Source organism: Salmo trutta, chromosome 24 (genome assembly GCF_901001165.1).
Source record: "Salmo trutta chromosome 24, fSalTru1.1, whole genome shotgun sequence".
Lineage (NCBI taxonomy): Eukaryota > Metazoa > Chordata > Actinopteri > Salmoniformes > Salmonidae > Salmo > Salmo trutta.
Window position 1 is genome coordinate 35,846,230 of NC_042980.1, and position 70,860 is coordinate 35,917,089.

The 70,860-nt window shown below is 44.6% G+C and overlaps 5 protein-coding genes across 7 annotated transcripts; 2 read left to right on the forward strand and 3 right to left on the reverse strand.

The window, feature by feature from the left end:
* Positions 1–2,912: 2,912 nt before the first annotated feature.
* LOC115160545 (lanC-like protein 3) lies at positions 2,913–19,890 on the reverse strand. Its single transcript, XM_029710710.1, is given in 7 exon segments — positions 2,913–3,331; positions 8,175–8,283; positions 8,286–8,381; positions 9,674–9,871; positions 18,262–18,385; positions 18,567–19,053; positions 19,862–19,890. Coding segments are annotated over 7 exon segments (1,182 nt in total). The 3' UTR covers positions 2,913–3,192.
* Positions 19,891–25,403: 5,513 nt separating this feature from the next.
* Positions 25,404–34,998, forward strand: LOC115160546 (gastrin-releasing peptide receptor-like). Its single transcript, XM_029710711.1, has 3 exons — positions 25,404–25,807; positions 33,612–33,957; positions 34,118–34,998. The coding sequence occupies exons 1-3, from the start codon at positions 25,404–25,406 to the stop codon at positions 34,511–34,513; spliced, it is 1,146 nt and encodes a 381-aa protein (XP_029566571.1). The 3' UTR covers positions 34,514–34,998.
* A 36-nt stretch (positions 34,999–35,034) lies between these two features.
* Positions 35,035–36,975, forward strand: LOC115161208 (collagen alpha-2(IV) chain-like). 2 transcript variants are annotated; one of them, XM_029711996.1, is made up of 2 exons: positions 35,035–36,508; positions 36,574–36,975. In XM_029711996.1, exon 1 carries the CDS (start codon positions 35,159–35,161, stop codon positions 36,215–36,217), a length of 1,059 nt encoding a protein of 352 aa, XP_029567856.1. In that variant the 5' UTR covers positions 35,035–35,158; the 3' UTR covers positions 36,218–36,508; positions 36,574–36,975. The 2 variants fall into 2 exon arrangements, with proteins under 2 accessions (XP_029567856.1, XP_029567857.1); XM_029711997.1 differs by having other exon boundaries at positions 35,035–35,336; positions 36,212–36,975.
* Positions 36,976–42,804: 5,829 nt separating this feature from the next.
* Positions 42,805–48,700, reverse strand: asb11 (ankyrin repeat and SOCS box containing 11). Its single transcript, XM_029710712.1, has 6 exons — positions 47,609–48,700; positions 44,103–44,182; positions 43,884–43,991; positions 43,603–43,753; positions 43,164–43,487; positions 42,805–42,929 (listed from the first exon to the last, which is right to left on the reverse strand). Exons 1-6 carry the CDS (start codon positions 47,703–47,705, stop codon positions 42,805–42,807), a joined length of 885 nt encoding a protein of 294 aa, XP_029566572.1. The 5' UTR covers positions 47,706–48,700.
* Positions 48,701–48,795: 95 nt separating this feature from the next.
* On the reverse strand, positions 48,796–55,159 carry LOC115161209 (phosphatidylinositol N-acetylglucosaminyltransferase subunit A). Of its 2 annotated transcripts, none has more exons than XM_029712000.1 (7): positions 55,089–55,159; positions 54,195–54,708; positions 53,384–53,654; positions 53,100–53,232; positions 52,884–53,016; positions 49,927–50,133; positions 48,796–49,775 (listed from the first exon to the last, which is right to left on the reverse strand). In XM_029712000.1, exons 2-7 carry the CDS (start codon positions 54,639–54,641, stop codon positions 49,482–49,484), a joined length of 1,485 nt encoding a protein of 494 aa, XP_029567860.1. In that variant the 5' UTR covers positions 54,642–54,708; positions 55,089–55,159; the 3' UTR covers positions 48,796–49,481. The 2 variants fall into 2 exon arrangements, with proteins under 2 accessions (XP_029567860.1, XP_029567858.1); XM_029711998.1 differs by having other exon boundaries at positions 55,045–55,150.
* Positions 55,160–70,860: the final 15,701 nt, after the last annotated feature.

The following is a 70,860-nucleotide window of genomic DNA, read 5'->3' on the forward strand; positions in this document are numbered from 1 at the left end:
GTCACAGATAGTCTAATCTAGTGTTCTCAGGTAAGGCCAGTTAAGAGAGTAACATCAGAGATAGCATCCATAAGAAATTGGACATTTTTCAACTAGAGAGTAGCTCACCAAATATCAGGGTACAAATGAATGTACTGCTGTTGCCATACAGTGAAGCATATGGCTCATGTTGAAACATCCGTTTAATGTGTCTTAAGAAAGTTCCAATAAAGTTGCAAGAGTTCCCAGGTGGTAAACAATGGTTTGAGTTGATCGAGATTACTAATGATGATATTTGGACCTATTTTAACATTATTCTAACAGCACCGTCAAATGAACCATGTCTTGATCTGTGTAGGCCTAATACCTATCAGTATGCTAAGTATGCCGTATTTGCATTAGCACAGTAAACAGAGAAACTGGATATAATGTCGAGATGCTTGTACCTCCGCCCTAACAATGGGATTCATAGTCCATAGGGCTCAACGACGGGCACTATGGGACTCCCAATCACAGCCAGAAGTGATGCAGCCTGGATTTGAACCAAGTACTGCAGTGACACCTCTTGTACTGAGATGCAGTGTTTTAGACCACTACGCCACTGCACATTATCATCTAAAGGATGATCGAGAGCATCCTGTCGGCTGTATCACCGCCTGGTACGGCAACTGCACCGCCCTCAACCGCATGCTTTCCAGAGGGTAATGCGGTCTGCACAACGCAACACTGGGGGCAAACTACCTGCCCTCCAGGACACCTACAACACCCGATGTCACAGGAAGGCCAAAAATATCATCAAGAACAACTACCACCCAAGCCACTGCCTGTTCACCCCGCTATCATCCAGAAGGCGAGGTCAGTACAGGTGCATCAAAGCTGGGACCGAGAGACTGAAAAACAGCTTCTATCTCAAGGCCATCAGACTGTTAAACAGCCATAGAGAGGCTGCTGCCAACATACAGACTCAAATCTCTGGCCACTTCAATAAATGGATGTAATAAAGGTATCACTAGTCACTTTAAATAACGCCACTTTAATAATGTTTTCATATCCTACATTACTCATCTCATATGTACATTTGAAGTCAGAAGTTTACATACACTTAGGTTGGATTCATTAAAACTCGTTTTTCAACCACTCCACAAATTTCTTGTTAACAAACTATAGTTTTGAGAAGTCGGTTAGGACATTACTTTGTGCATGACAAGTCATTTTTCCAACAATTGTTCACAGACAGATTATTTCACTTATAACTCACGTATTACAATTCCAGTGGGTCAGAAGTTTACATACACTAAATTGACTGTGCCTTTAAACAGCTTGGAAAATTCCAGAAAATGATGTCATGGCTTTAGAAGCTTCTGAGGCTAATTTACATAATTTGAGTCAATTGGAGGTGTACCTGTGGATGTGTTTCAAGGCCTACATTCAAACTCAGTGCCTTTTTGCTTGACATCATGGGAAAATCAAAAGAAATCAGCCAGGACCTCAGAAAAAAATGGAGACCTCCACAAGTCTGCTTCATCCTTGGGAGCAATTTCCAAACGCCTGAAGGTACCACGTTCATCTGTACAAACAATAGTACGCAAGTATAAACACCATGGGATCACGCAGCCGTCATACCGCTCAGGAAGGAGATGCGTTCTGTCTCCTAGAGATGAACATACTTTGGTGCGAAAAGTGCAAATCAATCCCAGAACAACAGCAAAGGACCTTGTGAAAATGCTGGAGGAAACAGTTACAAAAGTATCTATATCCACAGTAAAACGAGTCCTATATCGACATAACCTGAAAGGCCGCTCAGCAAGGAAGAAGCCCCTTCCCCAAAACCACATAAAGCCAGACTACGGTTTGCAACTGCACATGCGGACAAAGATCATACTTTTTGGAGAAATGTCCTCTGGTCTGATGAAACAAAAATAGAACTGTTTGGCCATAATGACCATCGTTATGTTTGGAGGAAAAAGGAGGAGGCTTGCAAGCCGAAGAACACCATCCCAACTGTGAAGCACAGGGGTGGCAGCATCATGTTGTGGGGGTGCTTTGCTACAGGTGCTTTGCTTTGCTACTGGTGCACTTTAGAAAATAGATGGCATCATGAGGAAGGAACATTATGTGGATATATTGAAGCAACATCTCAAGACATCAGTCAGGAAGTTAAAGCTTGGTTGCAAATGGGTCTTCCAAATTGACAATGACCCCAAGCATACTTCCAAAGTTGTGCCAAAATGGCTTAAGGACAACAAAGTCAAGGTATTGGAGTGGCCATCACAAAGCCCTGACCTCAATCCCATAGATAATTTGTGGGTAGAACTGAAAAAGCGTTTGCGAGCAAGGAGGCCTACAAACCTGACTCAGTTACACCAGCTCTGTCAGGAGGAATGGACCAAAATTCACCCAGCTTGTGGAAGGCTACCCAAAACGTTTGACCCAAGTTAAACAATTTAAAGGCAATGCTACCAAATACTTATTGAGTGTATGTAAACTTCTGACCCACTGGGAATGTGTTGAAAGAAATGGAAGCTGAAATAAATAATTCTCTCTACTATTATTCTGACATTTCACATTCTTAAAATAAAGTGGGGATTCTAACTGACCTAAGACAGGGATTTTTTACTAGGATTTAATGTCAGGAATTGTGAAAAACTGAGTTTAAATGTATTTGGCTAAGGTGTATGTAAATTTCCCACTTCAACTGTATATACTGTATTCTATACCATTTACTGCATCTTGCCTATGCCACACGGCCATTGCTAATCCATATATTTATATGTACATATTCTTATTCATCCCTTTACATTTGTGTGTATAAGGTAGTTGTTGTGAATTTGTTAGATTACTTGTTAGATATTACTGCACTGTTGGAACTAGAAGCACAAGCATTTCGCTACACTCGCATTAACATCTGCTAACCATGTGTATGTGACCAATAACATTTGATTTGATTTGAAATGAGGCCTTCATATTTTTACCTGACAGGAAATCAAGCAGAACGTCAAAGTCAGCAGAGCATAGTTGTTCTGGGAGAAATGTCCCACATTGATAGCGACACCCTCAGATATTAACAACACATTTCATCTAAGAATCACATAAACACTTCACAATAATAAAAGAACAATCAGTGATCACATAACCAGTTCAAGTTTTCATTCTGTGGTGAGCCATCCTTGTAATGTTAGGAAGGAAGGATGCATTGTTCAACCGTAGCCTTAATCACACAAACACACTGAAGAGTGGGAACTCTGATTGGTCGGGCTGAAGGAGGTCAACCAGGAAGCAAACGGTTCCAGACAGGCCCTCAAACAGACTATAAACACTGGTGAACTCTTCCGTAAACAGGAACTCTGCAAACCTGTGGGGAGAAAAGAGGAGACTTGGGTCAGGGCAGAGCGGAAGAGGCGAAGCTTGATGGGTCCACTACCGTCAACCTCTGTCCACGCAATGTTATTCAATGTGTTTCTATGGACTCATTGGGCTTAATAAGCAGACTGATAAGCATATCGCCTGTCTTCCCACCTTTGGGACAACGACTCCCATTGTTAGGGTGGAGACAAAACCATCTCGTCATTATATACAGTATCTTTGGTGAGGGTGGGGCAGGACAGGGGGTTGCATCTCAATAGTCAAAAGTTGCTTCCTCTTCTCATGTCCTATCGCCACATATGCGCTGATGTGAAAGAGCATGTCAGGTGAAAGCACAACGCTGCAAGGAATCCACTACGTTGCTTTAACCCAGCCTGTGTTTTCAGATCAGTGCAGACCAAGGAGAGGAAGCCACTTGAAGCTATGGACTTTGATCAAGGGTGAGATAAGGGGAGATAAACGAAGAAAGGAGATATTAGAAGCTGGAGGGGTACTCTCATCTTATCTACGAACATAGACAGGGCTCTACCTCCCCTAGCCCCACAATGAAATAGGGTGCAGGCCAGGCTGCCAGCTTAGTGGAGTCTGCCACTAGCACAGTCAGTGTAGTCAGCTCAGCTATCCCCATTGAGACCGTGTCTGTGCCTCGACCTAGGTTGGGCAATACTAAACATGGCGGTGTTTGCCTTAGCAATCTTACTCGAATAAAGACCTCCTCCATTCCTACCATTATTGAAAGAGATCGTGATACCTCACATCTCAAAATAGGGCTACTTAATGTTAGATCCCTCACTTCAAAGGCAGTTATAGTCAATTAACTAATTACTGATCATAATCTTGATGTGATTGGCCTGACTGAAACATGGCTTAAGCCTGATGAATTTACTGTGTTAAATGAGGCCTCACCTCCTGGTTACACTAGTGACCATATCCCCGTGCATCCCGCAAAGGCGGAGGTGTTGCTAACATTTACGATAGCAAATTTCAATTTACAAAAACAAAACAATGACGTTTTCGTCTATTGAGCTTCTAGTCATGAAATCTATGCAGCCTACTCAATCACTTTTTATAGCTACTGTTTACAGGCCTCCTGGGCCATATACAGTGTTCCTCACTGAGTTCCCTGAATTCCTATCGGACATTGTAGTCATAGCAGATAATATTCACATTTTTGGTGACTTTAATATTCACATGGAAAAGTTCACAGACCCACTCCAAAAGGCTTTCGGAGCCATCATCGACTCAGTGGGTTTTGTCCAACATGTCTCTGGACCTACTCACTGCCACAGTCATACTCTGGACCTAGTTTTGTCCCGTGGAATAAATGTTGTGGATCTTAATGTTTTTCCTCATAATCCTGGACTATCGGACCACCATTTTATTACGTTTGCAATCGCAATAAATAATCTTCTCAGACCCCAACCAAGGAGCATCAAAAGTCGTGCTATAAATTCTCAGACAACCCAAAGATTCCTTGATGCCCTTCCAGACTCCATCTGCCTACCCAAAGACATCAGAGGACAAAAATCAGTTAACCACCTAACTGATGAACTCAATTTAACCTTGCGCAATACCCTAGATGCAGTTGCACCCCTAAAAACTAAAACCATTTGTCATAAGAAACTAGCTCCCTGGTATACAGAAAATACACGAGCTCTGAAGCAAGTTTCCAGAAAATTGGAACGGAAATGGCGCCACACCAAACTGGAAGTCTTCCGACTAGCTTGGGAAGACAGTACCGTGCGGTATCAAAGAGCCCTTACTGCTGCTCGATCATCCTATTTTTCCAACTTAATTGAGGAAAATAAGAACAATCCGAAATTTATTTTTGAAACTGTTGCAAAGCTAACTAAAAAGCAGCATTCCCCAAGAGCGAATGGCTTTCACTTCAGCAGTGATAAATTCATGAACTTCTTTGAGGAAAAGATCATGATCATTAGAAAGCAAATTACGGACTCCTCTTTAAATCTGCGTATTCCTCCAAAGCTCCGTTGTCCTGAGTCTGCACAACTCTGCCAGGACCTAGGATCAAGGGAGACACTAAAGTGTTTTAGTACTATATCTCTTGACACAATGATGAAAATAATCATGGCCTCTAAACCTTCAAGCTGCATACTGGACCCTATTCCAACTAAACTACTGAAAGAGCTGCTTACTGTGCTTGGCCCTCCTATGTTGAACATAATAAACGGCTCTCTATCCACCGGATGTGTACCAAACTCACTAAAAGTGGCAGTAATAAAGCCTCTCTTGAAAAAGCCAAATCTTAACCCAGAAAATATAAAAAACTATCGGCCTATATCGAATCTTCCATTCCTCTTGCACAGCAACTCACTGCCTTCCTGAAGACAAACAATGTATACGAAACACTTCAGTCTGGTTTAAGACCCCATCATAGCACTGAGACTGCACTTGTGAAGGTGGTAAATGACCTTTTAATGGCATCAGACCGAGGCTCTGCATCTGTCTTCGTGCTCCTAGATCTTAGTTCTGCTTTTGATACTATCGATCACCACATTCTTTTGGAGAGATTGGAAACCCAAATTGGTCTACACGGACAAGTTCTGGACTGGTTTAGATCTTATATGTCGGAAAGATATCAGTTTGTCTGTGAATGGTTTGTCCTCTGACAAATCAACTGTAAATTTCGGTGTTCCTCAAGGTTCCATTTTAGGACCACTATTGTTTTCACTATATATTTTACCTCTTGGGGATGTCATTCGAAAACATAATGTTAAATGTTCCCTGCTATGCGGATGACACACAGCTGTACATTTCAATTAAACATGGTGAAGCCCCAAAATTGCCCTCGCTAGAAGCCTGTGTTTCAGACATAAGGAAGTGGATGGCTACAAACGTTCTACTTTTAAACTCGGACAAAACAGAGATGCTTGTCCTAGGTCCCAAGAAACAAAGAGATCTTCTGTTGAATCTAACAATTAATCTCGATGGTTGTACAGTCGTCTCAAATAAAACTGTGAAGGACCTTGTCGTTACTCTGGACCCTGATCTCTCTTTTGAAGAACATATCAAGACTGTTTCAAGGACAGCTTATTTCCATCTCTGTAACATTGCAAAAATCAGAAACTTTCTGTCCAAAAATGATGCAGAAAAATTAATCCATGCTTTTGTTACTTATAGGTTGGACTACTGCAATGCTCTACTTTCCGGCTACCCGGATAAAGCACTAAATAAACTTCAGTTAGTGCTAAATACGGCTGCTAGAATCCTGACAAGAACCAAAAAATTTGATCATATTACTCCAGTGCTAGCCTCCCTACACTGGCTTCCTGTTAAGGCAAGGGCTGATTTCAAGGTTTAACTGCTAACCTACAAAGCATTACATGGGCTTGCTCCTACCTATCTTTCCGATTTGGTCCTGCCGTACATACCTACACGTATGCACGGTCACAAGACGCAGGCCTCCTAATTGTCCCTAGAATTTCTAAGCAAACAGCTGGAGGCAGGGCTTTCTCCTATAGAGCTCCATTTTTATGGAATGGTCTGCCTACCCATGTGAGAGACGCAGACTCGGTCTCAACCTTTAAGTCTTTACTGAAGACTCATCTCTTCAGTAGGTCCTATGATTGAGTGTAGTCTGGTCCAGGAGTGTGAAGGTGAATGGAAAGGCTCTGGAGCAACGAACCGCCCTTCCTGTCTCTGCCTGGCCGGTTCCCCTCTCTCCACTGGGATTCTCTGCCTCTAACCCTATTACAGGGGCTGAGTCACTGGCTTATTGGTGTTCTTCCATGCCGTTCCTAGGAGGGGTGCGTCACTTGAGTCGGTTGAGTCACTGACGTGGTCTTCCTGTCTGGGTTGGCGCCCCCCCTTGGGTTGTGCCGTGGCGGAGATCTTTGTGGGCTATACTCGGCCTTGTCTCAGGATGGTAAGTTGGTGGTTGAAGAAATCCCTCTCGTGGTGTGGGGGCTGTGCTTTGGCAAAGTGGGTGGGGTTATATCCTGCCTGTTTGGCCCTGTCCGGGGGAATCATCAGATGGGGCCACAGTGTGTCCTGACCCCTCCTGTCTCAGCCTCCAGTATTTATGCTGCAGTAGTTTATGTGTCGCGGGGCTAGGGTCAGTCTGTTATATCTGGAGTATTTCTCCTGTCTTATCCGGTGTCCTGTGTGAATTTAAGTATGCTCTCTCTAATTCTCTCTTTCTCTCTTTATTTCTTTCTCTCTCTCGGAGGACCTGAGCCCTAGGACCATGCCTCAGGACTACCTGGCATGATGACACCTTGCTGTCCCCAGTCCACCTGGCCGTGCTGCTGCTCCAGTTTCAACTGTTCTGCCTGCGGATATGAAACCCTGACCTGTTCACCGGACGTGCTACCTGTCCCAGACCTGCTGTTTTCAACTCTCTAGAGACAGCAGGAGCGGTAGAGATACTCTCAATGATCGGCTATGAAAAGCCAACTGGCATTTACTCTTGAGGTGCTGACCTGTTGCGCCCTCGACAACTACTGTGATTATTATTATTTGACCATGCCGGTCATTTATGAACATTTGAACATCTTGGCCATGTTCTGTTATAATCTCCACCCGGCACAGCCAGAAGAGGACTGGCCACCCCTCATAGCCTGGTTCCTCTCTAGGTTTCTTCCTAGGTTTTGGCCTTTCTAGGGAGTTTTTCCTAGCCACCGTGCTTCTACACCTGCATTGCTTGCTGTTTGGGGTTTTAGGCTGGGTTTCTGTACAGCACTTTGAGATATCAGCTGATGTAAGAAGGGCTATATAAATACATTTGATTTGATTTGAAGAGTACAGGAGACAGAGAAAGAGAGAGAGGGAAACAGAGAACAGCAGTGATTTGTCCAACTGAGCCTCCATGCCTCTGAGCACGGTAGATGTATTTGAAGTTCCCTGTGAGGCGATACAGTAACATGAAGACGTCGGCGCTGCCTGCCACCCCATGGCAGATCCCTGGACCTTTCTTCAGCAGCCCTTCTGCCACACCTGCTCCCCACTGCGGATGCATGTGTCCAGGTACTGGGGCTTCCTATTTATCAGGTAGGCTTTGGCAAAGAGGTAGGCTACACCTGGGAAGAGGCATGAGCATCAATTACATTGGAAACCTGGGAAGCCACTTGCCTCTTATCGTATCTATATTATCTAAATCAGTACATCAATCAATTAGCCTGTTTGGGATAGGGGGCAGTATTTTCATGTTCGGATGAAAGCGTGCCCAGAGTAAACTGCCTGCTACTCAGGCCCAGAAGCTAAGATATGCATATTATATATGTATATCTGGAGTTTCTAAAACTGTTTGAATGATGTCTGTGAGTATAACAGAACTCATATGGCAGGCGAAAACCTGATAAAAATCCAACCAGGAATTGTCTGGTTGGAATATTATTGAAGATTTATGATAAAAACATCCTAAAGATTGATTCTATACATCGTTTGACATGTTTCTATGAACTGTAATGGAACTTTTTTGACTTTTTGTCTGAACTTAGTGCTCGTGTATTGTACATTTGGATTAGTGAACTGAATGCACAAACAAAAAGGAGGTATTTGGACATAAATATGGACTTTATTGAAACAAAAATAACATTTATTGTGGAACTGGGATTCCTGGGAGTGCATTCCGATGAAGATCCTCAAAGGTAAGTGAATATTTATAATGCTATTTCTGACATTTGTTGACTCCACAACATGGAGGGTATCTGAATGGCTTGTTTTAGTGGCTGAGCGCTGTACTCAGATTATTGCAAGGTGTGCTTTCGCCGTAAAGCTTTTTGAAATCTGACACAGCGGTTGCATTAAGGAGAAGTTTATCTTTAATTCTATGCATAACACTTGTATCTTTCATCAACGTTTATGATGAGTATTTCTGTATATTGATGTGGCTCTCTGCAAAATCACCGGATGTTTTGTAGGCAAAACATTATTCAACATATGTAAACTGAGATTTTTGGATATAAATATGAACTTTATCAAACAAAACATACATGTATTGCGTAACATGAAGTCCTATGACTGCCATCTGATGAAGATCATCAAAGTTTAGTGATTCATTTTATCTCTATTTCTGCTTTTTGTGACTCCTCTCTTTGGCTGGAAAATGGCTGTATGTTTTTTTGTGACTAGGCGCTGACCTAACATAATGACAAGGTATGCTTTCGCCGTAAAGCCTTTTTGAAATCGGACACTGTGGTTGGATTAACTAGATGTTAAGCTTTAATTTGGTGTATTGCACTTGTGAATGTATGAAAGTTAAATATTTCAAATGATTTATTTTTTATTTCGCGCTCTGCCATTTCACCGGATATTGTCGAGGCGGAACCCCTAGCCATAACAGGTTTTAAGAGCCAGATTGAAAGTGTACGTGGGGCTTCATGGCACCAGTGCACCAGCTCATTCTCCCTCTCTGTCATGGCTCCCAGCTCGGCCAGCCAGTTACAGTTCTGCTCCTTGTTCATGAGGAAGTCCACACTCTGCCAGACCAGATCCCTGTCACCTCCACTCAGTACCTCCTGGTAACACAGCAGCATCTGCAGCACCGACGACAGGCCATGGGCCGCACCTGAGGAGAGAAACACAGGTGCACACACACACACCACACATACACAAGCAGCACATACCAACATAAAGCACGATTCAATAGCCAGCATCCATTCAAAAAGACAGCCTCTCTGATTCCATGTGACTCTTGCAGTCAAATGCTGGACACATGGAACACGTGTGTTCTATTAAGGTGGTAGGTCCAGGTCTGGGTACTGTGTTCTGTTGAGGCGGTGGGTCTGGGTACTGAGTTCTGTTGATGCGGTGGGTCTGGGTACTGTGTTCTGTTGAGACGGTGGGTCTGGGTACTGTGTTCTGTTGAGGCGGTGGGTCTGGGTACTGTGTTCTGTTAAGGCGGTGGGTCTGGGTACTGTGTTCTGTTGAGGCGGTGGGTCTGGGTACTGTGTTCTGTTGAGGCGGTGGGTCTGGGTGCTGATGTTCTGTTGAGGCGGTGGGTCTGGGTACTGATGTTCTGTTGAGGCGGTGGGTCTGGGTACTGATGTTCTGTTGAGGCGGTGGTTCTGGGTACTGTGTTCTGTTGACAGTGGTTCTGGGTACTGTGTTCTGTTGACAGTGGGTCTGGGTGCTGTGCTCTGTTGAGGCGGTGGGTCTGGGTACTGTGTTCGTGTTGAGGCAGTGGTTCTGGGTACTGTGTTCTGTTGAGGCGGTGGGTCTGGGTACTGTGTTCTGTTGAGGCGGTGGGTCTGGGTGCTGTGTTCTGTTGAGGCGGTGGGTCTGGGTACTGTGTTCTGTTGAGGCGGTGTTTCTGGGTGCCGTGTTCTGTTGAGGCGGTGGGTCTGGGTACTGTGTTCTGTTGAGGCGGTGGGTCTGGGTAATGTGTTCTGTTGAGGCAGTGGTTCTGGGTGCTGTGTTCTGTTAAGGCGGTGGTTCTGGGTACTGTGTTCTGTTAAGGCGGTGGGTCTGGGTACTGTGTTCTGTTGAGGCGGTGGGTCTGGGTGCTGTGTTCTGTTGAGGCGGTGGGTCTGGGTACTGTGTTCTGTTGAGGCGGTGGTTCTGGGTACTGTGTTCTGTGTTCTGTTGAGGCAGTGGTTCTGGGTACTGTGTTCTGTTGAGGCGGTGGGTCTGGGTACTGTGTTCTGTTGAGGCGGTGGGTCTGGGTACTGAGTTCTGTTGATGCGGTGGGTCTGGGTACTGTGTTCTGTTGAGGCGGTGGGTCTGGGTACTGTGTTCTGTTAAGGCGGTGGGTCTGGGTACTGTGTTCTGTTGAGGCGGTGGGTCTGGGTACTGTGTTCTGTTGAGGCGGTGGGTCTGGGTGCTGTGTTCTGTTGAGGCGGTGGGTCTGGGTACTGTGTTCTGTTGATGCGGTGGGTCTGGGTCTGGATGTTGTGTTCTGTTGAGGCGGTGGTTCTGGGTACTGTGTTCTGTGTTCTGTTGAGGCAGTGGTTCTGGGTACTGTGTTCTGTTGAGGCGGTGGGTCTGGGTACTGTGTTCTGTTGAGGCGGTGGGTCTGGGTGCTGTGTTCTGTTGAGGCGGTGGGTCTGGGTGCTGTGTTCTGTTTAGGCAGTGGTTCTGGGTACTGTGTTCCGTTGAGGCGGTGGGTCTGGGTACTGATGTTCTGTTTAGGCAGTGGTTCTGGGTACTGTGTTCTGTTGAGGCGGTGGGTCTGGGTACTGTGTTCTGTTGAGGCAGTGGGTCTGGGTGCTGTGCTCTGTTGAGGCGGTGGTTCTGGGTACTGTGTTCTGTTGAGGCGGTGGGTCTGGGTGCTGTGTTCTGTTTAGGCAGTGGTTCTGGGTACTGTGTTCTGTTGAGGCGGTGGGTCTGGGTACTGTGTTCTGTTTAGGCAGTGGTTCTGGGTACTGTGTTCTGTGTTCTGTTCAGGCAGTGGTTCTGGGTACTGTGTTCTGTTGAGGAAGTGGTTCTGGGTACTGTGTTCCGTTGAGGCGGTGGGTCTGGGTGCTGTGTTCTGTTTAGGCAGTGGTTCTGGGTACTGTGTTCTGTTGAGGCGGTGGGTCTGGGTGCTGTGTTCTGTTTAGGCAGTGGTTCTGGGTACTGTGTTCCGTTGAGGCGGTGGGTCTGGGTACTGATGTTCTGTTTAGGCAGTGGTTCTGGGTACTGTGTTCTGTTGAGGCGGTGGGTCTGGGTACTGTGTTCTGTTGAGGCAGTGGGTCTGGGTGCTGTGCTCTGTTGAGGCGGTGGTTCTGGGTACTGTGTTCTGTTGAGGCGGTGGGTCTGGGTGCTGTGTTCTGTTTAGGCAGTGGTTCTGGGTACTGTGTTCTGTTGAGGCGGTGGGTCTGGGTACTGTGTTCTGTTTAGGCAGTGGTTCTGGGTACTGTGTTCTGTGTTCTGTTGAGGCAGTGGTTCTGGGTACTGTGTTCTGTTGAGGAAGTGGTTCTGGGTACTGTGTTCCGTTGAGGCGGTGGGTCTGGGTGCTGTGTTCTGTTTAGGCAGTGGTTCTGGGTACTGTGTTCTGTTGAGGCGGTGGGTCTGGGTACTGTGTTCTGTTGAGGCGGTGGTTCTGGGTACTGTGTTCTGTTGAGGCGGTGGGTCTGGGTACTGTGTTCTGTTGAGGCAGTGGTTCTGGGTACTGTGTTCTGTTGAGGCAGTGGTTCTGGGTACTGTGTTCTGTTGAGGCGGTGGGTCTGGGTACTGTGTTCTGTTGAGGCGGTGGGTCTGGGTACTGTGTTCTGTTGAGGCAGTGGTTCTGGGTGCTGTGTTCTGTTGAGGCGGTGGGTCTGGGTGCTGTGTTCTGTTGAGGCGGTGGGTCTGGGTACTGTGTTCTGTTGAGGCGGTGGGTCTGGGTACTGTGTTCTGTTGAGGCGGTGGGTCTGGGTACTGATGTTCTGTTGAGGCGGTGGGTCTGGGTCTGGGTACTGTGTTCTGTTGAGGCGGTGGGTCTGGGTACTGATGTTCTGTTGAGGCAGTGGTTCTGGGTACTGTGTTCTGTTGAGGCAGTGGTTCTGGGGTACTGTGTTCTGTTGAGGCGGTGGGTCTGGGTACTGTGTTCTGTTGAGGCGGTGGGTCTGGGTGCTGTGTACTGTTGAGGCGGTGGGTCTGGGTACTGTGTTCTGTTGAGGCAGTGGTTCTGGGTACTGTGTTCTGTTGAGGCAGTGGTTCTGGGTACTGTGTTCTGTTGAGGCGGTGGGTCTGGGTACTGTGTTCTGTTGAGGCGGTGGGTCTGGGTACTGTGTTCTGTTGAGGCAGTGGTTCTGGGTACTGTGTTCTGTTGAGGCGGTGGGTCTGGGTGCTGTGTTCTGTTGAGGCAGTGGTTCTGGGTACTGTGTTCTGTGTTCTGTTGAGGCGGTGGGTCTGGGTGCTGTGTTCTGTTGAGGCGGTGGTTCTGGGTACTGTGTTCCATTGAGGTGGTGGTTCTGGGTACTGTGTTCCGTTGAGGCGGTGGGTCTGGGTACTGATGTTCCGTTGAGGCGGTGGGTCTGGGTACTGATGTTCCGTTGAGGCGGTGGGTCTGGGTACTGATGTTCTGTTGAGGCGGTGGGTCTGGGTACTGATGTTCTGTTGAGGCGGTGGTTCTGGGTACTGTGTTCTGTTGACAGTGGTTCTGGGTATTGTGTTCTGTTGACAGTGGGTCTGGGTGCTGTGCTCTGTTGAGGCGGTGGGTCTGGGTACTGTGTTCCGTTGAGGCAGTGGTTCTGGGTACTGTGTTCCGTTGAGGCGGTGGGTCTGGGTACTGTGTTCTGTTGAGGTCGATGGGTCTGGGTACTGTGTTCTGTTGAGGCGGTGGTTCTGGGTGCTGTGTTCTGTTGAGGCAGTGGTTCTGGGTGCTGTGTTCTGTTGCGGCGGTGGGTCTGGGTACTGTGTTCTGTTGAGGCGGTGGTTCTGGGTACTGTGTTCCGTTGAGGCGGTGGTTCTGGGTACTGATGTTCTGTTGAGGCGGTGGTTCTGGGTACTGTGTTCTGTTGACAGTGGTTCTGGGTACTGTGTTCTGTTGACAGTGGGTCTGGGTGCTGTGCTCTGTTGAGGCGGTGGGTCTGGGTACTGTGTTCTGTTGAGGCGGTGGGTCTGGGTACTGTGTTCTGTTGAGGCGGTGTGTCTAGGTACTGTGTTCTGTTGAGGCGGTGGGTCTGGGTACTGTGCTCTGTTGAGGCGGTGGGTCTGGGTACTGTGTTCTGTTGATGCGGTGGTTCTGGGTACTCTGTTCTGTTGACAGTGGTTCTGGGTACTGTGTTCTGTTCGCAGTGGGTCTGGGTACTGTGTTCTGTTGAGGCGGTGGGTCTGGGTACTGTGTTCTGTTGAGGCAGTGGGACTGGGTACTGTGTTCTGTTGAGGCGGTGGGTCTGGGTACTGTGTTCTGTTGAGGCGGTGGGTCTGGGTGCTGTGTTCTGTTGAGGCGGTGGGTCTGGGTAATGTGTTCTGTTGAGGCGGTGGGTCTGGGTGCTGTGTTCTGTTGAGGCGGTGGGTCTGGGTACTGTGTTCTGTTGAGGTGGTGGGTCTGGGTACTGTGTTCTGTTGAGGCGGTGGGTCTGGGTCTGGGTACTGTGTTCTGTTAAGGCGGTGGGTCTGGGTACTGTGTTCTGTTGAGGCGGTGGGTCTGGGTGCTGATGTTCTGTTGAGGCGGTGGGTCTGGGTACTGATGTTCTGTTGAGGCGGTGGGTCTGGGTACTGATGTTCTGTTGAGGCGGTGGTTCTGGGTACTGTGTTCTGTTGACAGTAGTTCTGGGTACTGTGTTCTGTTGACAGTGGGTCTGGGTGCTGTGCTCTGTTGAGGCGGTGGGTCTGGGTACTGTGTTCTGTTGAGGCAGTGGTTCTGGGTACTGTGTTCTGTTGAGGCGGTGGGTCTGGGTACTGTGTTCTGTTGAGGCGGTGGGTCTGGGTGCTGTGTTCTGTTGAGGCGGTGGGTCTGGGTACTGTGTTCTGTTGAGGCGGTGGGTCTGGGTACTGTGTTCTGTTGAGGCGGTGGGTCTGGGTACTGTGTTCTGTTGAGGCAGTGGTTCTGGGTGCTGTGTTCTGTTGAGGCGGTGGGTCTGGGTGCTGTGTTCTGTTGAGGCGGTGGGTCTGGGTACTGTGTTCTGTTGAGGCGGTGGGTCTGGGTACTGTGTTCTGTTGAGGCGGTGGGTCTGGGTACTGATGTTCTGTTGAGGCGGTGGGTCTGGGTCTGGGTACTGTGTTCTGTTGAGGCGGTGGGTCTGGGTACTGATGTTCTGTTGAGGCAGTGGTTCTGGGTACTGTGTTCTGTTGAGGCAGTGGTTCTGGGGTACTGTGTTCTGTTGAGGCGGTGGGTCTGGGTACTGTGTTCTGTTGAGGCGGTGGGTCTGGGTGCTGTGTACTGTTGAGGCGGTGGGTCTGGGTACTGTGTTCTGTTGAGGCAGTGGTTCTGGGTACTGTGTTCTGTTGAGGCAGTGGTTCTGGGTACTGTGTTCTGTTGAGGCGGTGGGTCTGGGTACTGTGTTCTGTTGAGGCGGTGGGTCTGGGTACTGTGTTCTGTTGAGGCAGTGGTTCTGGGTACTGTGTTCTGTTGAGGCGGTGGGTCTGGGTGCTGTGTTCTGTTGAGGCAGTGGTTCTGGGTACTGTGTTCTGTGTTCTGTTGAGGCGGTGGGTCTGGGTGCTGTGTTCTGTTGAGGCGGTGGTTCTGGGTACTGTGTTCCATTGAGGTGGTGGTTCTGGGTACTGTGTTCCGTTGAGGCGGTGGGTCTGGGTACTGATGTTCCGTTGAGGCGGTGGGTCTGGGTACTGATGTTCCGTTGAGGCGGTGGGTCTGGGTACTGATGTTCTGTTGAGGCGGTGGGTCTGGGTACTGATGTTCTGTTGAGGCGGTGGTTCTGGGTACTGTGTTCTGTTGACAGTGGTTCTGGGTATTGTGTTCTGTTGACAGTGGGTCTGGGTGCTGTGCTCTGTTGAGGCGGTGGGTCTGGGTACTGTGTTCCGTTGAGGCAGTGGTTCTGGGTACTGTGTTCCGTTGAGGCGGTGGGTCTGGGTACTGTGTTCTGTTGAGGTCGATGGGTCTGGGTACTGTGTTCTGTTGAGGCGGTGGTTCTGGGTGCTGTGTTCTGTTGAGGCAGTGGTTCTGGGTGCTGTGTTCTGTTGCGGCGGTGGGTCTGGGTACTGTGTTCTGTTGAGGCGGTGGTTCTGGGTACTGTGTTCCGTTGAGGCGGTGGTTCTGGGTACTGATGTTCTGTTGAGGCGGTGGTTCTGGGTACTGTGTTCTGTTGACAGTGGTTCTGGGTACTGTGTTCTGTTGACAGTGGGTCTGGGTGCTGTGCTCTGTTGAGGCGGTGGGTCTGGGTACTGTGTTCTGTTGAGGCGGTGGGTCTGGGTACTGTGTTCTGTTGAGGCGGTGTGTCTAGGTACTGTGTTCTGTTGAGGCGGTGGGTCTGGGTACTGTGCTCTGTTGAGGCGGTGGGTCTGGGTACTGTGTTCTGTTGATGCGGTGGTTCTGGGTACTCTGTTCTGTTGACAGTGGTTCTGGGTACTGTGTTCTGTTCGCAGTGGGTCTGGGTACTGTGTTCTGTTGAGGCGGTGGGTCTGGGTACTGTGTTCTGTTGAGGCAGTGGGACTGGGTACTGTGTTCTGTTGAGGCGGTGGGTCTGGGTACTGTGTTCTGTTGAGGCGGTGGGTCTGGGTGCTGTGTTCTGTTGAGGCGGTGGGTCTGGGTAATGTGTTCTGTTGAGGCGGTGGGTCTGGGTGCTGTGTTCTGTTGAGGCGGTGGGTCTGGGTACTGTGTTCTGTTGAGGTGGTGGGTCTGGGTACTGTGTTCTGTTGAGGCGGTGGGTCTGGGTCTGGGTACTGTGTTCTGTTAAGGCGGTGGGTCTGGGTACTGTGTTCTGTTGAGGCGGTGGGTCTGGGTGCTGATGTTCTGTTGAGGCGGTGGGTCTGGGTACTGATGTTCTGTTGAGGCGGTGGGGTCTGGGTACTGATGTTCTGTTGAGGCGGTGGTTCTGGGTACTGTGTTCTGTTGACAGTAGTTCTGGGTACTGTGTTCTGTTGACAGTGGGTCTGGGTGCTGTGCTCTGTTGAGGCGGTGGGTCTGGGTACTGTGTTCTGTTGAGGCAGTGGTTCTGGGTACTGTGTTCTGTTGAGGCGGTGGGTCTGGGTACTGTGTTCTGTTGAGGCGGTGGGTCTGGGTGCTGTGTTCTGTTGAGGCGGTGGGTCTGGGTACTGTGTTCTGTTGAGGCGGTGGGACTGGGTACTGTGTTCTGTTGAGGCGGTGGGTCTGGGTACTGTGTTCTGTTGAGGCGGTGGGTCTGGGTACTGTGTTCTGTTGAGGCAGTGGGACTGGGTACTGTGTTCTGTTGAGGCGGTGGGTCTGGGTACTGTGTTCTGTTGAGGCGGTGGGTCTGGGTACTGTGTTCTGTTGAGGCGGTGGGTCTGGGTGCTGTGTTCTGTTGAGGCGGTGGGTCTGGGTACTGTGTTCTGTTGAGGCGGTGGGTCTGGGTGCTGTGTTCTGTTGAGGCGGTGGGTCTGGGTACTGTGTTCTGTTTAGGTGGTGGGTCTGGGTACTGTGTTCTGTTGAGGCGGTGGGTCTGGGTACTGATGTTCTGTTGAGGCGGTGGGTCTGGGTACTGATGTTCTGTTGAGGCGGTGGTTCTGGGTACTGTGTTCTGTTGACAGTGGTTCTGGGTACTGTGTTCTGTTGACAGTGGGTCTGGGTGCTGTGCTCTGTTGAGGCGGTGGGTCTGGGTACTGTGTTCTGTTGAGGCAGTGGTTCTGGGTACTGTGTTCTGTTGAGGCGGTGGGTCTGGGTACTGTGTTCCGTTGAGGCAGTGGTTCTGGGTACTGTGTTCCGTTGAGGCGGTGGGTCTGGGTACTGTGTTCTGTTGAGGTCGATGGGTCTGGGTACTGTGTTCTGTTGAGGCGGTGGTTCTGGGTGCTGTGTTCTGTTGAGGCACTGGTTCTGGGTGCTGTGTTCTGTTGAGGCGGTGGGTCTGGGTACTGTGTTCTGTTGAGGCGGTGGTTCTGGGTACTGTGTTCCGTTGAGGCGGTGGGTCTGGGTACTGATGTTCTGTTGAGGCGGTGGTTCTGGGTACTGTGTTCCGTTGAGGTGGTGGTTCTGGGTACTGTGTTCCGTTGAGGCGGTGGGTCTGGGTACTGATGTTCTGTTGAGGCGGTGGGTCTGGGTACTGTGTTCTGTTGACAGTGGGTCTGGGTGCTGTGCTCTGTTGAGGCGGTGGGTCTGGGTACTGTGTTCTGTTGAGGCGGTGGGTCTGGGTACTGTGTTCTGTTGAGGTGGTGGGTCTGGGTACTGTGTTCTGTTGAGGCGGTGGGTCTGGGTCTGGGTACTGTGTTCTGTTAAGGCGGTGGGTCTGGGTACTGTGTTCTGTTGAGGCGGTGGGTCTGGGTCTGGGTACTGTGGCTGCTACTGGGCTTTCACCTATCTAGTCCTTTCAGATAAGAGCGAAGGGGTCACACAAATGACAAAGAGGTCATTTAAGGCCCTCATGACAATATAAACTCATTAGCATCCCGCCTCCTGCCACTCAACCATGTAGGCCTACTTACCCAAATACTCAGTCCCATAGTAGGAGTACATGAGAGGAAAGGGTTTTCTCTTCCTCGTGGCATACTGTTTACCAGACTCTATGATAGCCTGGCAAATGGCCTGGATCTGATCCTTGCTAAGAATCTGTGAAATTAGATTTGAGAAGTGTTATTTCATTAAAGTAATGTTTGAGATCAGGGAATATGGAGCCAAGAGAGCCAGTAGAGATACATTATTGTATCAGGTCATATTTCTCCTGTTCAGTAGGCCTAATCATTCTTTGATTTTAGTAATTGGTAGTTTCCCTGTTCCCTCAGGCTCTCACCTCTATCCCCAGTTTCTGTTTCTGCACCAGGGCAGCGCACAGGTACACTGCCCGCCCCACGAACAGCTCGTCAGAGCCGCACTCCAAGAAATTGATGGGTGAGCATATCTTCCACAGGTTCCGAAATTTGGTAAGCGGCTTGACGAAGTCCGCCAAGCCCAGGACTTTATACACCATCGCGGCGACGGCATAGATGCCCGCCCCGCCGAGGAGAAAGGAGGCCTGCATGTTTGTGTCCTTCTCCCCATCCACGTACCCCACAGACACGTCAATGATCTGCTTTGAGATTTTGAGAGAAGTATCCCTGTGGTTGGAAAACAAAGCACATTCGGAGACATGGTACAGCATGTATGCCACCCCAGCGGGACCGTCGTATAGCCCACCATCGCATTCGGTAGATCCGAGTGGCACCTTGTTTAGAATCTTCTCTATAAAGGCATTAACCGTGGGTACCACCGATTCAACGCCTTGACCTACGAGAAACGCACTTTAGTAGTTGGCGAAACGGTTGGCAAAGCAACAGGTGTTTTCCATCACCAATGGAAAGAAGCAATGCACTGGCCAATAGCCTACCACTGACTGTTAAAAGCCTTGGATAACATGTCTAGTAGCCTAATATTGGTGATGATCGGGCGTCTTCATGGAACCCGGAAATGTCTTATTCTACCAACCATAAACTACCTAAGATTTATGGGACTTGTATTCTCAACACCGCATTCTCTATCCCCCTCAATCAATGCCGATGTGTTATTATTATTCCAACATCACATGTGCCTAGTGTTTGAAGACAATTATTTTTGTTAATCAATCGATTAAAGCAAATTATTCCAACCACTTTTGATCAGAAAAATCACAGACCAGCAATCAGTCAAAGTCTTATCTCATAGTCTACATGCCTTCCAAGTACAGACGTGTTACCAGTAGATGGTGGTATATGCACAAGTTTACACACGGGTTGTTTATCATGCAATGAACGACAAATGTAAAGTATACTTTTTTTCATTTAGTTTAAAACCAAACAAAGTTGGACATAGTTAGTAGGCCTATAGACCAAAAAGGCCTATGGGAACATTCTATTCCCCTCTGATCACTGAATGCAATGCGAGTAGGCAGGACTCAGCTATATATGATGCACGATGTCCATAAACAGACGGTAGTCACGTTTTTTTGCGTTGCAGATCAAAGCAAGAGTGCCTTAGCTGGCCGAAGCCCCCCGTTGAGAAATATTTTTCAAACGGGAGAGGATGAAGGCGGAATGCACAGATGTTCTCGCGGTTCCGGCTCGACCGTCGGACCAGTTGCTGTCCGTGGTGCTAAAACTCATTGCGGCACAATGAGCGGCACAATGAGCGGCACAAAGACAACATTATATCAATAATGGTAATATAGTTCAGAGAGTTCACAACGTTCAGGAAAGTGCTTTTAATAGATTATTTATTATTCAAATGAAATGTCTTAGATGACTTTTATTCCTATTGTTTCCTGCTGCGGTTCTAACCCTATGGGAGATGGTAATTGTTTCCTGCTGTGGTTCTAACCCTATGGGAGGTGGTAATTGTTTCCTGCTGCGGTTCTAACCCTATGGGAGGTGGTAATTGTTTCCTCCTGCGGTTCTAACCCTATGGGAGGTGGTAATTGTTTCCTCCTGCGGTTCTAACCCTATGGGAGATGGTAATTGTTTCCTCCTGCGGTTCTAACCCTATGGGAGGTGGTAATTGTTTCCTGCTGTGGTTCTAACCCTATGGGAGGTGGTAATTGTTTCCTGCTGTGGTTCTAACCCTATGGGAGGTGGTAATTGTTTCCTGCTGCGGTTCTAACCCTATGGGAGGTGGTAATTGTTTCCTCCTGCGGTTCTAACCCTATGGGAGGTGGTAATTGTTTCCTGCTGGTTCTAACCCTATGGGAGGTAGTAATTGTTTCCTGCTGCGGTTCTAACCCTATGGGAGGTGGTAATTGTTTCCTGCTGGTTCTAACCCTATGGGAGGTGTTAATTGTTTCCTGCTGCGGTTCTAACCCTATGGGAGGTGGTAATTGCATAAGGGGTCTTGAATGAGTCATTCAAACTATGGCTTTTAGAAATAACTGATTTCTCTCTGGGATATCCACAGTCTATTTCAGACAAATGAACTGAACAATAGAGAGGAGTTCATTTTAGACACAAATAATCAGTTCTCTATGCGATAGAGGGGAGAGTTGGTTGCCTGGGAAATCCAGATAATAATCTGAACTATGATGTCAATTCTGTCCCCTTTCATTGAAGTGAAGACAGGGAGAGAGGCTGAATGTCATTTGTGATTGAGTTAGAAAAATAAAATGCCATCAATGCTCTGAAACCTGTGCCCTTTCCTTATCTAAAATTAATAATACTAACTTCCAGCCTGGCAATGCTTGAGCAAGATCTCAGTGGTAATCAGATATCACAGAGCACTCTGAAAAAACAGACAATCGATTTTACTCCTGTAATATCAAACTACTAAATGTTAGAACCAGATAATGTGATTGATTAATCCAGTTCTAATATCTAGGTGTTTTTTCAGCAGGCTAACACAGTTCTGTGGCATGCGGGAGAGCCAATGCAGAACCATGGACAGGCACAGATGCTTTGTGCCATGTCTACTCCTATAATATGTTTATACCCTGCTGGGTATAGGAGGATGTTCTGGGATGCTGGATCCTAAATGTTTTGAGATTGTGACCTAAAGTTTTTAGAATATTCCTATATTCGACCAGTTAAGGTATAAAATATGGACTTTGCAGCATATTAGACTATTTCACACCAAAGTATACTACAAAATAGACTGGTACACATGACTGTACTGGATATTCCAACACAGCCTAGTTGTGAAAATTGCACCTATTTTAGTGAGATACTAGTGTGCTCTCTCTGAAGTGGTGCACGGCATGAGACATCATCTGCTGCTTTTAGTCCGAGGTACCGAGCAATGATGAGGACCTTTGGAGATCTATTTATCAAGTATGAGGGGCTATTGTGCCTCCTTCAATCAGTGGATAACACTCTCCGTGGGGAAACCATTAGTGTGCTGTTATGGAGTGGATGAATGTCATTCGGTTCACGTGTTTTTATTTTACAGTTTCTAAGGAGTCGTGACTGAGAGCAATGAAGTGGCTAAACTGGTCACCCCCTAATGGTCACCTCTTCGCCCCAACCCCAAAAATGTCAAGCCACAATCACCAGCAACAAAACAAGACTCACTGTCACACTGCTCCCCTTTGAGTTGTACTGTTTTCAAATGTTTTCTCTAATCATGTAAGCAATACAAAACATTGCTTACATGAAATACAATTACAACATGTAAAAAAGGTTATCATCTGCAGTGTGACATTTACCAGCATCTGGGTAGACTCACTTTATCAGGCTCTTTGATAAGCTGTATAAGCCTGGCTACCCATCCACATCGCTACGGCCAAACTGAGGTTTCTTCTCCACGATTACTCTAGATTTGCCTCCCTCTCCTATGATTTCTAGAATAGGAACACATTCTGATTGTTCTGATTGGCCTCAGAAACCGATGTGTTGGGCCAGAGCCAGCCTACATGATGACTTTTGTCAACTTTGATACTCTGATTGGTCAGATTTGCTAGACATTATCCAATCATTTGTTTTATACAACACCCCTCATTTTGAAGTCACACAAACAACTTGCAAATTCAGACTGAACGTATGTAGCGGTCGATAGAGCAGCGGAATTAAATTCAGGATAAGTCGTCAGGAGCTGCCTGTGGACTACAATGCATGTGACGAGCCAGATGGTAGCATTTTATACCAACCTAAAACAGGGGGACAAGAGATACACGACCGTTCAAAAGTTTGGGGTCACTTAGAAATGTCCTTGTTTTGAAAGAAAAGCTAAAAAGAATTGTCCATTAAAATAACATCAAATTGATCAGAAATACAGAAATAAAGGCGTACAGAGGCCCATTATCAGCAACCATCACAGCAACCATCACTCCTGTGTTCCAATGGCATGATGAGTTATCTAATCCAAGTTTACATTTTGAAAGGCTAATTGATCATTAGAAAACCCTTTAGCAATTATGTTAACACAGCTGAAAACTGTTGTCCTGATTAAAGAAGCAATAAAACTCTCCTTCTTTAGACTAGTTGAGTATCTGGAGCAGCAGCATTTGTGGTTTCAATTACAGGCTCAAAATGGCCAGAAACAAATAACTTTATTTTGAAACTCATCAGTCTATTCTTGTTCTGAGAAATGAAGGATATTCCATGTGAGAAATTGCCAAGAAACTGAAGATCTCGTACAACGCTGTGTACTACTCCCTTCACAGAACAGCGCAAACTGGCTTTAACCAGAATAGAAAGAGGAGCGGGAGGCCCCGGTGCACAACTGAACAAGAGGACAAGTACATTAGAGTGTCTAGTTTGAGAAACAAACACCTCACAAGTCCTCAACTGGCAGCTTCATTAAATAGTACATGCAAAACACCAGTCTCAATGTCAACAGTGAAGAGGCCCCTGGGGATGCTGGCCTTCTAGACAGAGTTGCAAAGAAAAGCCATATCTCAGACTGGCCAATAAAAAGAAAAGATTAAGATGGGCAAAAGAACACAGACACTGGAAAGAGGAATTCTGCCTAGAAGGCCAGCATCCCGGAGTCGCCTCTTCACTGTTGATGTTGAGACTGGTGTTTTGCGTGTACTATTTAATGAAGCTGCCAGTTGAGGACTTGTGAGGCGTCTGTTTCTCATACTAGACCCTAATAATACGAGACACTGTAATAATCATACTACTACTGCTGCTACTAGTGATGAGGTAGAAATATGAAACTATGTACATATATTCCATTTTACATGTACATATATAAACATATATAAACTAACAGCTTAATTTCCTGAGAGCAAAGTTGTACCCTTGGAATGCTAACATCAACTGCTGATGTCAACTTTATCCTTGAATGCTGTGAATTCTGAACAAATATTCATGCAAAGTTGCAGGTGGACTCTTCAGGGTGTTGGATAATTCATGATGTAATTAATTATTACAGACCCTCCTTTGGCTATGAGTTGATTGTGGTGCTCAATAAATATCAAACAACCAGACAGAAGCAATAGAGATATTCCAATCCTTGGGAGGAACACTGGGGACTACCGAGGTTGGCATGCAGTATCTCCACTGATATGGGTTAGGGCAGCCTTCAGGTATGCGGGCCACACATAGATCTAATATACTCATTAGGGGATGATGATGTAAGGGTTGAAGTAAGTAGCTGCCCATTAAAAGCTTCATTTTGTCAGCACAGCCTGAGCATTGAACAGAGCTGGTTTAACAACAATAACTTTCTAATCAGGGAATAACAATAACTTTCTAATCAGGGAATAACATGAATCATCTAATTGAGAAGAACAAAGATTCATTAGGGAATGATGATGTAAGGATTGAAATAAGTAGCTGCCCATTAAAAGCTTCATTTTCTCAGCAGACCTCTTGAGAAATCAGCATATATGATTTGCACATTGTTGTCTACTGCTCATTTGATTTGATTTGATTTCCATAGGTGAATTATTATTCAGATCCTGTGTGTCTATAATTCAACGGTCCCCTTGTCTTTGTGGCATAGAGTGCAGTGTATTTCAACAAAAGACCGGTCACGGCAGGTAGCCTAGCAGTTAGCGCCTTGGGCCAGTAATCAAAAGGTCGCTGGTTTGAATATCCGATCCGAAAAGGTTAAATATCTGTCGTTTTGACGTCGAGCAAGGCACTTAACCTACATTTTCAATAGGGGTGCCGTACTACTATGACTGACCCTGTAAAACAACTCATTTCACTGCACCTATCTGGTGTATGTGACAATATAACCCATTTTTTGAGCTGTAATATCAGTCAGTGAATCACAGAAAAGAGTTAATTTCACTGTTATGTATACACATAACAGACTGGACACTGGACGTTTAGTGTTTATCATTTAATGAGAAACGTGAAAGGGGAAATTCGTGTGTGTGTCCATCACGAAAACGTCTTAGTCATTCCATGTGTGATGAATATTCAGTCAATTCCACCATTATCCCAGCTCAATTATTGGCCTCCTGGTGAGGATCTTGACAAAACCAATTTACAGTGGGCTGGGTTATTATCAGAGAATTAACACTTACCACAGGCTCAAAATAAACGAGGTCAATGTGATGTAGTTGAATTTTTGAGACAGTAGATAGAATGTTGTGTTTTTTTTAAATCACCGTTATTTGGGGTATTTTTTACCCAAGCAAATTACAGTTATACATGACAACGGTGTTTCTAATGGTCAGATAGACAGAACACAGGCTAAAGTCTGGATTGGGACTGAGTTAATGCAAAGGGAATGTGAAGGTGAATAAGGCGCACCAAACCTACGTCTATGCACCAAACAAACAACCCAGTAGTGTACATTGGTTGCGTGGTGGACCGGATCTTCTGAGTCCATCCATCCACTTGTCGCAACTCTTCCACCGAATAGGGCAGGGCGCGAGTGACGCACGCCGTCAGTGAGTTTATAACCCCCACACAGATGCCGACTCAATATACGATGAGGGTTGATGAGAGAACCCTACATATATATATATATATATGATAGTTTGACATTCTTTGCATCATTCAAATTCTTATATTTTTATGTAATTGTTACTGAGACCAAGGTCTCTTTTACAGATGAGCCCAGATATTTAAAGGTTTAGTTTCAGCTTTTTATGATGCTATTAGGCTATTTTTAATTGGTTTTGGGAACACAATAAGTTATGAGTCACAACATTTAATTTAACAGCAAGCCATCCCAAAGGTAACTTTATGAATATATTTTTTACAGACTTTCAAGAAAGAAGACACCAACTATGTCTTTGGAGGACTCGTTCATTTTAAACCCAGAGAACATGATTTTTAACGTATCGCAGGTGTCCAGTATCAACACAGAGGTTCAGACGCACTACATTTGGCTGCCCGGTATTGCTATCGCCACCGTCTACGGATTACTAATAATTATTGGATTTATTGGTAACGTCACGCTAATGAGGACGTTTATCACAGTTAAATCCATGCGGACGGTGCCCAACCTGTTCATGTCCAGCCTCGCGCTCGGGGACCTGCTGCTTCTAGTCACGTGCGCTCCGGTGGACGCCAGCCGGTACCTCGCGGACAAATGGCTCTTCGGCCGAGTGGGATGCAAACTCATCCCGTTCATCCAACTAACTTCCGTCGGCGTCTCCGTTTTCACACTCACTGCGCTCTCTGCAGATAGGTAAGGCTTTTATAATCAAATGTGTTGTTTTCTCAATCCCTCCGACGGGAAGTTAAATGAACTTTTTCAAGTAAAAGTAAAAACAAAAGAACAGCCTTCATTGAAGTTTTCCAACCATTCTTTGGCATTGTAATATGAACAGGCAGGTATGGTAGCACGAACAGGCAGGTCGTGTAATTAGGTGACACATTATTACAATGGCCTACACTTTCAGCCTGGTTGCAGATGTTGTTCACTGCAGACAAACTCACAGAAGAGAGAGTGAACTGGTGTAGATTAGCTCACATACTATAAAGAGGGATCTTGTTTATTCATGACATGTTCATTCTGTGTAGGCCTAATGTAATTCAAGTCCAATCTTTTATTTTGTCCTATTCATCAATTCACTCCTCAAAACTCTGTTATCCTAACATTTTCAATCAATAGAAAAAAAGAGATATGGCACCCCTTGTGGCATTTGTGGCGCCACTTTTAGAAATAATGGCAGAATTTGTCCTTAAATGGCCGCTTTTGGGTTTTAGTGAGAGTGTATAACTGGCACAGTGCTGAAGTCCCATGGACATTAAATCACTTGTCAGGACACACAGACACACCAAAAAAAGCCGTTTTCAACATGTTGATAATGGCTTTAGAATTGCCCTCATGATGCAAAGAAAACTGTTGCATTTGACAGTACACCAAGGGGCCGATTCCGACCCGAGTTAGGCGTGCATACATTTCCAGGGATGGGCACTCTCGAATGTCTAAATTATAGGCTACCCCGACCTTCTCTGTTTCCTATTTCTATCATGTTAAATATTAGCCACTATCAGTATCTACCATCAGTAGGCCTAATAACCACACATATTCAACTGCCAATTTACTGTTAGTTCCCTTCAGTTGGTATACCTTATCATTCCATTTCATTTCATTGTTTCGTTTACCTTCATTTGCTTCCTCTGTAAACGCCGTCAAGTCTGTGTGGTTGTTACTGAGGATGATTAGTAACAGTTGATAATATAAAGAAAAGACATGTAGGCTAATTAAATTGTTAGCGCTGACCAAGCGGTAACAGTTTGAACCTGACATATGGAGCAAAACTTGGCTGTGTTATCAAACAATTCCATGGTTAGTGCAGGAAATTATAAATACTTTCCTAAACCTAAATAATCTACATGGTCAGAGTATTTTAAAATCTACCAATTAGTGCTGAAACAGAGACAATAGGCATATATTTAGATTTTGTTCTTTCATTGTTCTTTCATTGATCCTTAATCCATTCTCTCTATATATATTGTAGTCTGTCGACAAAATTCTAACCATAAGTTTCACCGTATTTAAAGTGTGGCTTAAGATACTGTAAATATACTAACAACTATATTGAATGAAAAGTCCATGAGAAAATCTGTTGGCCAGCAAGTGGGAGGGTTTTCAGCATTTGAATGATATTTATTCAGAGCGCGCAAGGTAGCCACATCTGCAGAGCGCTTTACACAACTGAATACCAAATATTGAAAAGTGAATAGGAAAGGCGTGACTGCTCAGCAGGCTCCTGAGCTGTGCTCTATTCTGTTCTATTATTCTATCCCACTATGTTCTCAGCTCCTCTGTTCTTGCTGTGCAGAGTTCTTTGTCCATCAAAGTTCTTTCATCATTGGAACCTGGAGTTCAAAAAGTTCTTAGAAGGCTATTAGTCAGAGCTGAAAGAGAGAGTGAATGTTCCTTTAGTGAGGTGAAGACAGGCAGACTGGCCTATCTCAGTTAGTTAGCAACCAGAGAGCTGTCCACTCAGTCTTAATTTCTTACTGGCCCAGACTAGAGGTCGACCGATTATGATTTTTCAACGCCGATACCGATTATTGGAGGACCAAAAAAGCCGCTACCAATTAATCAGCCGATTTTATTTATTTATTTATTTGTAATAATGACAATTGCAACAATACTGAATGAACACTTATTTTAACTTAATATAATACAGCAATAAAATCAATTTAGCCTCAAATAAATAATGAAACATGTTCAATTTGGTTTAAATAATGCAAAACAAAGTGTTGGAGAAGAAAGTAAAAGTGCAATATGTGCCATGTAAGAAAGTTAATGTTTAAGTGCCTTGCTCAGAACATGAGAACATATGAAAGCTGGTGGTTCCTTTTAACATGAGTCTTCAATATTCCCAGGTAAGAAGTTTTAGGTTGTAGTTATTATAGGAATTATAGGACTATTACTCTCTATACGATTTGTATTTCATATACCTTTGACTATTGGATGTTCTTATAGGCACTTTAGTATTGCCAGTGTAACAGTATAGCTTCCGTCCCTCTCCTCGCTCCTACCTGGGCTTGAACCAGGAACACATCGACAACAGCCATCCTCGAAGCAGCGTTACCCATGTAGAGGAAGGGGAACAACCACTCCAAGTCTCAGAGCGAGTGACGTTTGAAACGCTATTAGCGCGCACCCCGCTAACTAGCTAGCCATTTCACATCGGTTACACCAGCCTAATCTTGGGAGTTGACAGGCTTGAAGTCATAAACAGCGCAATGCATTGCGAAGGGCTGCTGGCAAAATGCACGAAAGTGCTGTTTTGAATGAATGCATACGAGCCTGCTGCTGCCTACCATCGCTCAGTCAGACTGCTCTATCAAATCATAGACTTAATTATAACTTACTAACACACATAAATATGAGCCTTAGGTCATTAATATGGTCGAATCCGGAAACTATCAAAACAAAACGTTTTTCCTGTCAGTGAAATACGGAACCGTTACGTATTTTATCTAACGGGTGACATCCCTAAGTCAAAATATTACTGTTACATTGCCAAACCTTCAATGTTATGTCATAATTACATAAAATTCTGTCAAATTAGTTCGCAACGAGCCAGGCGGCCCAAACTGTTGCATATGAACGCTAGAGATTTGACACAATTTCATGTTAGCAGGCAATATTAAGTAAATATGCAGGTTTAAAAATAAAAATAAAAATATATACTTGTGTATTGATTTTAAAGAAAGGCATTGATGTTAATGGTTAGGTACATTGGTGCAACGACAGTGCTTTCGCAAATGCGCTTGTTAAATCAACACCCGTTTGGCGAAGTAGGCTATGATTCAATGATAAATTAACAGGCACCGCATCGATTATATGCAACGCAGGACACGTTAGATAAACTAGTAATATCATCAACCATGTGTAGTTAACGAGTGATTATGTTAAGATTGATCGTTTTTTATAAGATAAGTTTAATGCTAGCTAGCAACTTACCTTGGCTTCTTGCTGCCCTCACATAACAGGTTGTCACTCCTCGTGGAGTGCAATGTAAGGCAGGTGGTCAGAGCGTTGGACTAGTAACCGGAAGGTTGAAAAAACGAATCCCCGAATCCCCCCTGAACAAGGCAGTTAACCCCTGTTCCTAGGTCGTCATTGAAAATAAGAATGTGTTCTTAACTGACTTGTCAAGTTAAATAAAGGTGTACATTTAAAAAAAAAAAAATAGGCAAATCGGTGGCCAAAAATACAGATTACCGATTGTTATGAAAACTTGAAATCGGCCCTAATTAATCGGCCATTTCGATTAATCGGTCGACCTCTAGCCCAGACGACCCACTCAATACCATACACATTCAAACTGATGCATTAACACCCTACCTGTCACTGCAGTTCTCTGCCCTACGCATGCTTTTAAAACAGCAGAATTTAAGGAAAATATCAATAATGTAACCAATCTAGGCAAATAAATAGGGATTACTTTTACATTCCTCACACGTCACCTGTTATTACAGGTGAATATATACAGTACCAGTCAAAGTTTGGACACACCTCAAAGGTTTGTCTTTATTTTTACTATGTTCTACATTGTAGAATAAAAGTGAAGATATCAAAACTATGAAATAACACATATGGAATCATGTAGTAACCTAAAAAGTGTTAAACAAATCAAAATAAATTTTATATTTCAGATTCTTCAAAGTAGCCACCCTTTGCCTTGATGACAGCTTTGCACATTCTTGGCATTCTCTCAACCAGCTTCATGAGGTAGTCACCTGGAATGCATTTCAATGAACAGGGTTGGCCTTGATAAAAGTTAATTTGTGGAATTTCTTTCCTTCTTAATTCATTTGAGCCAATCAGTTGTGTTGTGACAAGGTAGGGGTGGTATATAGAATAAGTCCATATTATGGCAAGAATAGCTCATATAAGCAAAGAGAAACAACAGTCCATCATTACTTTAAGACATTACAATTCGTAAAATTTGAAGAACTTTGAAAGTTTCTTCAAGTGCAGTCGCAAAAACCGTCAAGTGCGATGATGAAACTGGCTCTCATGAGGACCACCACAGGAAAGGAAGACCTAGAGTTACCTCTGCTGCAGAGGATAAATTCATTAGAGTTACCAGCCTCAGAAATTGCAGCCCAAATAAATGCTTCACAGAGTTCAAGTAATAGACACATCTCAACATCAACTGTTCAGAGGAGACTGTGTGAATCAGGCCTTCATGGTTGAATAGCTGCAAAGAAACCACTACTAAAGGACACCAATAAGAAGAAGAGACTTGCTTGGGCCAAGAAACACGAGCAATATACATTAGACCAGGGGAAATCTGTCCTTAGGTGTGCTGCATCAGATGACCTGGCCTCCACAATCACCCGACCTCAACCCAATTGAGATGGTTTGGGATAAGTTGGACCGCAGAGTGAAGGAAAAGCAGCCAACAAGTGCTCAGCATATGTGGGAACTCCTTCAAGACTGTTGGAAAAGCATTCCAGGTGAAGCTGGTTGAGAAAATGTCAAGAGTGTGCAAAGCTGTCATCAAGGCAAAGGGTGACTACTTTGAAGAATCTAAAATATATTTTATTTCTTTAACACTTTTTTGGTTACTATATGATTCCAAATGTTATTTCATAGATTTGATGTGTTCTCTACTATTCTACAATGTATAAAATAGTAAAAATAAAGAAAATGAGTAGGTGTGTCCAAACTTTTGACTTGTACCGTATATATATTTTTGTTGTATTAACAAAGTTTTTTGTAATTATTTGCGGAACTTTGATGCCATATAAGCAATGGATTTTGATTCAGGAAATCCACGTTTTATTATGAGAGTTGTTCTTTTTCATACATTAATTACCAAATGCCTTTATAGCACTCGTTGATAGTCCTGAAGTACCCTTATGTATATTGCATCCATATTCTCTTATTACAGATATGATCAAACTCAATTAGCCAACACCAGCTGCTTTTCATTGAATTCTCTGGTTCTTTTAATCCAGAGCAATGTGAGACAATTGTTTCTTTAATGATAAAGGATCTGGGGGGAGGGTGGGCTTTAAGCTAGAAACAAGAGGCAGGCTGGGGAGTACCGGCGACCGAAGGAGGAACTGGAGGCAGCAAAGGCAGAACGACGGAGGTATGAGGCATTATATCCTCCATTCCATTTCATGAGGAGAGGAGGCAGCCCCAGAATTTATTTTGGGGGGGGCACATGGGGAGTTGGGGTAAGTCAGGCAATAGACCTGAACCAACTCCTCATGCTTATTATGGGGAGCGTTTGGCATGGAGAGCACCGTGCTATGCGGAATTGCGCACGGTCTTGCCCATCCGCACGCACAGTGCGGTGCGGTCGATACCAGCCTCCCGCAAGTGCCGTGCTAGAGTGGGCATCCAGCCAGGGAGAAGTGCGCCGGCACAGCACATCTGGCCACCAGTGCGTCTCCTAGGCCCAGGTTACCCTGCGCCTGCTCTACGCACGGCAGCCATCATTCCTCAGCACAGCCCAGTTCGCCCTGTGCCAGCACTCCGCCTGTGCCGGGCTACAGTAACAACTCAGCCAGGACGGGTTGTGCAGGCCGTGCGCTCCAGACCTCCAGTGTGTCTTCAAGACCCAGTGTATCCTGTTCCTGCTCCTCGCACTAGCCCTGTGGTGCGTGTTACTGTTCTGGCGCCTCCAAAGCCAACCCCACACATCAGGCCTCTAGTGTGCCTGCCCAGTCCAGTATGTCCTGTTCCTGCTCCTCGCACTAGCCCTGAGGTGTGTGTCAATAGTCTGGCGCCTCCAAAGCCAGCCCCACGCATCAGGCTTCTAGTGCTCTTGCCCAGTCCAGTACGTCCTGTTCCTGCTCCTCGCACTAGCCCTGAGGTGCGTGTCAATAGTCTGGCGCCTCCAAAGCCAGCCCCACGCATCAGGCTTCTAGTGCTCTTGCCCAGTCCAGTACGTCCTGTTCCTGCTCCTCGCACTAGCCCTGAGGTGCGTGTCAATAGTCTGGCGCCTCCTAAGCCAGCCCCACGCATCAGGCCTTCAGTGCGCAGTCCCCGTCCAGAGCTTCCGGCGACAGTTCCCCGTCCAGAGCTTCCGGCGACAGTTCCCCGTCCAGAGCTTCTGGCGACAGTTCCCCGTCCAGTGCTTCCGGCGACGTCCTACAGTCCGGGAACCGACAGAGACGTCCTACAGTCCGGAACCAACAGAGACGGCCCACAGTCCGGAACCGACAGAGACGGCCCACAGTCCGGAACCGACAGAGACGGCCCACAGTCCGGAACCGACAGAGACGGCCCACAGTCTGGAACCGACAGAGACGGCCCACAGTCCGGAACCGGCAGAGACGGCCCACAGTCCGTAGCCTGCAGAGACGGCCCACAGTCCGGAGCCTGCAGAGACGGCCCACAGTCCGGAGCCTGCAGAGACGCACCTCAGCCCGAGGTCTCCAGCGACGCACCTCAGCCCGAGGTCTCCAGCGACGCACCTCAGCCCGAGGTCTCCAGCGACGCACCTCAGCCCGAGGTCTCCAGCGACGCACCTCAGCCCAGAGCCTTCAGCAGTGGTCTACAGCCCTGAGCCTTCAGCGGGGGTGAGCAGGTTAGAATAGGGACTAAGGCCGGAGCCAGAGCCACCTCCGTAGTTGGAGGATGTGGGGGGGGGTGTAGCACGGGAGCCGTCGTTGACGGTGGCCACCCTCCCTTCCCTCCCTTTAAGTTTGGGGTTTATTTTTGTGGGGTTTTTGTTTTGAGGTGCATTCAGGGTCTGCACCTTTGGGGGGGGGGGGGGGGGGGGGGGTACTGTCACGTCCTGACCAGTAAAAGGGGTTATTTGTTATTGTAGTTTGGTCAGGGCGTGGCAGGGGGTGTTTGTTTGGTGTGTTTCAGGGTTTTTGATTTATGTTCTATATTTTCTATTTCTATGTTTATTCTCGTTTTCTATTTCTATGTTGTGTTTTTCAATGACCTCCAATTAGAGAGAGCTGGTTGTCGTTGTCTCTAATTGGAGGCCATATTTAAGTGTGTTCGTTTTTCACTTGTGTTTGCGGGTGGTTGTTTCCGGTATAGTCTGTGCACCTTACTGGACTGTTTTCATCGTTTGTTTTGTTTAAGTGTTTTTCTTTAATAAATTAAAAGAAGATGATCAATATACCCGCTGCATTTTGGTCCACTCCTTACGACGCCCGTGACAGACGCGACTCTGATGCACATGGGAATGAATATCTTTGGTTTGTCTCTATGATATTCAGAAGCTAAGCTACGATCTTCTAAAGTCAAGAAGTCAACGAAATTGGACTTTTCTTGGGAAGTAATCTTATACAATGTGTGGCTCTGTCGCTATCAATTGATCTCTTCACTTTCTGTAAAAGAGAAAGTATAATTACCATAATAAAACATATTTGCTAACGGAGTAACATTTGGGGAAATCGGGTCTAGACTTTATTTTCCTTATCCATTATTATAATTATTAAATAGCCTATCTATTTTCAAATGTGAAAAAGGGGCCTTGGGGAAAAACCCCTGTGCTAAATGACTGGTAAATGTAATCAAATTAGATTTCTGCTTGTCCCAGGTACAAGGCCATTGTCAAACCCATGGACATCCAGACGTCCACAGCTAAGATCTGCTTCCGAGCAGCAGCCATATGGCTCTTCTCCATGACCCTGGCCGTTCCTGAGGTGGTCTTCTCCGACCTTCACACCTTCAACATCGGCCAGACCAACGACACCTTTGTGACATGCGCTCCCTACCCCCACGCCGGGGAACTGCACCCTAAGATCCACTCCATGGCCTTCTTCCTCATCTTCTACATCATCCCCCTCCTCATCATCTCTGTGTACTACTGCTTCATCGCACGCAGCCTGATCCAGAGCGCCTCAGACATGCCCGTGGAGGCACACTTACACATCAAAAAACAGGTGTGTGAATGTGTGTCTGGACACTGGACATTTAGGTGTTTATCATTTAATGAGACATGGGAAATAGTCAAATGGGAAAATAAGAAATGTGTGTATGCGTTTGTGTGTGTGTCCTTCTGAATACTCCAATTGAATGATGCTTTCTTTACCATCCCCACAGATTGAGTCCAGGAAGCGTCTGGCTAAGACAGTCCTGGTTTTTGTGGGTTTGTTCGCTGTGTGCTGGCTCCCCAGTCATGTGATCTACCTGTACCGCTCCTACCACTACGGCCAGGTGGACACGTCCCTGGGACACTTCATCGCCAGCGTGTGTGCCCGCATCCTGGCCTTTACCAACTCCTGTGTCAACCCTTTTGCCCTCTACCTGCTCAGCAACAGCTTCCAGAAGCAGTTCAACAAGCAGCTCCACTGCCGCCGTCATCCACCAATCAACTGTAATGCTCAGAGCACGGGGCGGAGCAACACGCGACTGACCTCGGTCAAGAGCAACAATCAGTCTCTGGCTAACTTCAGCCTCGTCAACGAGGCTCATGTTAGTCAGGAAGGCTGTGTGTAGTGACTGTGCTAAAGATGATGCTTTAGACTTGTAGAAGTGACATTCCAAGACTGACATACTGCTACCCAATGAAATCACAGAGTAATTTATGGCTGTAACCCATATACTGTAGTGGGCCTGTGTTCTAACTCCAAGTGTTGCTATTGTAGCACCATTCATTCATTCTAATTCTATGGTTGATATGCAGAGCTTCAGTATATGCATCCCATGATCCATGATTGATACAAAGTGTTTTATTTTAAGCAGGGGTGGAAAGAGTACTGAAATATCCTACTCAAGTAGAAGTACTGTTACTTTAAGTACACTTTACTCATGAAGAAGTACATTTACTGGTGTAAAAAAACTCCTCAAGTAAAAGTAAAAAGTAGCTCATTTAAAAAGTACTCAGAAAAAGTAATTGAGTTAAAAAAAAATATTACAAGTAGTTAAAGTACTCGTACAAGTCCTCGAAAAAGCTACTCAATTACAGTAACGGGAGTAGTTGTAATTAGTTACTTTACACCTTTGATTTTAAGTTTAGAATTTATCATCTTAACAGATACTGCTATGTATGCAAACCAATGTGTCTCAGTCCTCTGGAGATGCAGTTCTGTTCTGGTTTCTCATTAGAACTGTATTGATCCATTAGAGAAGTTCTTAGAGAAGATGACAACCCAACCAGGTGTGAATAAGATGACAACCCAACCAGGTGTGAATAAGATGACAACCCAACCAGGTGTGAATAAGATGACAACCCAACCTGGTGTGAATAAGATGACAACCCAACCAGGTGTGAATAAGATGACAACCCAACCTGGTGTGAATAAGATGACAACCCAACCTGGTGTGAATAAGATGACAACCCAACCTGGTGTGAATAAGATGACAACCCAACCTGGTGTGAATAAGATGACAACCCAACCAGGTGTGAATAAGATGACAACCCAACCAGGTGTGAATAAGATGACAACCCAACCAGGTGTGAATAAGATGACAACCCAACCTGGTGTGAATAAGATGACAACCCAACCAGGTGTGAATAAGATGACAACCCAACCAGGTGTGAATAAGATGACAACCCAACCAGGTGTGAATAAGATGACAACCCAACCAGGTGTGAATAAGATGACAACCCAACCTGGTGTGAATAAGATGACAACCCAACCAGGTGTGAATAAGATGACAACCCAACCAGGTGTGAATAAGATGACAACCCAACCTGGTGTGAATAAGATGACAACCCAACCAGGTGTGAATAAGATGACAACCCAACCAGGTGTGAATAAGATGACAACCCAACCTGGTGTGAATAAGATGACAACCCAACCAGGTGTGAATAAGATGACAACCCAACCAGGTGTGAATAAGATGACAACCCAACCAGGTGTGAATAAGATGACAACCCAACCAGGTGTGAATAAGATGACAACCCAACCTGGTGTGAATAAGATGACAACCCAACCTGGTGTGAATAAGATGACAACCCAACCAGGTGTGAATAAGATGACAACCCAACCTGGTGTGAATAAGATGACAACCCAAACAGGTGTGAATAAGATGACAACCCAACCAGGTGTGAATAAGATGACAACCCAACCAGGTGTGAATAAGATGACAACCCAAACAGGTGTGAATAAGATGACAACCCAACCTGGTGTGAATAAGATGACAACCCAACCAGGTGTGAATAAGATGACAACCCAACCTGTCATCAACCAGGTGTGAATAAGATGACAACCCAACCTGGTGTGAATAAGATGACAACCCAACCAGGTGTGAATAAGATGACAACCCAACCAGGTGTGAATAAGATGACAACCCAACCAGGTGTGAATAAGATGACAACCCAACCTGGTGTGAATAAGATGACAACCCAACCAGGTGTGAATAAGATGACAACCCAACCAGGTGTGAATAAGATGACAACCCAACCTGGTGTGAATAAGATGACAACCCAACCAGGTGTGAATAAGATGACAACCCAACCAGGTGTGAATAAGATGACAACCCAACCAGGTGTGAATAAGATGACAACCCAACCTGTCATCAACCTGGTGTGAATAAGATGACAACCCAACCAGGTGTGAATAAGATGCCGAGGACAAGGTTATGAAGAGAGGTACTGGAGCTGCCGTTGTGTACACGTGCCTAAATGACAGTTCTGTAGGGATATCTCCAGCTGACTAAAACACCAACAACCTCAGTGCTTTGAAAGATACATATTAGATTGTTGTTTATATGAGTGTTTGAATTCTGTAGCCTACACTGAAAGATCAACTTCCTTAACAACAGCTGCCCAGGAGTAGTCAGTCCTGCATCAAAGGCTTGGAAACGTTCTATCTACAAACTCATAGACATCTCAACTCATAAACATCTCAGCATTGGTTGAAGATATATAAATATCTGTATACAGTTCATTGTACGGATCAGACTACAGTACAGTGCATTCGGAAAGTATTCAGACCCCTTGACTTTTTCCACATTTTGTTACGTTACAGCCTTATTCTAAAATTGATTAATTCAATTTTTCCATCATCAATCTACATACAATACCCCATAATGACAAAGCAAAAACAGGTTTTTGGAATTTTTTGCAAATGTAATAAAAATAAAGAAATACCATATTTACATAAGTATTCAGACCCTTTGCTATGAGACTCAAAATTGAGCTCAGGTGCATCCTGTTTCCATTGATCATCCTTGAGATGTTTCTACAACTTGATTGGAGTCCACTTGTGGTAAATTCAATTGATTGGACATGATTTGGAGAGACACACACCTGTCTATATAAGGTCCCACAGTTGACATTGCAAAAACCAAGCCATGAGGTCGAAGGAATTGTCCCAAGAGCTCAGAGACAGGATTGGGTCTAGGCACAGATCTGGGAAGGTTACCAAAAATGTCTACAGCATTGAAGGTCCCCAAGACCACAGTGGCGTCCATCATTCTTAAATGGAAGAAGTTTGGAACCACCAAGACTCTTCTTAGAGCTGGCCGCCTGGCCAAACTGAGTAATTGGGGGAGAAGGCCTTGGTCAGGGATGTGATGGTCCCGAGTTCCTCTGTGGAGATGGGAGAACCTTCCTGAAGGACAACCATCTCTGCCGCACACCACCAATCAGGCCTTTATGGTAGAGTGGCCAGGTGGAAGCCACTCCTCAGTAAAAGGCACATGACAGCCTGCTTGGTTTGCCTAAAGGGACCTAAAGGACTCGCAGACCATGAGAAAAAAGATTCGCTGGTCTGATGAAACCATGATTGAACTCTTTGGCCTTAATGCCAAGCGTCACATCTGGAGGAAACCTGGCACCATCAATACGGTGAAGCATGTTGGTGGCAGCATCATGCTGTGGGGATGTTTTTCAACGGCAGGGACTGGGAGACTAGTCAGGATTGAGGGAAAGATGAACGGAGCAAAGTACACAGAGATCCTTGATGAAAACCAGCTCCAGAGTGCTCAGGCTGGGGCGAAGGTTCACCTTCCAACAGGACAACGACCCTAAGCACACAGCCAAGATAAAGCAGGAGTGGCATTGGGACAAGTCTCTGAATGTCCTTTAGTGGCCCAGCCAGAGCCTGGACTTGATCTCGATCGATCATCTCTGGAGAGACCTGAAAGTAGCTGTGCAGCGATGCTCCCCATCCAACCTGACAGAGCTTGAGAGGATCTGCAGAGAACAATGGGAGAAACTCCCCAAATACAGGTGTGCCAAGCTTGTAGCGTCATACCCAAGAAGAATCGAGGCTGTAATCGCTGCCAAAGGCGCTTCAACAAAGTACTGAGTAAAGGGTCTGAATACTTATGTGAAGGTGATATTTCAGTTTTCATTTGTAATACATTTGCAGCAATTTCTAAAAACCTGTTTTTGCTTTGTCATTATGGGGTATTTTGTGTAGATTGATGAGAATATATTTTTTTAAATCAACTTTAGAGTAAGTTTGTAACATAACACAATGTGGAAAAGGTCAAGGGGTCTGAATACTTTCTGAATGCTCTGTATATCTGATTGTTTGGATCAGATGAAAATTGAGTTATGTCCAAGAGTAGTTCGATGTTGTCCAAAGTGATACTTGTGTTTCTCAATGTTTGATAAATATAAAAAGTAATTCTCTCTGGGTGAATTGAATATTTTGTTGTTGTTTGAGCATGTTCTGGTGTCTCTGTAAAAGCACAGCTTGGCACGCCATCATGTTATTTGATCTACATTTATTTGTAGAACAAGCTTATGTTGTCTTGTTTACAGTGCCAAAGTTTTTATTGTGTTAAAAATTAGTGCCAATATATTTTTAGCAGTACATTTGTTATATTTTTTATGTAGGCTACATTATGATGTTTAGTGTTGATTAAATGGTTGAAAAATGATGGTGTGTGGCATTTCGATGTTGCTGTCCTGTACTTTTCATCAACACATTCCCCAACATCCGGGCTGTTCACCCTGCTAACATCTAGAAGGCAGAGACAGTACAGGTGCATCAAAGCTGGGACAGAGGGACTGAAAAACAGCTTAGCCGGCCTCTGCTCAGTACTCTGCCTGAACCTTAGACACGGTCACTAAACAGCTACCATCCGGCACTCAACCCTGCACCTTAGACACAGCTGCCCTATGTACAGTACATAGTCATGGAACACTGGTCACTTTAATAATGTTTACATACTGTTTTACCCACTTCATATGTATATACTGTATTCTACACACCTTTTCAATGAACATAATGTCTATACGCACCATTCTCATACATGCAGTATATATTTACTGTATATTCCGGACTCTGGTCTGGAAGCTAAATTCCTGTAATTCTATCTACACTGAACAAAAATATAAACGCAACATGTAAAGTGTTGGTTCCATGTTTTATGAGCTGAAATAGAAAATCCCAGAAATGTTCCATACGCACAAAAAGCTTATTTCTCTCAAATGTTGTGCACAAATCTGTTCATATTCCTGTTAGTGAGCATTTCTCCTTTGCCAAGATAATCCATCCACCTGACATATGTGGCATATATAGAAGCTGATTTAACAGCATGATCATTACACAGGTGCACCTTGTGATGGGGACAATAAAAGGCCACTTAAAAATGTGCAGTTTTGTCACACAATACAATGCCTCAGATGTTTTGAGGGAGCGTGCAATTGGCATGCTGACTGCAGGAATATCAGCCAAGCTGTTGCCAGAGAACTGAATGTTAATTTCTCTACCATAAGCCGCCTCCAACTTCGTTTGAGAGAATTTGGTCGTACATCCAACCGGCCTCAGACCATGTATAACCACGCCAGCCCTGGACCTCCACATCCGGCTTCTTCACCTGCAGGATCAACTGAGACCAGCCACCCAGACGGCTGATGAAACTGAAGAGTATTTCTGTCTGTAATAAAGCCCTTTTGTGGGGGAAAAATCATTCTGATTGGCTGGGCCTGGCTCCCCAGTGGGTGTGCCTATGTCCTCCCAAGCCCACCCATGGCTGTGCCCCTGCCCAGTCATGTGAAATCCCTAGATTACGACCTAATTCATTTATTTTAATTGACTGAGTTCCTTATATGACCTGTAACTCAGTCAAATCTTTGAAGTTGTTGCTTGTTAGGTTTATATTTTTGTCCAGTATATTTTGCCATGAGGTTTTGCACTGTGTATTTACATACTTTGTTCTGGACATAGCTCGTTCTATCATTTCTACTATTGTACATTGCCTCGTAGTTACACTGTTTATACACACCGCATATTAATTTATATACTGGGTTCTTGACATAGCTCACTCTAATATAGCTACTGCTGTACATATCATTCTTAGTATATATTGTGTAAATTAATCTGGTGTAGATACATATAGATTGCATTTAGATTACTGTTACATTGCTATTTGGGTTAATTGGATTCGTTCAGACATTTTAACATGTTCATTATTATTATTTTAAATATTTCTGTACCTGTTTAACATTTTACTGCATTGTTAGTAACTAGTAACATAAACATTTCGCTGCACCCGTTATAACATCTGCTTAACTATGTATGCGACCAATAAACTTTGATTGGATTTTGATAGCATGTCCCTCCAGGGAACATGCAGTATTCAACATTCTAACCACTTGCTTTATTCAGCTTTTTTAAAATGTTTATTTCACCTTTATTTAACCAGGTAGGCCAGTTGAGAACAAGTTCTCATTTACAGCTGCGACCTGGTCAAGATAAAGCAAAGCAGTGCGACAAAACAACACAGAGTTACACATAAACAAACGTACAGTAAATAACACATTAGAAATATCAATGTACCGTGTGTGCAAATGTAGAAGAGTGGGGAGGTAGGCAATAAATTGGCCCTAGAGGCGAAAATAATTATAATTTAGCATTAACACTGGCGTGATAGATGTGCAGATGATGTGCAAGTAGAGATACTGGGGTGCAAAAGAGCAAGAGGGTCAATAATAATATGGGGATGAGGTAGTTGGGTGTGCTATTTACAGATTGGCTGTGTACAGGTACAGTGATCGGTAAGCTGGTCAGACAGCTGATGCTTAAAGTGCTGGACGTCCTCACTTAGGACTGGACTAGAATAATAAATTGAACAAGGAGCTACTGAAACATGGTTACAAGCTCAGAACCCAATATATTCGAAATCACTAAAGGCCAATCAAGGAAGCTCTTATTTAATTTACATCACTTACCTTAGATGGCTGTGTAGACACCAGCAATCACACACAGTTGTTCTGGTGTCCATGAGAGCTTGGACACGCATTTCCTATTATCGTTTTGCAGTGATTGTTTCATTAAAAGCTTTATGTTCTTTAGTGTTGTGTTTTGACTTTTCATTCAGCTTAACCTTGTCTTTAAGGCTGGACACAGCCCTATTTAGGACTATTCATTTGCTATTCACACTTTTTTCAGTTCTTTTTCTCTCAATCCTAAGGTCGTCATATAGAATGTCAAGATGGTGCGAAGTCATTCAACACTTTGATTCTGGAAATCGATTGAACCAGCTCTGTTCTGTTTTCATTCACAACTCTGAGAACATTGCACAAAACACTATCAGGCAAATCAATACCTCATGTAGATCAGCGTTTCCCAAACTCGGTCCTGGGGCCCCCCTGGGTACACATTTTTGTTTTCCCCTAGCACTACACAGCTGATTCAAATAACCAAAGATTGATGAGTTGGTTACTTGAATCAGCCGTGTAGTGATAGGGCAAAAACAAAAACCCGTACCCAGCGGGGGCCCCAGGACCGAGTTTGGGAAACACTGACGTAGATTAGCTCTATAGACCTACCGTTTATACTATATAGGGTGACATGTAGGTAAGCCATATTTATTTGGTCAGCTCTTCCAAGGCAGTTGGACATGTTCAATTCTTGATGTCCTGTGTAAACCCTCCTGTGTAGTGACTCAGACACAAGTGTTAAGTTGTTGAAAATCTATTTAGTCAATGTAACACTTGCTGGAGTCCCACTGAGCTGCCTGACCAATAGAAGTGAATGACTCAACGTTTCAAACAACCAAACTTTCTGAGAGTGGAAGACATCTGGTGCAACCAATTTACTCCAGACAGTGAATTTTAACATACTGTCTCCATGGTAAAGGCCTTAGGGCAGATTCTCTCTGGACTCCCTCAAGGTAATTCATAGTTTGGTCTAGATCCTAAGTGATATTTTGGCTCTGATCATCACAATCATTATGGTTACTCCAGCACCCCATGATGTCATTAATGAGCCATAGGTGATCTGTTTCAGGAGACCTGATTGGCCATCAGGCATTTGATGATATGACCTTTTCAATCTCAATCTAACTGGCATACGAGGAGGACAGGAAACACCCTGGAGTCACACCTCATCTGCTATACCTCTTCCCTTGTTCCTTTGTCAGTCAGCTCCTTAATCCCCTCTTCTCACAGATAAAGGAAAGGCATCAAGGAGAAGAAGCTGCTGATGACTGTTGATGCACTCGCAATGCCCAGACAGCTTGTCTTTTGTCAAGTAGATGGCTAGGCCAGGGTTCAGGGGTTGATACAGTATGTGATGGGGCTTCCCCTACTGTTTAAGTTACCCAAATACATGTCCACGTCAACATAAGGGGTTTATGACAAAAGAAAAGCCACTTTGGATATGTTGAATATGATCATTTTATTAGAAAAATACAGCATCCTGAGAAGAGAAAAGCTACAAAAGTCAGTCAACCCAGTTTCTATTAAACCAAGAAAAACAAAACCATTCATTTGTTCAGTCACCAACTCACTGCTAAAAACATTGAACAAGTAGAAGTCGATTAAAATAGCTATAAAAAAATACAAACAACCAAACATTTGTAAAAAGGTTGCCGTTTCAGTGTTACTGGTAAAGCAGGAAAGCCTGGAGTCTGTAAGGGAGGAAGAGGGCTGATGTTCTGTCCAGACGAGCCTGTCCCAAACTCCTCCGAATGCAGAACCGACACAGCTGAGAAAGAGTGCAGGGACCTGGGGAGAAAGAGGTAGAACGAAGAAGATATGTCAGACATGGAAAATACACTGTAATAGCCCACTGGGCACAGACATAAATTCAACGTCTATCCCATGTTGGTTCAAGTTAATTTCATTGAAATGACGTGGAAACAACGTTGATTCAAACATTGTTTTCCCAGTGGGACATTTTGGTAAAGTCATGTATGCATGGATGTGCGTGTGAATGCATTAATAAACAAGTATTTTCACCTCTTTTCTGTATTGTAGTTCTGACTGTACTGTCGCAAGCTGCCAGCTCCAGAGGAGTCTTCCCGTCTGAATTCCTACAACTCCCATCAGCCCCGTAGTCCATCAGAAGCTCCACCACCCTGACTTCTCCCCCTCGCACTGCAGCATGTAATGGTGTGTCATGACCACACCCACCCTGGACATCAACACCTGATTGCAGCAGTCTCTCCACACAGTCGGTGGCCTGGGCCAGACAGGCTGTGTACAAAGGGGTTCCCACACCAGGCAGCTCCAGGTCTATGTGGAATCCATGGGACAGCAACACCTCTAGACACTCCCTGTGACCTGGGGAGGGAAACAACTTTTACTGAGTACAATGTCTACCATTATACCATCATGCTGCATGAAATGGTCATTCTGAGTCACACTGCACATAAAATAAATCCACATGCACACTTACCTCTCTTTGCAGCCTGGTGGATGGGTGAAGCCAGGTGATGGACAGCATGTGTGTTGGGGCTGTACTGTAGAATCAGTCTGACACAGGCAACACTCCCACTGCTGCAGGCATTGAAGAGGGGTGTGGCTCCATCAGTCGATACCATCTCCACCTGCAGACACACAGGGAGCAATCACATGAAGCGGCTTTAGGTTAGACACTACCTATATTGGTAAAACACAATCATTTATCACCTTTGATTCTTCCTAGTTTGAGCGAGAGAAAAGAAATGGTATCCTTACATTGGCCCCGTTCTCCAGTAGGAACATGGTGCAGGCGTAATGTCCTCCGAGGCAGGCCTCGTGGAGGGGAGAGACCCTGTCCATTGTCAGCATGTCCACAGGAAATCCCTGAGAGTAGAGAAGATGGAGGACTTCATGTCTATGTGATGTGTGTTTTTAGTGTCAGTAGGTGATTTTTATGGCAGCTTTATACTGTAAGACATGGTTTTGAATGTGTACCTGTGAGATCAGAGTCCTCAGGATCAGGAGTCTACCCTGGTAGGCGGCATCGTGAAGAGGAGTCCTGTCTGACCACAAGTCTGTGGAAACACAATCATTCCTTTACATTTAAGACATTTAGCAGACGCTCTTATCCAGAGCGACTTAGTAGTGAATGCATACATTTCATTTTCTTCCCATACTGGTCCCCCAGACTGTAGCCTGTCCAAACACAGCACATCATTATCAGACAATCAACCTCCTGGACCTCAGACACACTGAAGCCCAGTTCCTGCCCCAGTATCACAGAAAACACTACCTGGGAGAACTAAACAACCACTTCCCCTCTCCCCCCCAAACTGGTCGTACTAACTGGCTCGTCTCAATAGAAGTAAATGAATATGCAGCAGACAAACCTGTTGGAACAGCCAGGAGAGTTCATGTGCAAATGAGAGGCACTGTAAGGGAACTGTAGTCTCATACTCAAGTACTACCAGTGGTATAAATACTTTTCTACAGCAGGTTTTTTTTTTGGGGGGGGGGGGCATCTGTACGTCACTTTATATTTTGACAATTTACTCCACTCCCATTGAAAATAATGCACTTTTTACTCCATACACTCTGACACCCCAAAGTACTTGTTATATTATGAATGCTTAAGAGAACAGGAAAATTGTCAAATCACACATGTGCCATCTGGTTTGCCTAATAAGGAATTTTAAATGACTTTTACTTTTGATATTTAAAATCAAACACTTTGTCTTTTACTTAAGTAGTATTTTACTGGGTGACTTTCACATTTACTTGAGGCATTTTCTATTAAGGTACAGTATTGTTACTCTGCATATCTACATGCTGATGTATCTGTAACATACAGTGTATTCAGAAAGTATTCAGACCATGACCACGTTGTTACGTTACAGCCTTACTCTAAAATAGATTAAATACATTTTCCCCCTCATCTACACACAAATTTTATATGAACATAAATATAAGTATTCAGACTCTTTACTCAGTACTTTGTTGAAGCACCTTTGGCAGTGATTACAGCATTGAGTCTTCTTGGGTATAACTCTACAAGCTTGGCACACCTTTATTTGGGGAGTTTCTCCTATTCTTCTTTGCAGAGCCTCTCAAGCGCTGTCAGGTCGGATGGGAAGTGTCGCTGCACAGCTATTTTCAGGTCTCTCCAGAAATGTTTGATCGGGTTCAAGTCCAGGATCTGGCCACTCAGACTTGTCCCGAAGCCCCTCCTGTGTTGTCTTGGCTGTGTGCATAGGGTTGTTGTCCTGTTGGAAGGTGAACCTTTGTCCCAGTCTGAGGCCCTGAGCACTCTGAAAACTTTCTCCATCAAGAATCTCATAGTACTTTGCTCCATTCCTCTTTGCCTCGATCCTGACTAGTCTCCCAGTCCCTGTCGTTGAAAACATCCCAACAGCCTGATGCTGCCATCCCCATGCTTCACCATTAAGGACCGATTGGTGGAGTGCGGCAGAGATGATTGTCCATCTGGAATGTTCTCCCATCTCCACAGAGGAACTCTGAGTGACCATCGAGTTCTTGGTCACCTCCTTAACCAAGGCCCTTCTCCCCAGATTTCTCAGTTTGTCTTGGTGGTTCCAAACTTCTTTCATTTAACAATGATGGAGGCCACTGTGTTCTTTGGGATCTTCAAAGTTGCCAACATTTTTAGTACCCTTCCCCAGATCTGTGCCTGAACACAATCCTGTCTCAGCGCTCTACAGCTAATTCCTTCAACCTCATGGCTTAGTTCTTTCTGAGATGCACTGTCAACTGTGGAGCTTTATATAGACAGGTGTTTGTCTTTCCAAATCATGTTCAATCAATTGAATTTACCACAGGTGGACTCCCATCAAGTTGTAGAGACATCTCAAGGATGATCAATGGAAACAGGATGCACCTGGGGTCAATTTCGTGTCTCATAGCAAAGAGTCTGAATACTTATGTAAATAAGGTATTTCTGTTTTTTTATATTTAGTACATTTGCAAAAAAAAAATGCTTTGTCATTATGGGGTGTTGTGTGTAAGATTGCTGAGGAAATGTGTTTATTTAACCCATTTTAGAATAAGGCTGTAGCGTAACAAAATGTGGGGAAAGTTAGTGGGAAAATTGAGAAAAATGTAGTAGTGACTGTTGTCGATAAACAGACTTCCGAAGGCCCTCGACTCGACAACTAGCTTTTGAGATGGACTTGATTCTGTCGCGAACTCACATATCGAGTACTCAACGTGTTCGGTCTGAGATTAAGCGAAGGTTTCCGGCCATCAATAAGGCAACAAGAGTTTGTTTTGATATTTTAACCTGCGTGTAGTGATAGCGTTTGGTGTGGGGGGACAAAATAAATGTATGCACGATGGCGCACGCGCGCAGCCGGTTTGGGTTCCGTGTTAAAGCCCCCAGGCATCTCTACCCCCAATGCTCCAATTTATGTTAAGTGATCCCAGAGGTCACTCAGGGTAGCCCTCATATCCATTCGTTTACTACTAGGATATGCTGAACAACACCTCTCCTGCTTGCAGTGCTCACACAGATTCAGAGATCCATGTAATGCATCAGCAGCGGGTAATCTGATTTCCAATGACTACACCGGCAATGCTAATGTGTTTCATCCTAAATGGAACACTCTCACATCTATGTCCCATGGAGAAGCAATAGGCTACAGGCTAACATCACAAATATAGCTTATCAATTTCTACACCCCCTCATGCAAATATGTTTGTCTCTCTGTGGGGGGAATGGTTAAACTGAAGATTGGAAATGGACTGAAATAAAAATGTGCACTGTGTGGTGAACATGAATGGTTTCAGAAGTGTGTATGTGGACGTGATTAGTAATACCCAGTGGTTATAGTTAAACTAGACTTTGGTTCCCTTACTTTCACTAAGAAAATGATAGGCAGTATATTTATTCAGGACATACATCAGTCGGCTACCCACTGTGCACATATCAGTTCAACGTTTAGTTTTCATTTACATTTGGTTGGATTTGTCAACAAAAATATTTCACCATGTCATTGGATTTAGGTTTTTAAAAAAATACAAAATTCCCTTAAGTTGTTTACTTTTGTTCTTCAAATTCAATCAGTTTTCCACGTTGATTCAACGTCATCACATTTCATTTTTGGGGTTGAAATTACATGGAAACAACATTGATTCAAACAGTAGGTAGACAGTATTCTTCTTCTAAAAACACACACCAATATATCTTGACCTAACTGCTCTCTTTCCATTTTCTCTCTCTCTCATCGCCTCAACCAACTTCCTGAAATATCTGAAACAACTCTGGTTCTCAACTCTTAGGAAAACATACTGTATAATGTGTTTATTCAGGACACCAATCTTCTCTGTTGAACAACACCAATACCACAGACAAAAGCACAGAACACACTGAAGATCTCTTGGCCTTTCTCAAATTGTAAGTGTAACTTTCTTGCTCTCACAGAACACAAACTTGCTAAACAGTATTTACTTTGACAAAGCAGCAGAAGAAAAAGAGAAAACCATACCAGCCATGAGCGAGTTGCATGCCAGTCCACCATAGATGTGGAAGGGTGCCCTCCAAGGCCGACCGCACAGGACAATCTCCGTCTGCACACCAGCCATGGTCAAACAACAGCAGCCTCCTCCACAGTGAATGAACCAGCTATGGGTGGGATCCACAAACCTGTCTGCCCACTGCTGGCCTTCACAGACCTCTTATCAGGCCCCAAGCTACCTCCTCCCCCCAACCCTGAGGAAAGGAGTACCACCCCTACAACCCCCCTTTCCGTGGAATTGGGGACCCGTTGCATGACAATAGAGGTAAGCATAGGACGGATAGACACGGACACGGACACACACACACACACACACACACACACACACACAAATGGAACATCTGTCTCTATTCTGATATCTAGGTGATAAGGTGTGGTACTTCAACATGTGCAGAGGACAACCTTGTGGCGTAAGAAAAAAAATAATTGGATAAGGTGTGATTGAATTTAAAAAATCGGTTTAGGGCTTTCTGAAAGGCAATTTTAAGAGGGGAGTAGTAAAGCTATCTGCATATCTGTGTCGTTACATCATTCAAGTCCGGTTCACTGTTTCCTTCAGGGACATCACTTCAAAACAGCCAGTCAAAACATGGTGCCTGTAGAACATTGACATTGGAATGTAAAAAGTTGGGTATTTTGAAAGTAAAAACTTTTCAATAGTGCAAAAAAAACATGTTTTTACCAAACTGTGTTTCAGTCTTCACAAACAGTCTGAATGAGGGCTACATATTGACTTTTCAGACTTGTTCTAAAACTATTGAGCTAGATTAGTATGTTACATGTATAGGGGGATGGGTGTGTCCAGCACCTCTGGAACCTCCCCTGCATACAGTATACGCTCTCCTACATCTCTTTGAAACATTTGACCCTCATGAATACCTACTTTTAACCACTTTAGGCAGAAAATGTGTTTCTATAGTGACAACAATGATGCTATTTACCCAGACTACAACCCTAACAATGTGTGAATGGTGCATTACCCTCATCCTTGAAAAGATAGGAATGCCATTCCTACCTCCTCCCCTTTCATTGCTATGTGTTTCGTCTGGCAAGATGTTTACAGTGAAAACTGTGATGTTTTTGTTCTAGGACATACAACAAGTTTGAGGCCCTAGCTATTGAAAATCCATGATCAGAAAAAAGGGTGATAAAATAGGTCATCCTGCAACAGACTTTACTTATTTCCATCATAGGTCAAGGTTCAGGAATCAGTGCATCATCAGGGTACACACAGCCTTAAGCATGAGCTCATAAACATTTGTAAAAATAAACAAATCTCCAAAGGAGAGGAACCACCCAACAAAGACATTGGCAAAGCATGATATGAGTAAAAATGTTAAACAGCAGAGAACTACAAAAAAATGAAATTCAAGCATAAAAGGACAAGGAAGGGAACTTGGTTAGTGGGAGGGGTTGGAATACAAAACTATGCTATTACAGACTCCCCCTTAAAGTTTACACTGCTGTCTATGGCAACCAGTGGCATTCATTGTGGCATTTTTGTAATAACGATATACCCTCCAACCTTCAGTGCAAAGCATTGATAAAGAAATTAAAATACAAAAACTAGGAGTGAAACATTAATACAGAAGTGCTTCAGTTTTGGGGTTCATTTTGGGGTTCATTCCGGGGTTACAAAGAATAAAACGTATATCTAGAACCGTCTTAACCTGAGCAAGAACACTCATCCTATTGTAAACATCAGGGTTACCCTTAAAACATTCTGCAATGAGTGGTCAGCATCCACAGGTGATTAGGTAGTGGGGTCAGAGGTCAAGCTAAGATTTTATGTTGAGGATAAGTTATGTTGAGGATAAGGAGTTGTGTTTGCTTGGCGTTATCATCATAGCTTGGTATTTTGACCACCTGGCTTCTCCTTTGTCAACATGGCACTTTTAGAGAGAGTTCCTTTCCTATCGCCCAAGCCCTGCCTCCACAGCCCCTGGGGGCCTGTGGCGTCCATGGCAACGTCTATGAGGCAGTCTGGGAGGAGCCAGCGGAGAAGGAGCAGGAAGAGGAAGTTGAGGACAGCGAAGAAGGCAAAGATGGAGCCTGCCACAGGGCCACAGTGGGTTCTCAGTCTGAGCAGCCGTCTGTCCAGAGGAAGAACCTTCTCCCCAGCCACACGGTCATACACCTGACAGAAGAGAGAGCAGACACACACACAGTGTTAGTATCAATGAATTAAACCGCATCAATATCTCAGTGTGTCAATTAAAGGTATTATGGCAGTGTATCAGTCTAGATTTAGAAAACATGCTAAATATATTACGCATGTATGAGCCTACCTTCTCTGTCCTCTCTGCGACATTCCTCCAGGTGTAGAGTGTGCAGACGTGGGCGTGGATGGAAGCTGGGGAGGCGACGCTGCCCGATCGTTGCCTAGCGATGACACTGTCCAGGCCGGCACAAAGAGAACGCACGGTGGGCTCACACAGGGTGATCAAATCCTCAGGCAGAACCTCAGGGATCCCTCCAACACGCGTACTTACCACCTACAGTGAGGGAAAAAAGTATTTGATCCCCTGCTGATTTTGTACGTTTGCCCACTGACAAAGAAATGATCAGTCTATAACTTTAATGGTAGGTTTATTTGAACAGTGAGAGACAGAATAACAACAAAAATATCCAGAAAAACACATGTCAAAAATGTTATAAATTGATTTGCATTTTAATACTTTTTTCCCTCACTGTACACACACACACTTCCATGAACCACATACATACTCAATCCACTGATGCTAAGAATAACAAGCAGACTACCATACCAACCAGCCACGTGCAGATACCAACCAGATACCAACCAGCCACATGCAGATACCAACCAGCCACGTGCAGATACCAACCAGATACCAACCAGCCACATGCAGATACCAACCAGATACCAACCAGATACCAACCAGCCACATGCAGATACCAACCAGATACCAACCAGCCACGTGCAGATACCAACCAGCCACATGCAGATACCAACCAGCCACATGCAGATACCAACCAGCCACATGCAGATACCAACCAGATACCAACCAGCCACGTGCAGATACCAACCAGCCACGTGCAGATACCAACCAGCCACGTGCAGATACCAACCAGCCACGTGCAGATACCAACCAGCCACGTGCAGATACCAACCAGCCACATGCGGTACCAACCAGCCACATGCGGATACCAACCAGCCACATGCGGATACCAACCAGCCACATGCGGATACCAACCAGCCACATGCGGATACCAACCAGCCACATGCGGATACCAACCAGCCACATGCGGATACCAACCAGCCACATGCGGATACCAACCAGCCACATGCGGATACCAACCAGCCACATGCGGATACCAACCAGCCACATGCGGATACCAACCAGCCACATGCGGATACCAACCAGCCACATGCGGATACCAACCAGCCACATGCGGATACCAACCAGCCACATGCGGATACCAACCAGCCACATGCGGATACCAACCAGCCACATGCGGATACCAACCAGCCACATGCGGATACCAACCAGCCACATGCGGATACCAACCAGCCACATGCGGATACCAACCAGCCACATGCAGATACCAACCAGCCACATGCGGATACCAACCAGCCACATGCGGATACCAACCAGCCACATGCGGATACCAACCAGCCACATGCGGATACCAACCAGCCACATGCGGATACCAACCAGCCACATGCGGATACCAACCAGCCACATGCGGATACCAACCAGCCACATGCGGATACCAACCAGCCACATGCGGATACCAACCAGCCACATGCGGATACCAACCAGCCACATGCAGATACCAACCAGCCACATGCAGATACCAACCAGCCACATGCAGATACCAACCAGCCACATGCAGATACCAACCAGCCACATGCAGATACCAACCAGCCACATGCAGATACCAACCAGCCACATGCAGATACCAACCAGCCACATGCAGATACCAACCAGCCACATGCAGATACCAACCAGCCACATGCAGATACCAACCAGATACCAACCAGCCACATGCAGATACCAACCAGCCACATGCAGATACCAACCAGCCACATGCAGTACCAACCAGCCACATGCAGTACCAACCAGCCACGTGCAGTACCAACCAGCCACGTGCAGTACCAACCAGGGTTACCGTAAAGAAAATGTGGCGCCGGACATTTGACAGGCAGCATTTTAATTTACTGGACATTTGAGAAAATTCCCAGACCCATATGCATTGGGTGCGTAACCTGATTAGGGTGTACACTCACGGTGCTTGTGGTAATATGGTAATTCATATTCAAAGATGAGGGTGCAACGATGTGCGGTCTTTTTTACTGAACTCTGATGTGCACTTTGAAGATGTTAGAATAACTGTCCACATGAACTTTTCCTCAGACAACAAGACCAGTCACAAACAGCAAAATCACTAGCCTGTCAATCTACTATAGTATAAACGTTTCGTTCTGTAATGCAATTAGCGGGAAAACAGCATTGTCCAAAGCGCACTGCACATGAGTGATTTCATGTGACAGAGATGAAAATATCCATTAGAAATGTAGAAAGTGGGGAGATCTAATACGCAACAACTAGCATGGGTTGATAATATGACTAGTATTGTGTCTCTGGCTAATGGACAATGAAAGAAAGTGGATTTAAAATAATTGCCTCTACAGATATGGTCTGATTTTGGCTAGGCTACATTGAAGCATGGTAAGACATGCCTCATAATATGTAGTAAAACTTTCAGATTTCAAACAATAAAGTATATGTTTTCAAAATGGATACTGCCTCCAGCTCATTGTAATGTGGTGTGTGTCACATTGATGTAGCCTGCCTTCCATTGCATATGCATTTGCTGTTTGAGATGTTTTAGCAGTAGCTCTTGCGCTGTCTGACAGATTTTCCGCTCAAAGACTCTGTATCTGTATGCTGTACACGTGATAAATAAGATACATAACAAATATACTGTGTACACGAGCCAATTTAATTCCACAAAATGTTGCAAATGAACCAATAGACCTATAAGAAGGACCAGCCAAATGCATTTACATCAACCGGTATTTACAGCAATAAACTGGCTAAAAAGTATTATGTCTCTTCTGCCAGACAATTGGCATGCAGCAATTGGATTTATCAGCATTTGTATCATTTTTCTGTTTTGCCAAAAACCCAGCTATAAACAGTACAACCACCTTCTAGTTTGTGTCCAGGTATGGGCAACAGAGGATGAATATGGATTAATATTCAGTAGGCAAACAGACCTGTAGTCCACAGCTGGCCCCCTCCACTATAGCCATGCAGAAGGCCTCGGTCAGGGAGGTGTTGAGGAAGATATGTCCCTGGACCAAGACCCCCCGCACATCCTTATGCTCAAGGGCCCCCAGGAGACGCACCCTGGGGAGAGAGAGAAGCATATCAGACACACACCTACACCCTCAAACATATACCAACCCAGACACATCACTGTTCAATTCTACCTGTCGTGTAGCTGGTATTTCTCTCTCACTTCCTCCAACACGATTCTCTTTGGTCCCTCTCCACCAATCAGGAAATGTAGATCGGGATGTTTGAGGCACAGCTCTGGGATGATCCCACCCAGAAGATCTATTCCTAAAAAAAGTGTAAAAGCAGCAGTTGAGACTTCACATTCCTACAATCATATCTACAGGCTTTATTTATTGATAAATGACAAGCGCACATAGTTCATCTATTTGCTATGTGGGGTCTACATTTATCATTATATAGTCTCACCCCTCCTTACCTTTACGATAGACGAGGCGGCTGACCACTACGATGGTGATCCTGTTGTCATTACGCTGGGAAGGGTCGGGGGTGAAGTCTGTGGGGTCGACAGCGTTGGGGATGACAGAAACAATCTCGGGGTCAAGTGCTGCCCTAAGCACGGTGTTCTCCTTACTGGTGTACGACACGCACACAATGTGATTGGTGTCGCACAGAGACACCGTCAGCAGCTTATTGGTCAGCACCGAGCTAACATCAGCAAAACCAAAGAGTGAGTGGTCAGTAAACACCTGTAAACAGACAACAACGTAGTTATTTATACTAAATGGACACACAAAAACTATTTTAGGAACTTTATATGCTATCATCTTGCTCTAGGACGCGCCTGCAATGGCATCATCTTCCCTAAAGTGCACCACCTTCGGTCAAAATTGGCTTAGTTTCACTGCCCACAACTCTGTTAGACTGCTACCCACAACTCTGTTAGACTGCTACCCACAACTCTGTTAGACTGCTACCCACAACTCTGTTAGACTGCTACCCAGAGAGGCTGCTACCCACAACTCTGTTAGGCTGCTACCCACAACTCTGTTAGGCTGCTACCCACAACTCTGTTAGACTGCTACCCAGAGAGGCTGCTACCCACAACTCTGTTAGGCTGCTACCCACAACTCTGTTAGGCTGCTACCCACAACTCTGTTAGGCTGCTACCCACAACTCTGTTAGGCTGCTACCCACAACTCTGTTAGGTTGCTACCCACAACTCTGTTAGGTTGCTACCCACAACTCTGTTAGACTGCTACCCACAACTCTGTTAGACTGCAACCCACCGTGTTGAGGCCCATGGTCTTGGCGTGGAACAGTGCATCGTGGCCCATGGCGGAGAAGGAGCTGTGGGCGTGCACCACGGTGATACGCTCCCTGACAAACACGCAGCGCAGCAGCGGCAGGCTGTGGAAGCAGGTGGTAGCTGTGGACTGGTTGTACATCACCTGCAGGGGCAGGTAGTACACCTTGAGCCCGTTGGTCAGGTAGCGGACCCCCTTTCTGCAGCCGTAGGCGTGGGTGGCGATCACCACCTTGTGACCCTTCTCTATCAGACACTGAGACAGCTGGTAGATGTGGCTCTCCACCCCTCCCATGTTGGGGTAAAAAAAGTCTGACACCATGCAGATGTTGTGCTTCTTGGCAGGGGCCTGGGGAGCCACTGTGAGCCCATCAGGGTGTCTGTTGGCTGGGGGAGCGTGGACAGCTGCCCCCCTCCTTCGCTGGCCCATGGTGGTGGAGTTATATGGTGGTGTGCGTCATTCATACAGGCGTCTTACATTTAGAGGAACCATGCACCTGAGTAAACAATGAAATAAACATTACAATGGATAGCTACAACTACACAATCTGCTCAGATTAACCTAGGACTTGATCTAACTACAACATACACTTTGGTAATGAAGCATATGGATAGGTTATCTATGAATAAGCAGTTGCTAGCAAGTCGAGGAATCATCTTTGTAGTGGCATGGACAACGATTCCCATAGATACCCGATTAATTTGTGGCTTGGAGGTAGCATGCTAACGTGGCTAGCAAGTTAGAAATTAGGCTAGATAAACTAGCTAGTATGTTTGCTGTAATGCTTCCGAGAACATTTAGATGACTAGGACTTGAGAGACTACGACCTTACCTTCAAAACAAAGCGAAATTGTTTTTTGTTTGATATAAACCTACATTTTGTCTCAGTCTATCTTCATTCAAATTTCTGTCAATCAAAACATCTCGTCACTTCCTGGTCCGCTTCAGATCGTCTTCTTCTTCTTCCTTTTCTTCTTCTTCTAGAATCTGGTGTAATTGCTGCCTCCTGCTGTAGTAGTCAGGAATAGCCTCACTGCGTCTGGTGCGTTCAACACCTGGGTTGCGGTCCAAACACTTAAAAGACACACCCTCGTCCGCTTACCCTCGCCTTATGCCCTTGGGGGAATCCCCGTCTCCATCTTGGAGAGTGGTTCAAATAATTAGCCAAGCAAGGGAAGTTTGCAATGTAAGCCCCTCAGCCCTCGTTTTTAGTCGGCTTTGCAAGTGTACAATTATGTTCACTACGGCCTGAAACTCCCCATAATTCAATTCACGATTGTACATCCTGCTAAAAAAAGTCTGCGAAAATTTTAAGACAACATCAATGGAGAAGTCAACATACAAGTGTAAGTAAAAACTAATGTAAATAAGGTAGAAATTTTGCTACTACATAAAAACTAAATATGTTTTTGTTTGGTTATCTTTTGGAAATTGTATAAATAAAACATTTTCCTTCTTCAGAAGTAGCTAGGCAGGCTAATGTTAGTTAGCTAATTAATTTGCTAGCTGTCATACAGAAGGTGTATTTTAATAATTATATATTTAATATAAGTAGACATGCACTCATAATTGACTGTAGCGCGTATAAAGCACCCACAAACTACCGGTGGCTGAAAACAAAATAATTGCGGGATGAACGAGTGACGAATTTCCGGCCAAGGGTGGCCCATTTAAAAGTCATTCCTTCCTCCCTCGCCCCTTGCCCTGCAAGTGTATACTTGTCAGACATCATGATATGTCATCAGAAGTGTCCACTTAATTTTAGGTCTGAGGGGATAGGGTGTGTCTTTTAAGTGTTTGGACCGCAACCCTTGTTTTAATGTCTTTGGTTCAACAAGGCGCAACATCGCAAGACTTCCTGGAACGCTTGCAAAGCAGACCAAGCTGACCAGGCCGGCGTTTGGAGTTTGAGAAGTCAATTAGAGAAGTGAAGAATTCTACTTTAGATGTTAATTTTCTCAATCTAAAGGCACAACCTAGATTCCAGCCAATGTCTTAAGTAGTTGAACATGCAATTACTCCAGCCTCGTAAAAGAGACAAACTGACACATTTACATTTTCGTCAAAAACAACTTTATATTGTAGGAGTGTCTTTGATTTGATGGCCTAGACATGGGCAGTTCGGTGCGAGATGACCGTTGGACCCGAAGACATGTTTATCTGCATGACATCGCCTACAAGCTTGATCTGGGATTTCTATTGGAGAATAAGTTTCTGCCTATATACTGTACTATCTTTGATATCACAGTGACATCCAAATAGTTACTACCAATATTACAAGTTATTTCTCGTGTAGGCTGCTATCCTACTCAAACTAAAATCAATTGGGATGGAAGAAATTGGACATGGTGACCAAATCCAGAAGTTATTTCTGCCCCGCCCATCAAAATAAACAACTTTATTTTACAAGTTTTAACTAACATCATGCTGTTGACTTTGCCAGCAAAAACTACCTGGGAAGGTTTAACAGGAGGACTGAATGATGTTACCATTGACCTTGATTCTAAGCAATGTTGTGCTGCTATTTTTATTGACTTGGCCAAAGCTTTTGATACAGTAGACCATTACCAGTAGACCAGTACCCCAAGGATCAATCCTATGCCCCACGCTCTTCTCAATTTACATCAATAACATAGCTCAGGCAGTAGGAAGCTCTCTCATCAATTTATATGCAGATGATATAGTCTTATACTCAGCTGGCCACTCCCCGGATTTTGTGTTAAACGCTCTACAACAATTATTTCTTAGTGTCCAACAAGCGTTCACTGCCCTTAACCTTGTTCTGAACACCTCCAAAACAAAGGTCATGTGATTTGGGAAGAATCTCACCTTTCCTGACACCCTAGACCCACTTCAATTTGCTTACAGCCCCAATATATCCACAGACGATGCAATCGCCATTGCACTGCACACTGCCCTCTCCCATCTGGACAAGAGGAACACCTATGTAAGAATGCTGTTCATTGACTATAGCTCAATATTCAACACCAAAGTACCCAGTATTCAACACCATAACACCACAGTATCCTCCAAGCTCATCATTAAGCTGGTGCCAGGAAAATAATCTCTCACCCAACGTCAACAAAACAAAGGAGCTGATCGTGGACTTCAGGAAACAGCAGAGGGAGCACCGCCCTATCCACATCGACAGGACAGCAGTGGAGAAGGTGGAAAGTTTTAAGTTCCTCGGCGTACACATCACTGACAAACTGAAATGGTCCACCCACACAGACAGTATTGTGAAGAAGGTGGCTGGAGAAATTTGACTTGTCACCCAAAACCCTGACAAACTTTTACAGATGCACAATCGAGAGCATCCTGCCGGGTTGTATCACAGCCTGGTACGGCAACTGCACCGCCCTCAACCGCAAGGCTCTCCAGAGGGTAGTGCGGTCTACACAATGCATCACCGGGGACAAACTACCTGCCCTCCATGATACCTACAGCACCCGATGTCACAGGAAGGCCAAAAAGATCATCAAGGACTGTTCATACCGCTACCATCTAGAAGGCGAGGTCAATACAGGTGCATCAAAGCTGGGACGAGAGACTAAAAAACAGCTTCTATCTCAAGACCATCAGACTGCTAAACAGCAGTCACTAACTCACATTGAGACCCAATCACTGGCCAGTTTTAATAAATGGATCACTAGTCACTTTATGCAATGCACTCTAAATAATGTCACTTTAATAACGTTTACATATCTTACATTACCCATATCACATGTATATACTGTATTTTATATAATCTTTTACACCTTGCCTATGCTGCTCAGCCATCGCTCATCTATATACTTACATGTACATATTCTCATTCACCCCTTTAGATTTGTGTGTATTAGGTAGTTGTTGGGGAATTATTAGATTACTTGTTAGATATTACTGCACTGTCGGAACTAGAAGCACAAGCGTTTCGCTACACTTGCATTAACATCTGCTAACCATGTGTATGTGACAAATAAAATTTGATTTGTCTGTTTCCAATAATGTTTGTACCATGTTTTCTGCTGCTGTCATGTTGTGTTGCTACCATGTGGTTGTCATGTGGTGTTGCTGCCATGCTATGTTGTTGTCTTAGGTCTCTCTTTATGTAGTGTTGTGTTGTCTCTCTTGTCATGATGTTTGTTTTGTCCTATATTCTTATTTTTAATCCCAGCCCCCATCCCCGCAGGAGGCCTTTTGGTAGGCCGTCATTGTAAATAATTAGAATTTGTTCTTAACTGACTTGTATCGTGTAAGTTCTAAAGAATCAACGCTCATGAATATTACCAGTCACAAAATTACGACATTAGCTGCTCCTCTTCCTCCTCATGAGTCATTGTCAACCCATCTGCTTCACATGTTATCTTAATGTGATCAGAAAAGAGGAACTGATGCTGGTCATCTTTGTCACACAATTTTACTGGTAGGGGCATGGAGAGATATTCTCTCATGCGAATACCTGATGCCCCCACTGTTTTTACTGATTCACTAGACATTGGAGGTTTTTCCATAGCCTTACAGCTAATTATAGACATTGCAGCCCCAGTATCAAAAATAAAAATAATTGACTCCACAGTAGGTTCCTTTTTTACTGTAGAGTGGCTTTTAAGAAAAATTGACTCTGGTCCCTCAGCTACTTCCTTCTTCCAACTTGTGTCAACTTCCCCTTTGTCTGTCCCTGTCTCTACCTCACATCTGTCTTGATAGTCTGGATTGTACAGCGTCGTCTGTGCAGGTGGTCTTGTCATCCAGGGCGTTCCTTCTGCTCCTACTCCTGGGGCCCCCCTTGGGGTTCCTCTAACCCTCTGTCCTCCCCTGCCTCTCCATGGTTAGCCCGTGCCTTGTTGAGCAGGGCCCTGATCACAGTTGTTTGCATAATGTCCCAGTTTTCCGCATGTGAAGCAGACTCATTCTTGGCACCCCCTCTTCCTCTAGGGGCACCTCTCTGCTGACCACCACGTCCCTTCTCAGCCTGCCCTTGATAGAATGTCAGCTGGGAAGCCTGTAACTTCTGGCCTTTCACCTCCCTCTCCTTCTTTTTCTCCTCCTGCCTCTCACCCACCTGGCGTTCTGCATGCTTGCAGTGCTGGACCACAGTGTCGATTGGCTCCGTCTCCCAACTGATGCAGGTGGTTCTGACCATTTTCTGGATCTCCTTCTTCAGTCCTTGGACTAAGAAGTCTTTCATCAAATGTCTGTATGCATCTGTGCCAGAGAACGCGCCACTGTTCAGTCTGAAGCACGTCTCCAGGCATTTTCGATAGTCCCCCAGGCATTGATATTTCTTCTGGGTGCAATTGTTTTTTTGCTGGCCAGTCAGTCCCTAAGGCTTGTCAACTGGGTCTGGTAGGCTCCTCCTGCGTCCCATTGGAGGTTGAGGTCAAAGTCGCCCTCCACGTCTCCCCATCGCAGGCCCATCTTCTTTCTGAAAATGTGAGCCACTTCAACAGCAGATGGCTTATACTGCCTACATATTCGCTGCCAGATGGTGAAGCGTGATTCATCACTCCAGAGAAAGTGTTTCCACTGCTCCAGAGTCTAATGACAGCGAGCTTTACACCACTCCAGCCAGCGCTTGGCATTGCGCATACGATTTTTATGCGCTACACGCTTCAGCACTCGGTGGTCTCATTCTGTGAGCTTTGCGGCTGAGCCGTTGTTGCTCATAAAGTTGACCGGGGCAGCTCTAGCAAGGCAGAAATTTGACAAACTGACTTCTTGGAAAGGTGGCATCCTATGACAGTGCTACATTGAAAATCACTGAGCTCTTCAGAAATGCCATTTCACTGCCAATGTTTGTCTATGGAGATTGCATGGTTGTGTGCTTGATTTTATATGCCGGTCAGCAATGGGTGTCGCTGAAATAGCCCAATCTACTCGTTTGAAGGGGTGTCCACATACTTCTGTATTTATAGTGTATGTTATGTATACCAATTTGTTGTGGCTCACATTAGCAAGGTGGCTAACGCTAATGTTAGTTAGCTCTAGGGGTTAGGGTTAAGGTTAAGAGTTAGGCTAAAGGGTTAGGGAAGGCTTAGTTAAAAGGGTTAAGGTTAGGGGAAGGGTTAGCTAACATGCTAAGTAAGTGCAAAGTAGCCAAAAAGTAGTAGTTGCAAAGTAGCTAAAATTGTCCGTGATGAGATTTAACACGCAACATCTGGGTTGCTAGATGTTTGCGTTATATACCCATCCATCCACCCTCCTTTCGTATTTGTCTTATGTAACTAAATAATTATCAGAATAATTTTAGTGTCCCGGATATACCTTTTACTATGTTACGTCTAGTCTATGAGAAGCTGTCCAGGCTGTAAATTTGGGTACCAGGCATGTCCATAGTCTTTCTCAAGGGAGAGGGATAACTGGGCCCACAATCTGTCTTCTCCAGCAGGTGGCATCTTTTAGTTTTTTTCACTCACCAAGAGAGGAGTTTTTGTATGAAGGTCAGTGAGAGAGGGTCAAATTGAATGGCTTATTTTCTACATGTGGCTTATTTGATCGAATAGAACTTTTGTAATGCTTAGGTTCTTACGAGGGTACTGATATATAGGACAGGTGACATCCCGGTATATCGCAGTTGTGCCTGTTGTTCCACCCACCAATGAATTTCTGGCTATGCCACTGATCTGGTCAATATAATGGATAATCTGTGGCTTTACCAACCTGAACCATTTAGCCTCCTTATACACATGGCTTGGGCTAAATCAGGATAAATTACATTAAATGACAATTAGGAAAGTGTTATCATAAATCCATAGAAATAGGATTCACTGAAATACTCAGCCCTGGGAGATGAACAAGACAATGGTAGGCTACAGTGCACTTTACCTCTCCAGTGCAAAAACAAACACAGCTGGGAGGATTAAGAGGGCCGTCATGGATATGTTTCATATCTTACACAACATTATGTGTCTTGTTAAGCTTCACTGCTCATCTTTGCTCCCTCTCATCTGCTCTTCCTGTTTCCACTTCAATTCCTCCCCTATTCAGACACTCAAGTATAGCTAAGTTTGCAGCAACTGGATGGAATATGCAAAAAAATGCACCAAATTCTTTGTTAATCTTCAACATATAAATGCTACCAAAAATAATTTACTGCAACTTGTCACCCATGATTCAGCAAACAATATTTTGAAAGCGGAAGTAAAGTATTTTAAGCATATGTTTAAGTTTCAATTTCCACAAACCAAAGTTAATTGTAACGATTTTTTTTCTCCAATTAATAAAGTAAAATTAACAGCTGTACAGAAAGACTCATGTGAAGGCCAAATTACAGAGGAGGAACTTCTTGATGCAATTAAAGCCTTTAAGTCCATGAAAATTCCTGGGCTGGATGGCATACCAGTGGAGGTATATCAAACCTTTTTCCTGATGTACTCAGAGGACCGTTATTACCACGTTTGGTAACACTTCACTTGACACCTAGCGTCATAACACATTATGACACGGTCATAACCATGTAATAATGTCATAACAGCTGACATAACTTGTTATAACCTGTCATAATATGGTCAGAACACTATCAAACACATATTTACACCTGTTGTGACATATATTGAGTTTTTGTATGGCTGGTTATGACACCTTTTAAAAGTGTCAAAACCCACATTTACTCAAATGTGTTTTTCCATCTGCCAAGAAGTTTCCTTTCGTTTGTAAGTTTGTTTCTTAAATCCTTTGTTGTTGTTGTAATTAATTATTTGCAGTCATGTTTTTTTCCATTATATTTTAAATAACTTGTTGAAAATATAGTTTGACACTGCCAAGAAGCATTATGACCATCCTGTGTCACTTTACTTGGACTAAGAAAATACACTTTATGACACTCTTGTAGTGACACAACTTGTAGACTCGTTTACGTGCTGCTGTGCGTTTTGTTGCTAACCTTACTTTGCTACCGGCCAACTTTATGGTTTTTACTTTTTAATTACTGTTTATATATTTAGTGTTTCCCTCGCTCAACTTTTTTTCATTCAACTTTTTCACTCCGGACGCTTTACCTGGACGTGGTTCTACAGGACCTCCACCAGCCGAAGCTAAGTAGTAACATTAACATGATGCCTTCTAATTCGAGGATAGCTGTGCTGCAAGCCCAGCTTCAGATGCTATCGTTAGGCAAGGGTAATTTAAGTGTAGAAAAGGATGAAACAGTGTCTGAGTCACCAGTAAGTACAGATAGTAGTATAAATCCCCTCGCACAATCCCCGCAGCCAGACAGAAACAGAAACCGGTTCTCCCCATTAAGCAGCGAGTCGGAGTCAGAGGACGAGCCTTCTCTGGGCACTACTCCTTCCGTTACGGGATCTGAGCCGCCGAAGCCTCCCACCATTAGCTCTGACAAATTGAAAACCCTAGTCATTGGCGACTCCATTACCCGCAGTATTAGACTTAAAACCAATCATCCAGCGATCGTACACTGTTTACAAGGGGCAGGGCTACTGACGTTAAGGCTAATCTGAAGATGGTGCTGGCTAAAACTAAATCTGGCGAGTGTAGAGAGTATAGGGATATTGTTATCCACGTCGGCACCAACGATTTTAGGACGAAACAGTCAGAGGTCACCAAGCGCAACATAGCTTCAGCGTGTAAATCAGCTACAAAGATAGATTTGTAGATAATTGGCCCTCTTTCTGGGACTCGCCCATAAACAGGACCAAGCCTGGCCTGTTGAGGAGTGATGGACTCCATCCTAGCTGGAGGGGTGCTCTCATCCTATCTACTAACATAGACAGGGCTCTAACCCTAGCTCCACAATGAGATCGGGTGCAGGCCAGGCAGCAGGGTGCAGGCCAGGCTGCCAGCTTAGTGGAGTCTGCCACTAGCACAGTCAGTGTAGTCAGCTCAGCTATCCCCATTGAGACCGTGTCTGTGCCTCGACCTAGGTTGGGCAAAACTAAGCATGGCGATGTTCGCCTTAGCAATCTCACTGGAATAAAGACCTCCTCCATTCCTGCCATTATTGAAAGAGATTGTGATAGCTCACATCTCAAAATAGGGCTACTTAATGTTAGATCCCTCACTTCCAAGGCAGTTATAGTCAATGAACTAATCACGGATCATAATCTTGATGTGATTGGCCTGACTGAAACATGGCTTAAGCCTGATGAATTTACTGTGTTAAATGAGGCCTCACCTCCTGGTTACACTAGTGACTATATCCCCCGTGCATCCCGCAAAGGCGGAGGTGTTGCTAACATTTATGATAGCAAATTTCAATTTACAAAAAAAAACCTGACGTTTTCGTCTTTTGGGCTTCTAGTCATGAAATCTATGCAGCCTACTCAATCACTTTTTATAGCTACTGTTTACAGGCCTCCTGGGCCATATACAGCGTTCCTCACTGAGTTCCCTGAATTCCTATCGGACCCTGTAGTCATGGCAGATAATATTCAAATTTTTGGTGACTTTAATATTCACATGGAAAAGTCCACAGACCCACTCCAAAAGGCTTTCGGAGCCATCATCGACTCAGTGGGTTTTGTCCAACATGTCTCCGGACCGACTCATTGCCACAGTCATACTCTGGACCTAGTTTTGTCCCGTGGAATAAATGTTGTGGATCTTAATGTTTTTCCTCATAGTCCAGGATTATCGGACCACCATTTTATTACGTTTGCAATCACAACAAATAATCTGCTCAGACCCAAACCAAGGATCATCAAAAGTTGTGCTATAAATTCTTGGACAACCCAAAGATTCCTAGATGCCCTTCCAGACTCCCTCCGCCAACCCAAGGATGTCAGAGTACAAAAATCAGTTAACCACCTAACTGATGAACTCAATTTAACCTTGTGCAATACCCTAGATGCAGTCGCACCCCTAAAAACAAAAAACATTTGTCATAAGAAACTAGCTCCCTGGTATACAGAAAATACCCGAGCTCTGAAGCAAGCTTCCAGAAAATTGGAACGGAAATGGCACCACACCAAACTGGAAGTCTTCCGATTAGCTTGGGAAGACAGTACCGTGCAGTATCGAAGAGCTCTCGCTGCTGCTCGATCATCCTATTTTTCCAACTTAATTGAGGAAAGTAAGAACAATCCAAAATGTATTTTTGATACTGTTGCAAAGCTAACTAAAAAGCAGCATTCCCCAAGAGAGAATGGCTTTCACTTCAGCAGTGATAAATTCATGAAGTTCTTTGAGGAAAAGATCATGATCATTAGAAAGCAAATTACAGACTCCTCTTTAAAATTGCGTATTCCTCCAAAGCTCAATTGTCCTGAGTCTGCACAACTCTGCCAGGACCTAGGATCAAGGGAGACACTAAAGTGTTTTAGTACTATATCTCTTGACACATTGATGAAAATAATCATGGCCTCTAAACCTTCAAGCTGCATGCTGGACCCTATTCCAACTAAACTACTGAAAGAGCTGCTTCCTGTGCTTGGCCCTCCTATGTTGAACATAATAAACGGCTCTCTATCCACCGGATGTGTACCAAACTCACTAAAAGTGGCAGTAATAAAGCCTCTCTTAAAAAAGCCAAACCTTGACCCAGAAAATATTTTACAAATATTGGCCTATATCGAATCTCCCATTCCTCTCAAAAAAATTGTTGCACAGCAACTCCCTGCCTCCCTGAAGACAAACAATATATACGAAACGCTTCAGTCTGGTTTTAGACCCCATCATCGCACTGAGACTGCACTTGTGAAGGTGGTAAATTACATTTTAATGGTGGCAGACCATGGCTCTGCATCTGTCCTCGTGCTCCTAGACCTTAGTGCTGCTTTTGATACTATCGATCACCACATTCTTTTGGAGAGACTGGAAACCCAAATTGGTCTACACAGACAAGTTCTGGCCTGGTTTAGATCTTATCTGTCGGAAAGATATCAGTTTGTTTCTGTGGATGAATTTGTCCTCTGACAAATCAACTGTACATTTCGGTGTTCTTCAAGGTTCCGTTTTAGGACCACTATTGTTTTCACTATATTTTACCTCATGGTGATGTCATTCGGAAACATAATGTTAACATTCACTGCTATGCGGATGACACACAGTTGTATATTTCGATGAAACATGGTGAAGCCCCAAAATTGCCCTCCCTGGAAGCCTGTGTTTCAGACATAAGGAAGTGGATAGTTGCAACTGTTCTACTTTTAAACTCGGGCAAAACAGAGATGCTTGTTCTAGGTCCCAAGAAACAAAGAGATCTTCTGTTGGATCTGACAATTAATCTTGATGGTTGTACAGTCGTCTCAAATAAAACTGTGAAGGACCTCGGCGTTACTCTGGACCCTGATCTCTCTCTCTCTCTCTCTCAACCTGAGCCCTAGGACCATGCCTTAGGACTACCTGGCCTGATGATGCCTTGCTGTCCCTAGTCCACCTGGCCGTGCTGCTGCTCCAGTTTCAACTGTTCTGCCTGCGGCTATGGAACCCTGACCTGTTCACCGGACGTGCAACCTGAAAAATGGAGTGGTAAAAAATCCGATACTCAACAAGAAGGTCTGATTTCACTATTACTAAAACAGGAACCATGTGGTAAATATAATGATCCAGTCCATTTAAAAAATTGGAGTCCCCTTACACTTCAGTGTTATGATGCAAAAATTCTAGCAACATACATAGCGCATTGAATTAAAAAGGTATTGCTGAATATTATTCATCCTAATCAGACAGGTTTTTTCATGGACAATACATTGGAGATAATATCAGACAAGCACTGGAAACAACAGAACACTATGAAAACCAGGCCTGGTATTCACAGCTGACTTTGAAAAGGCATTTGATAAAGTACGACTGGAATTTATATATACAGTGCATTCGGAAAGTCTTCAGACCCCTTGACTTTTTCCAAATTTTGTAACATTACAGCTTTATTCTTCAATAGATTAAAATATTTTTTCCCTAATCTATCTACACACAATACCCCATAATGACAAAGTGAAAACAGGTTTTTAGACTCAATTGAGCTCATTGATCATCCTTGAGATGTTTCTAAAACTTGATTGGAGCCACCTGTGGTAAATTCAACTGATTGGACATGATTTGGAAAGGCACACACCTGTCTATATAAGGTCCCATAGTGGACTGGGCAAGTCAGAGCAAAAACAAAGCCATGAGGTCAAAGGAATTGTCCGTAGAGCTTTGAGATAGGATTGTGTCGAGAAACAGATCAGGGGAAGCGTATCAAAACATTTTTGCGGTATTGAAGTTCCCCAAGAACACAGTGTCCTCCATCATTCTTAAATGGAAGAAGTTTGGAAGCACCAAGACTCTTCTTAGAGCTGGCCGCCCGGCCAAACTGAGCAATCGGGGGAGAAGGGCCTTGGTCAGGGAGGTGACTAAGAACCCGATGGTCACTCTGACAGAGCTCCAGAGTTCCTCTGTGGAGATGGGAGAACCTTCCAGAAGGACAACCATCTCTGCAGCCCTCTACCAATCAGGCATTTATGGTAGTGCCCAGACGGAAGCCACTCCTCAGTAAAAGGCACATAAAGGACTCTCAGACCATGATAAACAAGATTATCTGGTCTGATGAAACCAAGATTGAACTCTTTGGCCTGAATGCCAAGTGTCACGTCTGGAGGAAACCTGGCACCATCCCTACGGTGAAGCACGGTGGTGGCAGCATCATGATGTGGGGATGTTTTTCAGCGGCAGGGACTGGGAGACTAGTCAGGATTGATGGAAAGATGAACGGTACAAAGTACAGAGATCCTTGATGAAAACCTTCTCCAGAGCACTCAGGACCTCAGACTGTGGCGAAGGTCCATCTTCCAATAGGACAACGACCCTAAGCACACAGCTAAGACAACGCAGGAGTGGCTTCGGAACAAGTCTCTGAATGTCTTTGAGTGGCCCAGCCAGAGCCCGGACTTCAACCCAATCAAACACCTTAGGAGAGACCTGAGAATAGCTGTGCAGCGATGCTCCCCATCCAATCTGACAGAGCTTAAGAGGATCTGCAGAGAAGAATGTGAGAAACTCCCCAAATACAGGTGTGCCAAGCTTGTAGCGTCATACCCAAGACTCAAGGCTGTAATCGCTGTGAAAAGTGCTTCAACAAAGTACTGAGTAAAGGGTCTGAATACTTATGTAAATGTCATATTTCAGTGTTTTTAATATATTTGCAAAATTAAAAAAACTAAAAGTTTTTGCTTTGTCATTATGGGGTATTGTGTGTAGATTGATGAGGGGGGAAAATGATGTAATCAAGTTTTAAATAAGACTGTAATGTAACAAAATGTGGAAAAAGTCAAGTGGTCTGAATACTTTCCAAATGCACTGTATGGGTGATACAGCCATCCGAACCCTGAAGACTTTGCTGCAAAGATACAGAATCATTAGATCACTTGTTTTGGTATATAAGCCCATATATAGCTTGTTTTTGGTCGAAGGTTAAGGAATGGCTGAAGAATTGCAACATTTACCTGGAGCTAACTAACTCTGCAAAGAGCACTGCTGGGTGGTTTGAAAAGCCATAGTCAATCGATGAATAATATAATACTCTTCACAAAATAATATTGTCTTTAATTTACAATCTGTAGAAACTATGAGAATAAAAACATTCAGAACTTTTGTGAAACATCACAGCACAGTTGAAAAATACATGGAAAATCAAAACTGGACAGTGTTTAGGGATAGATAGGAGGGGTTGAGTGGAGCTCAAGGGTTGGACTAAAAATAACAAAAAGACAAGATGAGTAGTATATACTCTGTCCGTAAAATGTGTATTGTATGTATAAGCTGGAAGTAGAAGCCTTTTGTATTTTGTCCATTAGTTCACTCCAATTAGGGGGTAGGGGGTGGTAGCGTTAGGGGAAAATAATAATAAATATTTCAAAAATATATATTTACCAAGAAATATATGGGGGATTGGAAATAATGCAGATAAGTACATTTATAAAAACCACAATATTAAAGCTGATCAACCCCCTGCAGCAACAATCAAAACCACTAAAACATTTCATCTTAGATTACACAAACTGTAGGAATACTCATCCAGAACGCCGCAGCCTGTCTGGTGTTCAACCTTCCCAAGTTCTCTCACGTCACCCCGCTCCTCCGCTCTCTCCACTGGCTTCCAGTTGAAGCTCGCATCCGCTACAAGTCCATGGTGCTTGCCTACGGAGCTGTGAGGGGAACGGCACCTCCGTACCTTCAGGCTCTGATCAGGCCCTACACCCAAACAAGGGCACTGCGTTCATCCACCTCTGGCCTGCTCGCCTCCCTACCTCTGAGGAAGCACAGTTGCCGCTCAGCCCAGTCAAAACTGTTCGCTGCTCTGGCACCCCAATGGTGGAACAAGCTCCCTCACGACGCCAGGACAGCGGAGTCAATCACCACCTTCCGGAGACACCTGAAACCCCACCTCTTTAAGGAATACCTGGGATAGGATAAAGTAATCCTTCTAACCCCCCCCCCCCCCCCAAAAGATTTAGATGCACTATTGTAAAGTGGTTGTTCCACTGGATATCTTAAGGTGAATGCACCAATTTGTATGTCGCTCTGGATAAGAGCGTCTGCTAAATGACTTAAATGTAAATGTAAATGAATACAAATCAAATAAAATGTTATTGGTCACATGCGCCGAATACAACAGTGAAATTCTTACTTTCAAGGCCTTAACCAACAATGCAGTGTTAAGAAAATACATTACAAAAGTAAGAGATAAGAGCAGCAGTAAATAACAATAGCGAGGCTATATACAGGGGTACAAACGCCTGTAGGTACCACGTTCATCTGTACAAACAATAGCACGCAAGTATAAACACCATGCGACCATGCAGCCGTCATACCGCTCAGGAAAGAGAGGCGTTCTGTCTCCTAGAGATGAACGTACTTTGGTGCGAAATGTGCAAATCAATCCCAGAACAACAGCAAAGGACCTTGTGAAGATGCTGGAGGAAACGGGTACAAAAGTATCTATATCCACAGTAAAATGAGTCCTTTATCGACATAACCTGAAAGGCTGAGGGAAGAAGCCACTGCTCCAAAACCGCCATAAAAAGCCAGACTACGGTTTGCAACTACACATGGGAACAAAGATCGTACTTTTTTGAGAAATGTCCTCTGGTCTGATGAAACAAAAATAGAACTGTTTGGCCATAATGACCATCGTTATGTTTGGAGGAAAAAGGGGGAGGCTTGCAAGCCAAAGAACACCATCCCAACCGTGAAGCACGGGGGTGGCAGCATCATGTTGTGGGGGTGCTTTGCTGCAGGAGGGACTGGTGCACTTTACAAAATAGATGGCATCATGTGGAAGGAAAATTATGTGGATATATTGAAGCAATATCTCAAGACATCAGTCAGGAAGTTACAGCTTGGTCGCAAATGGGTCTTCCAAATGGACAATGACCCCAAGCATACTTCCAAAGTTTTGGCAAAATGGGTTAAGGACAACTAAGTCAAGGTATTTGAGTGGCCATCACAAAGCCCTGACCTCAATCCTATAGAAAATTTGTGGGCAGAACTGAAAAAGCGTGTGCAAGCAAGGAGGCCTACAAACCTGACTCAGTTACACTAGCTCTGTCAGGAGGAATGGGCCCAAATTCACCCAACTTATTGTGGGAAGCTTGTGGAAGGCTACCCGAAACGTTTGACCCAAGTTAAACAATTTAAAGGCGATACACTCAATTAGTATTTGGTAGTATGTAAACTCCTGACCCACTGGGAATGTGATGAAAGAAATAAAAGCTGAAATTAATCATTCTCTACTATTATTCTGACATTTCACATTCTTAAAATAAAGTGGTGATCCTAACTGACCAGATGAACGTGGTGTCTTCAGGCATTTGGAAATTGCTCCCAAGAATGAACCAGACTTGTGGAGGTCTAAAATGTTTTGGCTGATTTCTTTTGATTTTCCCATGATTTCAAGCAAAGAGGCACTGAGTTTCAAGGTAGGCCTTGAAATACATCCACAGGTACACCTCCAATTAACACAAATGATTTCAATTAGCCTATCAGAATCTTCTAAAGCCATGAAATATTTTTCTGGAATTTTCCAAGCTGTTTAAAGCCACAGTCAACTTAGTGTATGTAAACTTCTGACCCACTGGAATTGTGATACAGTGAATTATAAGTGAAATTATCTGTCTGTAAACAATTGTTGGAAAAATTACTTGTGTCATGCACAAAGTACATGTCCTAACCAACTTGCCAAAACTATAGTTTGTTAACAAGACATTTGTGGAGTGTTTGAAAAACAAGTTTTAATGACTCCAACCTAAGTGTATGTAAACTTCCGACTTCAACTGTAAACTGTATATACACTGATTGTACAAAACATTTTAGGACACCTGCTCTTTCCATGACCTAGACTGACCAGATGAAAGCTATAATCCCTTTATGATGTCACTTGTTAAATCCACTTCAATCAGTGTAGATGAACAGGAGGAGACAGGTTAAAGAAAGCTTTTTAAGTCTTGTTACACTTGAGACACGGATTGTGTATGTGTGCCATTCAGAGGGTGAATGGGCACGACAAAAGATTTAAGTGCTTTTGAACGAGGTATGGTAGTAGGTGCCAGGCGTACCGGTTTGTGTAGAGAAGTTCAACGCTGCAGGGGTTTTCATGCTCAACACTTTCCCATGTGTATCAAGAATGGTTTACCAGCCAATTTGACACAACTGTGGGAAGCATTGATTACCCTTGATTACTAAATGTTAAGCCGAAGTTGTCCTCTGAGGATTATACAAACAGGCTTGTCTA

Excerpts from the sequence above, each read along its gene's own strand:
- LOC115160546 (XM_029710711.1), top strand. The coding sequence starts at position 25,404 with ATGTCTTTGGAGGACTCGTTCATTTTAAACCCAGAGAACATGATTTTT. Across the intron at positions 25,808-33,611 it reads ACTGCGCTCTCTGCAGATAG|GTACAAGGCCATTGTCAAAC; the intron begins GTAAGGCTTTTA and ends TGCTTGTCCCAG. Across the intron at positions 33,958-34,117 it reads ACTTACACATCAAAAAACAG|ATTGAGTCCAGGAAGCGTCT; the intron begins GTGTGTGAATGT and ends CCATCCCCACAG.
- LOC115161208 (XM_029711996.1), top strand. The coding sequence starts at position 35,159 with ATGACAACCCAACCAGGTGTGAATAAGATGACAACCCAACCAGGTGTG.
- asb11 (XM_029710712.1), bottom strand. The coding sequence starts at position 47,705 with ATGGCTGGTGTGCAGACGGAGATTGTCCTGTGCGGTCGGCCTTGGAGG. Across the intron at positions 43,754-43,883 it reads TACTGGAGAACGGGGCCAAT|GTGGAGATGGTATCGACTGA; the intron begins GTAAGGATACCA and ends GTGTGTCTGCAG. Across the intron at positions 42,930-43,163 it reads AACTACAATACAGAAAAGAG|GTCCCTGCACTCTTTCTCAG; the intron begins GTGAAAATACTT and ends CTTTCTCCCCAG.
- LOC115161209 (XM_029712000.1), bottom strand. The coding sequence starts at position 54,641 with ATGGGCCAGCGAAGGAGGGGGGCAGCTGTCCACGCTCCCCCAGCCAAC. Across the intron at positions 53,655-54,194 it reads AGACCATGGGCCTCAACACG|GTGTTTACTGACCACTCACT; the intron begins GTGGGTTGCAGT and ends GTCTGTTTACAG. Across the intron at positions 53,233-53,383 it reads CCGCCTCGTCTATCGTAAAG|GAATAGATCTTCTGGGTGGG; the intron begins GTAAGGAGGGGT and ends CACTTTTTTTAG.